Source organism: Artibeus jamaicensis, unplaced genomic scaffold (genome assembly GCF_021234435.1).
Source record: "Artibeus jamaicensis isolate MK-2021 breed Jamaican fruit bat unplaced genomic scaffold, CSHL_Jam_final contig_515, whole genome shotgun sequence".
Classification (NCBI taxonomy): Eukaryota; Metazoa; Chordata; class Mammalia; order Chiroptera; family Phyllostomidae; genus Artibeus; species Artibeus jamaicensis.
In genome coordinates this window covers 2,633,651-2,705,525 of record NW_026521869.1, presented here as the reverse complement: position 1 = coordinate 2,705,525, position 71,875 = coordinate 2,633,651, and the positions used below count along the sequence as shown (strand labels likewise).

Below are 71,875 nucleotides of genomic sequence, written 5' to 3'. Positions count from 1 at the left end.
TTCGGATGTTGGAGCGTTTAAAGATGTCCTGGAGGTTCCTAAGACTCTCCTCATTTCTTTGAATTCTTGCTTCTTGACTCTTTTCTGTTTGGCCATTATTTGCTTTCTTCTGGTCCACTCCATTGATTGGAGTCCCAGTTTCCTTTTCATTGCTATTGGTGTCCTGTGCAATTCCATTCATTTCAATTAGTTTTGCCTTCATATATTTGTCTAATCTGTGGCTATAATCAACCAGTTCTGTGAGGATCCTGATCACCAATGTTTTAAACTGTGCATCTGAGAGTTTTGCTATTTCTTCATCGCTTAGATCTATGGGCTCTGGGGCTTTGAGATCTTGCGACATTTTTGGTCTATTCTGGCCCTTTAAGTGTAGAAGCGGTGCCTTGGACTCCCAGGTCGCTGGGTTGTGACGTTGTATGTGGGGGCGTGGTCAGAGCGGGGAAATGGCGACCCCCTTTGCTGTTTCTCACAGCTGGGTGAGGAGCAGTGCCTTAGATGGTTCACCTGGGCCGGGTCACTCAGAGTCACTGGGTTATGATGCTGTATGTGGAGGTGGGGACAGAGCGGGGAAATGGCGGCACCCTCCACGGCCGCCTGCCGCGGGGACCCGCCAACCCGGTCCAACTGCCCACTCCCTCGCCTGTCCACCCGCTCACAAATGCGCGACCACAGTCAACACACAGCACCGCTCCCCCCGCTGTCTCCCCCGCGGTTGCTCGCCTGGTCGCTGGCTCGGTAGCTCACTAGGTCCAACCCTGCGCCTGGATTCCACGTGACTGGATTCCGTGCCTGAGTCCGGCTGACCGAGACCTCCTGTGCAACCCCGCTTCACCAGCCGCTGGTTTCGCCCCTTACAGGTCAGGCTGAAGAATTTGTTGTTAATGGACTTCCGAAAAGTTCAATTTTCCATGTTCTGGCTGTGTTTTCTGTTGCTAATATTTAGTTGTCTCTAAACTTGGTTGTGTGAGAAGGCACGGCACACCCACCTATGCCTCCATCTTGGCGGAAGTCCCCCAATTTGTACTTCTTAATCCCTGCACCTTTTCCCCCCATTGTCCCTCTTTCCCCACCCATCTGATAACCCTCCAAATTATCTCCGTCTCTGTGATTCTGTTTCTGTTGTGCTTGTTTGCTTAGTTTGTTTTTTAGATTCAATCGTTGATAGTTGTGAATTTATTGCCATTTTAATGTTCATAGTTTTGAGCTTTTTTTCTTAAATAAGTCCCTTTAACATTTCATATAATATTGGCTTGGTGATGCCTGGGAAGCACTTTATCTTCCTTTCAATTTTAAATGATAGCTTTGCTGGATAGAGAAATCTAGGTCGTAGGTCCTTGCTTTTCATCACTTTGAATACTTCTTGCCAGTCCTTTCTAGTCTGCAATGTTTCTTTTGAGAAATCAGCTGACCATTTTATGGGAACTCCTTTGTAGGTAACTCTTCCCTTTTCTCTTGCTGCTTTTAGGATTTTCTTATCTTTAATCTTTGGCATTTTAATTATGATGGTTTTTGGTTTTGTCCTCTTTGTGTGAAACTTTTTGGGACTCTGTGCTTCTTGGACATGTTCGTCTATACCCTTCACCAAATCAAGAAAGTTTTCTTTCATTTTTTCAAATGTTTCAATTTCTTGCTCTTTCTATTCTCCTTCTGGCACCCCTATAATTCAGATGTTGGTACATTTGATGTTGTCCCTGAGGCTCCTTAGCCTATTCTTAAGTTTTTTAACTCTTTTTTCTTTTTGCTGTTCCCGTTGAATGCTATTTCTTCCTTATGTTCCGAACCATTGATATGATTCTTGACTTCATCCAGTCCACTGTTGATTCCCTGTAAATGTTTCTTTATTTCACTTAGTGTAACCTTCATTTCTGCCTGGTCTTTTTTATGCAGTTGAAGTACCCAGTGAGTTTCTTGAGCATCCTAATAACCAGTGTTTTGAACTCTGCATCTGATAGGTTGTTTATCTCCATTATGTTTTGTTCTTTTTCTAGAGTTTTGTTCCATTCTTTCATTTGAGCCATAATTCTTTGTCTCCTCATTTTGGCAGTTCCCCTGTGTTTGTTCCTATGTATTAGGTAGAACTGCTTTGACTTTCTGTCTTGGTAGCATGGCCTATTATAGAAAAGTGCACTAGTAAGTTGGGTGGGTCAGAGCCTTAGGTAATGAACAGGGTGGGGTAACCCATGTGAACCAGGTTAATGGAGTCCCAGGTATGGTGTTGCTGCTCTGTGTCTGTGTGTGTGTGGAAGGGCTCAGGAAAGGGACAATGCTGCTGCCTGGCCTCTGGAGTTTTGTCCTGAAGGAGTGTACCCCAGCACTCACCTTGATGCCAGACACTTCAGTTTCTTTCTGTATGCCACTAGTACCCTTTCAACTGCTGCCCCAGTGATGGAGCCCAGAGTGAATGAGTCTGCATAAGTCCCAAGTCTGTTACAGGCCCTTTAAGAGGCAACACCTGAGAATCCCACAGTTTTTTCCACCACCCCAATCCCCAGTGGTTTTTACAGCCAGAAATTATGGGGACTTATCTTCCTGGTGCTGGAATCCTGTGCTGGGTGGTCTGGTATGGGGGTGGGATCCCTTGCTCCTGAGGTATCCTTCCTGAATTTTATTCACCATGTGTGGGTGTGGAAGAGCCCATTCTGTGTCTCCATCTCTCCACTCTTCCTACCCATCTAGATGAATGTGACTTTTTTAATTCCTTGGTTGTCAGACTTCCGCACAGCTTGATTTTCTGACTATTCTGGGTGATAGTTGTTTTGTAGTTTAGTTGTAATTTTTGCTGTGGTTGTGTGAGGAGTTGAGCATGTCTACCTACACCTCCATATTGACTGGAACAGAAGGAAATTTAGAAGATTCACAAATATGTGGAAACTAAACAACACACTCCTAGACAACAAATGGGTCAAAGAAGAAATCACAAGGGAAATTAGAAAATACTTTGAGGTGAATTAAAACAAAAACACACAGTACCAAAACCACTGGGATGCAGTGAAAGCAGTGCTCAGATGGAAATTTGGAACATAAATGACTACATTAAAAAAATTTCACTTCCGCCAAGATGGAGGCATAGGTGGATGTGCCGTGCCTTCTCACACAACCAAGTTTAGAGACAACTAAATATTAGCAACAGAAAACACAGCCAGAACATGGAAAATTGAACTTTTCGGAAGTCCATTAACAACAAATTCTTCAGCCTGACCTGTAAGGGGCGAAACCAGCGGCTGGTGAAGCGGGGTTGCACAGGAGGTCTCGGTCGGACGGATTCAGGCACGAGGAGTCCAGGCGCGTGGAATCCAGGCGCAGGGTTAGACCTAGTGAGCTACCGAGCCAGCGACCAGGCGAGCAACCGCGGGGGAGACAGCGGGGGGAGCGGTGCTGTGTGTTGACTGTGGTCGCGCATTTGTGAGCGGGTGGACAGGCGAGGGAGTGGGCAGTTGGACTGGGGCCCGGTGGGTCCCCGCGGCAAGCGGCAGTGGAGGGCGCCACCATTTCCCTGCTCTGACCCCGCCTCCACATACAGCGTCATAACCCAGTGACTCTGAGTGACCCGGCCCAGGTGAACCACCTAAGGCGCTGCTCCTCACCTAGCTGTGAGAAACAGCAGAGGGGGATCGCCATTTCCCCGCTCTGACTACGCCCCCACATACAGCGTCACAACACAGCGACCTGGGAGTCCAAGGCGCCGCTTCTCACACTTAAAGTGCACGAACAGACCAAAAATGGCTCAAGAAGATCTTAAAGCCCCAGAGCCAATAGATCTAAGCGATGAAGAAATAGCAAAACTCTCAGATGCACAGTTTAAAACATTGGTGATCAGGATCCTCACAGAACTGGTTGATTATAGCCACAGATTAGACAAATATATGAAGGCAAAACTAATTGAAATGAATGGAATTGCACAGGACACCAATAGCAATGAAAAGGAAACTGGGACTCCAATCAATGGAGTGGACCAGAAGAAAGCAAATAATGGCCAAACAGAAAAGAGTCAAGAAGCAAGAATTCAAAGAAATGAGGAGAGTCTTAGGAACCTCCAGGACATCTTTAAACGCTCCAACATCCAAATTATGGGAGCACCAAAAGGGGGAAAGGCACAGCCACCAGTGGAAAACTTATTTGAACAAATAATAAAGGAGAATTTCCCCAATCTGGCAAAGGAAATAGACTTCCAGGAAATCCAGGAAGCTCAGAGAGTACCAAAGAAGTTGGACCCAAGAAGGAACACACCAAGGCACATCATCATTACATTAGCCAAGATTAAAATGAAGGAGAGAATCCTAGAAGCAGCAAGAGCTAAGGGGACAGTCACCTACAAAGGCGTCCCCATCAGACTGTCAGCTGATTTCTCAAAAGAGACCTTACAGGCAAGAAGGGGCTGGAAAGAGGTATTCCAAGTCATGAAATCCAAAGACCTACAACCAAGATTGCTCTATCCAGCAAAACTTTCATTTAGAATGGAAGGACAGATAAAGTGCTTCTCAGATAAGACAAAATTCAAGGAGTTCATCATCACCAAGCCCTTATTATATGAAATGTTAAAGGGACTTATCTAAGAAATAGAAGTTAAAGAAACATGAACAGTGAAAGGACAACAAACTCACAGTTATTAACAACCATACCTAAAACAAAAGCAAACTAAAAGGACAGCTAGATCAGGAGTGGAAACAGAAATGAAGATCTCAAGGAGGGTTAGCAACAGGGGAGTGGGAGGAGGAGAAGGGGGGAGAAGGTACAGAAAATAAATAGCATAGACAGTAGATAGAAAATGGGGGGACAAGAATAGCATGGGAAATATAGAATCTAAAGAACTTGAGACACATGGACATAAACTAAAGGGGGGGGTAATGGTGGGGACGGGGGTGTAGGGTGGAGGGGAATGAAGGGGGGAATAGAACCTGTAACAACATAATCAATAAAAATTTAAAAAATAAAAAATAAATAAAATGAAGGAGAGAGTCCTAGAAGCAGCAAGAGATAAGGGGACAGTCACCTACAAAGGAGTGCCCATCAGACTATCAGCTGATTTCTCAAAAGAGACCTTACAGGCAAGAAGGGGCTGGAAAGAGGTATTCCAAGTCATGAAATCTAAAGACCTACAACCAAGATTGCTCTATCCAGCAAAACTTTCATTTAGAATGGAAGGACAGATAAAGTGCTTCTCAGATAAGATCAAATTCAAGGAGTTCATCATCACCAAGCCCTTATTATATGAAATGTTAAAGGGACTTATCTAAGAAAAAGAAGTTAAAGAAACATGAACAGTGAAAGGACAACAAACTCACAGTTATTAACAACCACACCTAAAACAAAAGCAAACTAAAAGGACAGCTAGATCAGGAGTGGAAACATAGTAATGAAGATCTCAAGGAGGGTTAGCAACAGGGAAGTGGGAGGAGGAGAAGGTACAGAAAATAAGTAGCATAGACAGTAGATAGAAAATAGATGGTGGGGCAAGAATAGCATGGGAAATATAGAATCTAAAGGACTTGAGACACATGGTCATAAACTAAAGAGGGGGTAATGGTGGGGATCGGGGAGTAGGGTGGAGGGGAATGAAAGGGGGAATAGAACAACTGTAACAGCATAATCAATAAAAAAATTAAAAATAAATTTCATGGAAACAGTTGCACTCGAACAACAATAAAAAAAGAGAGAGGGATAAAATGAAAAAAGAAAATAAAAAGAATAACATTTTTAGGCAAAAAAAATCTCAAAGCAAAAACTTAAACTTCTACCTCAGTGAACTAGAAATAAAGGTCAAACTAAACCCAAAGTAAGAATGAAAGAAATAATAAAGATTAAAGTGGAGATAAATAAAATGAAGAATCATAAAAAAATGTTGAGCCCTGGCTGGTATAGCTCAGTGGATTGTGTGCCGGCCTGCAAACCAAGAGGTTGCCAGTTCAATTCCCAGTCAGGGCACATACCTGGGTTGTGGGCCAGGTCCCTGGTTGGGGGTGTGTGAAAGGCAACTGATCAATGTATCTCTCACACATTGTTGTGTCTCTCCCTCCCTTCCTTTTTCTCTAAAAGAGAGAAATCCTTTTTCTTTAAATATTTTTAAATAAAATATTTAAAAAATTAGAAAGTTGATGCTTTGAAAAGATCCACAATGCTTATATACCTTTAGTTAGACAACATGCTCACTCCTCAACTTCAAGTAATCTTACTTTTGTTCCTGCCACTCCACTGAGCCTGCATTTGTGTAGTCCAAGAGCCACTGCTATTCTTAACTTACTTAATTCTTAACAGCTCTTGACATATTAGAGCACTACCTTATTTGGCTCTTTTACCACCCTCCTGGTTTTTCTTCCCCACTGTCCAGTCCTTTTCCGTCTCCTTTGCTGGACTGTCTTCTTAGCTTGCTCGCTAATGTTTGACCTCAGGACCCTGTATCAACAGACTCTTCTTATGTGACCACGTCCCATGGCTTTTAATAGCATTTGTAGGCCAATAAACTCCCACACCTGATCTCCAGCCAGGCCAGAGCCCTGAACTCTAGAGTTAAATTGTTGGTCACATCTATGCTGGCATTTCACACTTCACACACAGCGTCAGTGGCACCACTGTTTTTCTGGTGGTACCATGTATCAAACTGCTCAAATTGAAATTCTAGGAGTTACTCTTCCAAATTCAATCAGTAATCAAGTGCTGTCGTTGCCGCCTCTAAAACATATCCTGAATGTGTCCACTTTCACATTATTTCCACTATCGCCATCTTAAGTCAAGCTACCATGATTCCGTACATTCATTACTGTGATAGTCTTCTGTCTTAGCTCTAGCATATTGGCCCTCTCAAGCACCATTTTATCCACTAATTGGAGAAGTTGGAAACCTAAAAACATGTCTCAGAGACCCTTATATATAGATAGAGTTCTGGGTTGGAAATAGATAGTGCCCATTCAATTCACTAGCACAAAGTTTCTAAACAGAAGCAGAACAGAGACCATGTTCCTGTTGGTGTTGCTGTTGGGACACAAAGTCACAGAGTGCAAGTGGCTGAAGTTCTAACAGTTGGACTCAGCATTCCAGTGTCTGGCCAGCTTCTTGGATCAGGTAGCAGTGTCAATGGTGGCAGGCTTCTTGAACTCTGGATTTCTATTACTATGGGTGTCCTTCAACCCCACAGTCCAGTGGCAGGCCCCCTACCCCTACTGTAGTCCTTCTTATCAATTTTTGCCAACACCTCATTCATTTCAAATCTCTTTCTGATACCTAAAGTGGTTTCTGGCTTGGCATGAAACACTGATATACTTAACTGGTTTTCCTGCATCTACTCTCGCCCACCTATAAACCATTCTCCATCCAACAGAGAATTCCCTTAATATAATTCACATTATGACATATTCTGTTTAAAATTCTACAGTGGCTTTCCACCACACTTAGAGCACAACTCAAACTTTATCACGGTCCATCCCTAACTATCTGGCTCTGCCCACTTCTCTGATGGCAGCTAGCCACTGGCCTTCTCTTGATGATGGACTAAGCCAAGCTGTGACCTAGATCTATACTATATGCTGTTCCATCTTTGTAGAATGTTCTTCCTTCTAGTTTCTTACATTTTCATGTCATTCAGATTAGATGTTACCTTCTTGGTAACTCCCTATAAAAAGTCACTCTCTCATATTTCCTCTGCATAGGCATCTTTCTGGTATCTAATTTTTGTTGTTGTTCACTATTGACTGCATCCTCCAAGAATGCACGTACCACAGGAGCAGGGAGGGACTGTGTCCCCTTATAGCAGACCCAGAGCACATTATAGATGCTTTGTCAATATTTGAATGAACAACTTGCATTAAATATGTAAGGTGGGTGAATTCTACTTCTACCAGAGTTACTCCAAGGTGTTACCAAATACAAAAAATTATTCTTAAATTAGGCTGGATAGCATTTTATCATTTGGGTATGAGTGATGAGATAATAAATTGTTTTGGCATATAGTAATTCAACTTTGTGCTCTGATGGAAAATTTAAAGACCTAAAAACAATCTTTTTTTAACATTTCAGCTTGAAAGATTGGCTACCCAAAACTTTATTTTTAGAGAGAGGGGAAGAGATGGAGAAATGGAGAAAAGGGATGGAGAAAACATCGACCAGTTGCCTCTTGCACACGCCCAGACCCAGGGTCAAACCTGCAACCCAGGTATATGCAACCTTTCACTTTGCAGAATGACACTCAACCAACTGAGCCACATTGATTAGGGCTCATGCTATTGCCTTTTAAGGGCAAATGAACTATAACGTTTTAAAGATATGTATTTATTTACTTATTTATTTACAGGGAGGGAAAGGGGAGAAAGAGGGAAACATCAAGAGAAAAACATTGGTTGCTTTTCACACGCATACTTATTTCTCTCTTTGTTTAAAATTGTGGGTATTTTGGTAAAGACAGGAAGACCTACGAGACAAATTCAAAAAGAGCTGTAAGCACTCTTATTTTTCTCTTAATGCTGCATTAACTCCATCTGCTAAATTTGGTGACCTCACACTTGTTAAGACCTCTAGAGAAACAGCACCACCTGCTGGGCAAAGGCTGCTGTGCACCTGTTTTGGCAGAGCAGCCTCCCTCAACCTTTCCTTGTGCAACTCTTAAACTAGACACCAGTTAAGCTTAGCAACTAAGACCAGACTTCCAGAAGGTCAAACATCCCGCTCTGCTACTCCAGAATTTCTAACAAGATTAGAGAAGCCCCTTTGTCTGAGTCTTCTCTTCTAAGAACAAACTTGAGTTTTGACCCAAGACTGGAAATCAGTGCCATTGTGACAAAGAGCACAGCTGAAGTAGATCTGGATTAACAAACAGAAATGAAAAGGGCCACAACTTCAAGAGTCCTTTGTCCCCTGTATGCTCTGCAAACAGGATGCTAAGAAAATTTAGTGCCTTTATTCTCTATTTGGAAATTCTAGGCGAGATTTTTCCTCCTTCCCTTACTAAAGACCATGAATTTATCTGGATTTATCTCCTAGCTCACTACCCACTTTCTAGTCATTTTTCTTCCTTCATGACCAATGTCCTTTACAACTCAAGGATCTTTTCCTATAACATTGTGAATGACTTTCTTAGGATCTAAGAAATAGGTCCCCTTCCTTTCACAGCCCTCTTTGACAAACTGAATTTGATATTACAACTTTCTCTTAATTTTTAATCTATTTGTCCTCAATTAATCAATATAAACTAGTTTTTCTGTTACTCTTTATTATGGACAGTAAATGCCTGTTGCTATAGGCTGAATGTTTGTGTACCCCATAAATGCATATATTGAAATCTAACCCTCAAGGTGATATATTTGTCATTTGAAAAGTATGTATATTCTGCTGCTCTGGGGTGAAATGCTCTTAACTTCATCAATTAAAACCATACGATCTAGCGTGTCATTTAAGGCTGCTGTCTCCTTGTTGATTTTGTCAGGAAGTTCTACCCATTGAAGTCAAAGGGGTGTTAAAATCCCCACCTATGACTGTATTCCTGTTAGTCTCTCCCTTTATCCCCATCAAGATTTGCTTCACATATTTAGGTGCTCCTATGTTGGGTACATAAATGTCTACTAGGGTGATATCCTCTTGTTGGATTGTTTCCTTTATCATTATGTAGTGTTCTTTGTCTCGTACTGCAGCCTTGGTTTTAAAGTCTATTATGTCAGATATAAGTATTGCTAATCCAGCTTTTTTTCCCCCTTCCCATTTGCATGAAATATATTTTCCCAACCCTTTACAGTACTTTAGTCTTTGTGTATCTTTTGATCTGAGGTGGGTCTCCAGGAGGCAGCATATTCCTGAGTCTTGTTTTCTTATCCATTCGCTTACCCATGTCTTTTGGGTGGAGCATTTAAGCCTTTTACAGTTAAGATGATTATTGATAGAAACACATATTTAGTGCCACTTTGTTAGACTATTTTCCTCTGTCTTTCTTCTTCTTAAAGCAAGTCCTTTAATATTCATTGCAGTACTAGTACAAGTTTTAGTTTTTTCTTGTCTGAGAAGCTCCTTATTTCTCCAATTTAAATTATAGCCTTGCTGGGTAAGGTAGCCTTAGTTGTAGGTCCTTGCTTTTCATCATCTTAAATTTTACGTCTCTCCCTCTGGCCTGAAATGGTTTTGTTGAGAAATCAAATGACAGTCTCCCTGTAGGGAGACTTGGTGCTCCCCTGTAGGTAACTACCTGCTTTTCTCTTGTGGCTTTTAGGACTCTCTCCTTATCTTTAGGCCTTGCCATTTTAATTATAATGTATCTTGGTGTCGTCCTCTCTGGGGCCAACTTTTTTGGGACTCTGAGCTTCCTGGATTTTTGTGTCTTTTTCCTTCACCATATTAGGGAAGTAGATCTACAAGACTCTGGTATACACCTAAGTCAAACCCTGTTTGTGACTGGCTCTGGGCAGCCTGTTTGGAGCTATCCGTGATCCACAGCATGTGGCTCCCTCTGATGGGCCTGTGTGTGCAGAAAGAACCAGGCTGCCCACCAAGGCTGGCTTTTATCAGAACCAGGCCTGGGAGAGGGTCAGCTGAAATCTCAGAGCTCCCAGTGATCCACCTCTGCCTATAGGCATTCTGTAGGGTTAATTAGTGAATGCCTTCCAGCTGTACTCCTCAGCAGCAGGGATTAAGCCTGTGGGGCGGAATAACTCCTCTAGGCAGGGCTACTGCTTCCCCTCAGGCTGATGCCATTGACCTCTGCCGGAGAAAGAAGGCTCCTGCAGTATGGGAATGGCTCTGCAAAGGAATCCTGATAGCTGTTCCTTCAGTTCTCTCCCCAGAGCCACCTGCCCCAGACTCTCCTCACACATCTCTAGTTCACTCTGCCCTCTCTGTGTCGGAGCCCACGGTAAGTGGCTGCAAACAAAACTTGGTATGTTGGCCCCCTAAGAGGGTCTCTGCATCTCCAGCCATGTCTCCCTGGTGGACATACATTCTGCTGCTTCTCACAGCCCTGTATATTTTGAGTTCCTTTTCTGACTGGTGCTGTAGGCTGGGGAGCCCAGTTTGGGATTTTGACCTCACACTTCTCAGAAAATATCCCCCAGCCACTGAAGTAACCCTCCAGCGCTTCAGATGTCATCTGTGGGAGCCCAACCAGCCCTCTCCCATCTCCTGTGCATTCCCTACCAGTCTCCTTATGGTGATGTGGCTTCTGTCCCTCTGTGGTTATAAGGCTTCTCTACAGCTAGTGGTCAGTTGGTTATTTGGCATTTTAAAAATATATATTTTATTGATTATGCCACTACAGTTGTCCCATTTCCACCCCCTTCATTCCTCTCCACCCTGCACACTCCCTCCCCCACCATTTCCCCCCTTTAGTTTATGTCCATGTGTCACAAGTTCTTTAGATTCTATATTACCCATACTATTCTTCGCCTGCCCCCTATTTTCTACCATCTATGCTACTTAGTCTCTGTACCTTCTCCCCCCTTCTCCTCCTCCCACTCCTCTGTTGCTAATCCATGTGATCTCCATTTCTATGGTTCCGCTCCTGATCTAGCTGTCCTTTTAGTTTGCTTTTGTTTTAGGTGTGGGTGTTAATAACTGTGAGTTTGCTGTCCTTTCACTATTCATATTTCTTATCTTCTTTTTCTTAGAGAAGTCCCTTTAACATTTCATATAATAAAGACTTGGTGATGATGAACTCCTTGAATTTGACCTTATTTAAGCACTTTATCTGCCCTTCCATTCTAAATGAAAGCTTTGCTGGATAGAGCAATCTTGGATGTAGGTCTTTGGATTTCATGACTTGGAATACTTCTTTCCAGCCCCTTCTTGCCTGTAAGGTCTCTTTTGAGAAATCTGCTGACAGTCTGATGGGAACTCCTTTGTAGGTGACTGTCCCCTTATCTCTTGCTGCTTCTAGGATTCTCTCCTTCATTTTAATCTTGGCTAATGTAATGATGATGTGCCTTGGTGTGTTCCTCCTTGGGTCCAACTTCTTTGGTACTCTCTAACTTCCTGGACTTCCCGGAAATCTATTTCCTTTGCCATATTGGGAAAGTTCTCCTTTATTATTTGTTCAAGTAAGTTTTCCACTTGTCGTTCTTCTTCTTCCCCTTCTGGTACCCCTGTAATTTGGATGTTAGAATGTTTAAAGATGTCCTGGAGGTTCCTAAGCCTCTCCTCATTTTTTTGAATTATTTCTTGTTTTGTTTGGTCATTTTTTTCTTCCTTCTGGTCTGCTCCCTTGATTTGAGTCCTAGTTTCCTTTCCATCACTATGGGTTTCCTGTGCATTTCCCTTCATTTCACTTAGTTTAGCCTTCATTTGTTCCTCTAATTTGTGACTAAAATTAACCAGTTCTGTGAGCATCCTGATGACCAGTGTTTTGAACTGTGCATCTGATAGGTTGGCTATCTCTTGGTCGCTTAGAAGTATTGGCTCTGGGGCTTTGATCTGTTCTTCTTGAGCCATGTTTTGGCCTGTTCGCGCCTGTTATGTATGAGGGACGGAGCCTTAGGTGTTCACCAGGGTGGGGGAACCCACGTGGCTGGATTGTGACCCTGTATGTGGGGGTGGGGTCAGAGAGGAGCAATGGTGCTTGTTCCACCCTCACTTAGGCCTGGGTCCCCTCTGCTGCTTCCCGTGCCCCCCCCACCCCGTGCTGGCTCCCAGGTGTGTGGGCCTGTGCACCTTCCAGGACCCTGTGGGTCTCTCCAACAAACTCTCTGTAAGCCTGGGAGCTTCTCCTGGCACCTCAACCCCAAAAGTTTTTTCAATTGGTGCTTTTAGGCTTTAATTCCCGTCGATGGGGCCCTAGCCTGCGTGGTCTGTCTCATTGATCGCTCTGCTGATTTATCTGCACACGAATGTGTGACCTTGGTCAGCCAGCTGCCTTGAGCCTGCACTGGGTCTGCCCATTGCCACCCCACACCTGGGATCCGCCAACCCCCTCTTATGCTCCTGGGTTGGTCCCCGGGATTTTTCCTGCCCGACCCTGCTCCGCCAGCTGCTTGACTCTGCTCCCCTTACTGGTCTGGCTGAATGGCTGATTGTTGTCAGACTTCCATACAGTTCAATTTTCTGTGTTTTGGTTGCAGTTTTGTTACTAAAACTGTTCTTTAAACTTGGTTGTGCGAGGAGGCACAGTGTTTCCACCTATGCCTCCATCTTGCCCAGAAGTCCTTTTTTCTATAATTTAGTTATAATTCCAGTTTGGTCTTGAGAGGTTAGTGTAGTTTCCACTTACTCCTCCGCCATTTGGGTCCTCTCCATCAAGGTGACACATTTAGAAGTAGGACCTTTGGGGAACCTTGGCAAAACCCTCATGAATGGGATTAGTGCCTTTATAAAAGAAGCCCAAGAAAGCTGCTTTGTCCCTTCCCATGTGAGGTTACAATGTCTGATGGACTCCCATCAGACATAGCATTTACCAGCAACATGATTTGACTTGCCAGCCTTCAAAACAGTAAGAAATAAAATTGTTCTTCATAAGCCACCCAGTCTGTGATATTCTGCTACAGGACCCTGAATCCACCTCACCAACTCAATTCTCCATTCACTAGATACTGAATCCCCTCCTTGCCATTAATTCCTTTCTAATACAGACCCTTAGGCATACTTTTCTCATTTCTTCTTTAATTTCCTATTCCTTTAGTATAATTAAGATACCTTTTTCTGTCATCTTCCCATTAGCCTTTCCAGAAACTGTATGAAATTCAAACATTTATTTATTACTATTTGTGGGGGGGGGGGGATTTAATTATTTTTCAAGTACAGTTTTCTTTTACTCCCATCCCAGCCCTCCCCCCCCACTGTGGTTTTATCATCATTTACAACTCACTCCCATTTCTAAGATTTACTTACTGTATTTTACCATGTATAATGAGCACTTTTTAGCCCAAACTTTTGAGGGAAAAGTAAGGGTGTACATTATGCATAGGTAATACTAATTCTATCTCTACAAATATTTTGAATTTATGTTTATGCATTAAAAGTATAACTCCTTTAAAACTCCTTTATAATACAAAAATAAGTATCCAAATATAAGTAAATAAAAAATTGAATTAAAAAATTAAAGCAAAATGAAAGTTTGGGCCAAAAACATGGGTATTATTCACGGAAATGCATAATACATGGCAAAATATGGTATATTCATTTCCCTTATACTACTCTTCTACATTTCCATACTCCTTTGATTAATTAGCTACTAAAAGTTTAAAGTTATCAACATAACATCTTTTATATTCCCTCTCCTTTTATATTTGCAAAGCTACTTCCTCTTCCTTATTCAAAGTGTTCCCAAAATTATTCCTCCAGGATTCATTAATTTTCCTTATATAGGAGAAAACTGCCTCTTGCCTTCTTCAAGCACTATCCTATAAACCTCAAATATGAATCTCACAAATCCAAAAAACCACACTCATAACCTGAATGCTGACTATCTAAATGAAATAATAACCAATGAGGTTAGTTAGCCATGTATGTATACATAAATCAAATAATCAACAATGATTTTCCAATGGCAATCCATTAAAACACACACACAATTCAGACAGAAACTAACATAAAATTTTTATTTTTCTCAATATCTACAGCTCCTTTTTTAATTTTAATTTCACTTTATTTACGCTTTTATTTATTTATTTTTAGAGATGGGAAGGGAGGGAGAAAGAGAGGGAGAGAAACATCAATGTGTGGTTGCCTCTCAAGTGGCTCCCACTGGGGACCTGGCCCGGCAACCTAGGCGTATGCCCTGATTGGGAATTCAACCTGCAACCCTTTGGTTTGCAGCCTGAGCTCAATCTGGCACTGAGCTATGCCAGCCAGGTCTACAGCTTCTTTTGATTACAGCAATAAGAGGTATAGTTCAGGGACCTACATAAAACTGAGGGAAGAAGAAAAATTTTTTATTAATCACAACATGAAATTAACATAACATCGCATTAGAATTGAACCAGGATAAATGATGCTTTTATAAAATTTGTATTTCTCGTATCCATTTCAAGGAAAATAGTACATAGTAGGGCTTTTCTAGGTCTTATAAACTAATTTCAGTCAACTTTAAAAAAACAGTAAACAGCATTAACATATATTCTCAAACTGTGCTAAGGAGGAGTTAGAAAGGCAACTATGAAATCTATAACAACGGGCAGGTTTAGAACTCTTTTGTTAAGACTCTTAAGATGTTAAGAACCACATTCCTATTTTACCTGTTACATCAGTGCACCTTTTTCACTGATAAGGCAATGGAGGATGCAACAATGATTTGCAAGTCTTTTAAATAACAGATGTTTGATTGAGATGCAAATAAGCTTCCTTTCCCAATTTGTCTTTTCTGGAGCAGAAATAAATAACTTTGTCTTTTGTATGTAGGCAGCTAATATTTTGAAATTCAGCTGCTATAATCTTCTAACTCATAATTAAAAGAGGGCTAAATTATTAGGAATAAGTCTTTGAAATACTTCCAGTTTTTAAAATACCAAGGCTTCTGAATAAGTTCTCAAACCTATCTTTCTATTTTAGTACATAACTTGATAAACATAACACATTGGATCTGTATTACAGTAATTCCTTCTCTCAACTACATTTTGCCCTCAATAAGGGTGAGAGTTTCAAACAATTTCTACATATAAAGCATCTTTAAATTAGTTTCCTTTTCATTGAGCTTTCTCTCCCTTCATTTCTGTGCCTGTGAAAGGTAATCTGAACACACACATATATATTTGCATACATAAAACTAAGTTCCTTTTACCATTAAGGATAATAAAACTACACTACATGGACAATTCTGTGAAGACAGTCCAGACCTCCTTAGAAGTCCTCCTCTAGCATGAGGAAGGGAGGTGCAGTTCACTGAAGGATGTGATGAGGCTATAGTAAGTCTTTTCATCATCTGTTAGTCCTGCATTGCCAGGTCTTACCACCACAGCTACATGTACATCTGCTTTCTCAGCAGCACTGGCCTCTGTGAAAGACCAAAATAAATGTCAGAAATGTCAAAATATGATCTCTGAGATTTGCTTCAAAGTAGTCAGGAAATGTGGGAATGTAAGAAACAAGTTTGGCACTGACTGGATCACTGCTGAAGTTAGAAGATGGGCACATATGTCTCTCTTAAATAATTTTTAAATTTTCTGTAATAAAAAAAAATTTGTAATTGTACTTGACAGACTAGAAAGGCAATATATCCAGACTTCTGAGTTTTATTAAGTACGTATGAATGAGGCAGAACAAAATCATGTTCTGTCTACAACTTTCCTCTATTTCCTCCCGTTAGTCCTACAGAGAACTGACTGTTTCCCACAGAGCAGCCTCTCAGGAAAAATACCAATCAACTACATATGGGACAAATGGAATCCTAGAAACCAATCAGGCCACAATACTTGCTCTCACATCTGGAGCCCAAACATGTCATAACCCCTGACTAGACTGCCCATCTTCTTTCGCCTCAAATTCCTACTCTTTTGAAATTCAACTCAAATATCTCATCTTCCAGAAGCACAACCATGTGAGCTGGCATCCTATGTGCTCCTTTAATACCCTGTATTTAGTTCCATCACAACCACGTGAGCTGGCAGTTATTATCTGTTGTCTCTCTCCTCCTTCAATAGACTGAGATCAGTGACTGCATGGTAGGTAGTAATAAAAATAGGACTAGTAAAATAAAACTAGGTAAACTACATATTGCAGGAAATATCTCTAAAATACCTTAGTTTATATATCTCTTCAGTTTGTTTCCACCTGAAAGATAACAGCTAATATATTAATTTAGCACCTATTATGTACCAGGTACTGTTCTAGGAACAGAGAACAAAACAAAGCTCCTGCCTTCATGAAGCTCCCATTCTCATATAAATGCTCACAACAACCCTGAGGTAGTTAGTATTAGTATCCCCCCATTTACAGACAGCAAAACTGAGAGCTAGCAAGTGGTATAGCTAAGTTTGAAATAGTTAATTTGCCTCTGTGGTCTCCTCTAGAATGAAGGTTAGCAAATTATCACCTGCCACTTGTTTTTGTAAACATAATTTTATTGGAACAAAGCCACACCCATTCATTTGTGTATCATCTATGGCTGCTTTCACACTACAAGGGCAGAGCTGGAGAGCTGTAACAGAGGCTGTATGCCTGCAAAGCCTAAAGTATGTACTATCTGGCCTTTACGGAGAAAGCCTGCCAACTCCTGCTCTAGACTACTACCACTCCAAGTGTGGTCCGTGGACCAGCAGTGAGGGAAATCACCTGCAAGCTTGTTTAAAAAAAGCACAATCTCAGGTCCCCATTGTGAAACCACAGAATTAGGATCTGCAGAGGATAAGTTGTGATCAGAAATTTCAAGGAAAAAAAAGGATACAATTTAAGCAGACATAAAGTAGCTGTGCATATATTGGAAGAATGGGAGTCCAAACACAGGTCAGAAAGTTGGGGTATACTTGGATAGATAGAATAAAACTGGGAAAGAACCTGAAATACATTCTATGGAATTTAGATTGGTATTTAAAAAATCCTTAGTAGCTTCTCAACCTTCAAAGAAAGGTCATAGTATCTAAATGGATCAAGGGCAGTGGTGTTGAATATTACAATTCCACAGTAATATCTGTGACCGCAACCTACGGGAATGGCTTAAGGAAGAAGAAAAGACCTGAAATTATAGATGTACTATGATAGCAACTAGACAAAAAAAATGTGGCTAAAAAACAAGACTATGAAGAAACTGTAAGTTTCTTCATTTATAGTAATCTTCATTACTTCATTAATAGTAAGCTAAAGGTGGAGGATAGGACAAGGTGCTGGGAATCATATTATGCTCAGGACAGGCTGACTTTGTGGGGAGCTCCAGCCACAAAGCAGATTCCTAATTTTAAGCCTACAGAAACTTACCATTCAAAAATGCTATGAAAATTAAATATAGGACAAACCACAGATTTTCATCTCCCATAGCCACCTTTATGAATTAAAAGAAAAGCAATTTACAGATTAAACCTAACATATTCACCAGAACGAGGCCTGTCTCCCTTCCATAAGGAGCAAAAGTATCATTCCTCACAGAAACTGCTGGCACCTCCCTAAATATGTACACAGTAAAGCCAACTCCCAACCCCACCACTCTAAGCCCCTACAAACCATTCAAGGAAAAGGGTATATTATAGCTCTGATCCAGTAAAAGGTTTCTATACAGAAATATGACAGGCAAACATTTACAGTTCGAAGTAGAGGCCAGGTGAAATGCTTGTTGTTACAGCTAATGCTTGCTGATGGTACATTTAAGTGGCCTGGCTACCTAGTTACACAATGAACCTGAAGCAGTGTGCCCGGGCATCTCTCTTTCACCTTCAGTGCAGCCAGACATACAAATTTAAAGCTTTCCAATATGTCAAAAAAGGAGACATCAGTTGATAGAAGCCCTTAGACCCTGAAGCTGACCCAAGACAGGACACATAGGACGGGGGGCTGATCCTCACTAAATACTGTCTTCCTAGGTCAAAAATTCCAATCTAGATTCACCAAGGTCTGAAATTTCACCAAGGTATTCATGATTACTGAATGTCTACTGTATGTCAGATGAAATTAAGCCTGTTTTACCCCTCTTTCTCTGAAAAACATAAGTTACTGAAGACATTAAATGATCCATGCTGGTTAAGATTTTTTTTCAAAACTGCTTAGCAAATTAGTACTTGCTTATTATATACCTACAACTCTTCCCTAACACAACGAACCAAAAGGTCGAGGGTCAGAAGTAGAAAAATATATTCATACACCTGTGGTAACAGGTGAGCACCGTTGCCAGCAGCCTGGATTGCCTTTGGGCCCTCTTTGAAAGTTCTAATGAATGAGGGTGGCTTTAGTTCTGTGACAAGAGACAGACAGCTGAAGGGAGGAATACTGCCAATAAATGCTGAAGCTACCTCCAAGGGGCCCAGGAACCATGTGGAGCCGACCACTCCCTGACCTATGCCTTTTCTCCCCAACACTCTTCCCCAGCCTTCAGCACAGTGTCAGAGCAGCTGCACAATACACAAAGCCCTATTCTGGGTGTGAAAGGAAGGGGAAACTTACAATCCAAGCAAGTGGAAGAAATGTAAATATACAAAACTACCCTCAAATACAAGTGCAATTGTAAACACACCAAGAGCAGGCCCCCTTAGGAAATCACAACTCTAAGAATGAGCATAAAATCAAAAGCAGGGGCCAGGTGGGGAAGTGTAGGAAAGCCTTACCACCTAGGGCTTTCAGGTAAGAATGGAAGAGACTACTGCTCCCAGCATCCTCCACCTCTTAACCTGCTGTTCTGTTTCTTTATTCACTACTATTTCCCTCTATAATTCTGTGAAGGACTCTTAAATACATGTTTTAAACCACTCTTGAAATCACTTAAATTGCCAAGAAAAAATAGCATATATTGTTTAGTGCATCTGGTAATGTACCATATAAAATAAAGAGGGCCATGCTGGGTAAAAAAATGCTGTCTTTAAACAGGGGAATCATGAGTGGGGCCTGAGATGGTCCTAGGGAAGGCAGGGGTGAGGCACCTAGTGACCATAGGGCAGTCAGTGTTCATCAATTGGAAAGACAATGAGGCAAAATCACTCAAACTAGAGTCCTCTTTCTCTTTTTTTGGCTGTGTATATGTGATCTCACTGCTGTTAAATATATTTGCTATAGGTCCACCGTGACTTTATTCTCCTTAACTAGCCATGCACCTACCATCATATTTTTGTATGCATGCTCACTTCCGCACTGAAGCCCTTAAGTCATCCTTTCTTATTTTTTTCATTTCATCTGTGTGTGTGTGTGTGTGTGTGTGTGTGTGCGCGCGCGCACGTGCATAAACAGAGGGATGGGTAGGGAGCCATGAATAAAGAGAAAATGAGAAGAATTAGTCTTTCTAATGCCACTTCCCCACACACAACCCCCAAGAACTGGTAAATGGAAAGAGGAGTGAGTTGGCCGATTCACTGCCTCTTGATAAAATTTTCATTTTTCAAGGGTCTACACACACACTTTCTTTAAAGAGGCAATGTGGTTGTAGTGCCAGCCTCAGTTCCCATCCTGGAGCAGGAAGTCAGATTACTCACCTGGAGTGATGTCTGTCAGAAACAGGATGTTGCTAGTTGAGCACCCAATGCTGTCTGCAATCTTTCGATAACTCTCACTCTCCACTTTGTGTCCAATCTTGGTATCAAAGTGACCATCAATAAGCTGAATACAGAAATGGGAAAGACTGACACTATAAGTACACTTGTAACCTGGACCCTTTGTTTCTCATCCCTTATCTCTGAAATACATAACAATCAGAGTAACTTCACTCACTCAGTATACAACTGAAAACTACTTAACAGATTACTTTGTGAGGGCTACAAAAAGTATATACAAAGCTTTTATAGCAATATACATTTGAAATAGGAAGACTACCAGTTAAACACATATAAGGTCATTTTAAAATCTATTTGTTTTCCTTTCATTAGCATTAATTTTTTTCCAAAATCTTTAAAAATGCACATGCCCTACTTTCTACCCTTAAAATACTATTTGCACTCAAACTGCTTACTAAACTATGATGTTTCACTCCTGAAGAAAAATTCTGAACATTGTCCTTTTGAAACCAGAATGAACACATTTCTCTAACCTGCTTCATTAGTAAGCTGTTACTTTACTTTCAACAACCTTTCATTTTCTGATTAAAACATTTTTAAATTCTACCCAAGAGACAGTATATACCCTTCCCATCTTAGAAATAATTGGGGCCAGATGTGTCACCTGCTAATTTAACCAACTGTAATTAAAACAAGTCCATATTAAGGATCAGCTTTTATAATGTAATCTCTTCAATATTTTCAGAACTTTTCACAAAATAAAAAACAAGCGTAACAACCACTCAAAGACAAATTAAGGTAATATTATGTTTTTTTTTAACTTATAAAAAGTTAAAATTGGTTTTACATTTTTTTCTCTCAAGTTCTGCCTCATTTAGTAACTAGAGAATCAAGTTTTCACTATTGAAGTCAGTTGATAATTATGTCATGTCTTCACCTTATTGTCTGTCATACCAGAGAGAGCAGAAAAGGATTACATCTGTATTCAGAGGACACTAGTTACCAATAATTTATTTTTACTGATTGAATTTTTTATTTAGAATATAAAAAGTACTAAAATGAGAATATAATCCCCAATGCCAAAGTGTTCTCGGTATACAGTAGAAGCTCAATAAATATTTATTTTAAAAAATAACTGTCTGAGTGACCTACTGTGTATCACTAAATTCAGTGTGCATTGATCCAGTATTTCTTTTTGAGTCCCTAAAGGAATTCCCTCCTTCCAATGACCACTCTGTCCTTCAGGGGGTGTAGAGATGGATGGTGGGACACAGGACTAACAAGAATTTTTTCAGGAACAAGAAATGTAACAGGGGGCCTTCATTGTTTAATATCGTGCCCAGTTCTCTTACATAAGAATGCTGGTTCTCCCTGGTCAGGTGGTTCGGTTGGTTGGACTGTCATCCCTTACACCAAAAGGCTGCGGGTTCCATCCCCAGTTAGGACATACAGTCATACCTAGGCTACAGGTTTGATCCCCAGTCGGGGTGCGTACAGGAGGCAACCAATCAATGTTTCTTTTTCACATCTCTGTCTCTGTCTCTTTCTCTCCCTCCTTCTCTCTCTAAAATCAATAAACATATCCTCAGGTGAGGATTAAAAATAAAATTATATTAAATTTAAAAGAGAATGTTAGGTCTGCTCAAATAAAATCTGTTATCTCTCCAAAGTACCAGAAACAATCAATGCAGCTTCACTCTGCTGCATTCAAGAACTCTGGGGGTTTCCTGTTGTATTTTGGGGGATAGTGACCATGTATCACTTTTACACTTAACCTGCTACTTTAAACAACCAAAAGAAAAGCATGCCATTAGGTCTGACGGTTTCCTAATATTGGCAAGACAGATGATTTGTAAGGTAGCTCATGTCTTATTAGCTGTATTTTATATGGTTCTAGTACTACCATCATCAAATAACTTTGAGTGGATATTTTAAAATGCAGATTCCTGACTCCCTACCCCCCTCCCAGCCCTATCAATTCAGATATTCTGGGAAGCGGGGCCCAGAGATCTACATTTTAAACAAACTCTCCAGGTGATTCTTATGCACGACAAAGTGTATGAATCATTGATGCAAAGGTTGGTAACGCAAAACATTTCACTCTTGCCTATAATGTATTTCCTAGTTTTTCCATTTCTCTAAAGAGCTTAGCATATATAAATGCAATTTACCTGAATGCTAATTTAGCTTGTAACTGTAGCATATTCCCTTAACATTCATTATTTCGTGCTTTGATCATGTCAAAGAACAAAGAATAAAGTAACCTACCTCAAGAATATCCCCCTCTGTAGAATACCCAAATAATAGTTTCTGTGCTTCTATACTCCCTGAAGAATAAACATACACCTTCATTCCAGCCTCTCTCCACTTCTTGACTGCTGGAACTACATCTTCAAAGAACCTGGAGAAAAAAAAAAAGTTAAAATGCAGGAACATGTAATCTAGACGGAAGAAAAACAGTCAAAATAGTTGTCACAAGTTTCTCTATCTGTGCCCAAATGGTTTCTATGAGAAGCAAATCCATAAGACTTCATCTGCAAATTAATAAGAGTGTCAATGGAGTTCTAGGATCACAGCAGATCGGAAGCAACAATTCAGTTAGAAAGAATAGTTTCGACAGCCCCACTAATGATAGTCAAAAGTTATTACAGATAACAGGATGAAACAAGTAATTTTTTTAATCCTCACCCTAAGACACGCTTACTGATTTTAGAGGGGGGAAGGTAGGGAGAGAGGGAGAGAAACACCAATGTGAGAAACAATGGCTGGTTGCCTCACACTTGTGTCCCAGTTGGGGACCAAACCCGCAACCTAGGCATTTGCCCCGACCAGGAATCAGACCTGTGACCTTTAGGTTTACATGATGACACTGCAATGAACTGAGCCACACTGATCAGGGCAGAAAGTGACTTTTTAAATTCCCAAAGAACTCAAAAAAAATCAAACAATAATATTGTACTATTACATAATCTTTGCTGTAATACATGACAAGAGAAGGTTAAATTATGTCCAGTGTGCCTTAAGAAAGCATGGGGAATGCTTTTAGAAAGATCTGTACCCAAATAAAAGAAAACATGTTTGGGGGCTCAAAGCTATTAATTTTTAATTATCTATAAAATGGAACTATTTCCTGAGAACTAAGAAAAACAAGTTTTACTATGCAGAAAAAAAATTATGTATCAAATCAGATAAGCAACTTGTACCATCTCACATTCTCTAATCAGCAAAGTGTCTATTTTTCTAATTCCTGACATTGTCTTGTTGACCAATTCTATTCTATTTTATCTATTCTATTCAGTGGAAATATAGACAATGGATGAAAAGAGAAGTACAAGGAAATTGGGATGCGGAGCTAGTCATCCTTAAAAGAGTAAAAACTATCAGAGAAATCTTCTGTATAAAACAGTTTAATATGTTGCACTAATTGAAGAAAAGAGATTCATTAGTTCAAACCCAGCACACATAATTGTGAGTTACTTTGTACTTACAGAGACAGAATTTTTCCATGTTGAATACACAGATTGTTATTGCTCCAAAGCAGGGTTTAGAAGTCTAAGATAACTTATTTCAAGTCCCTGGTTTTATAATTGAGGAACCAAGACCAAGAGAAGGAAGGGCTAAGTAATTCAAATATAGTCTCCTGGCTCCACTCTTCTGAATGTTTTACAAAGCAATCTAGCTGATATTTCCATATCACTGGCCTATCCTGACATTCCAATGCATCCTTTAAAGGTGGAAGCCCCTTGTAAAGTATATAAAGAAATGGCATCTCATTTGCAAAAAACAAAAGAAACATAGGCAGCTAGACACAGTCTTGGATCTTAGGATTTACATCAGGCAATGGTCTAAACCCCTTAGTGGCAGTGCCTTATTAAGAATATCTTAGCAACATAGGACTCCTGAGTCTCCTTCAGCAAGAGTGCTCAGGAACTCCACGACCAAGACCAAAGGTCTCTGGAAGGTGTTCAAAAGAGCACAAAACAGAGCGGCACTGCTGACACTCTGAGTACCCCCAAAGTGACGGGGTGCAGAAGTATCATTCTTGCTTCTCTAACAGAACAGAAAACAGGTAGTCTAATCGTCCTGGGAAGCAGCCCAACAGCGCTGTTACTCTTATGCAAAGGATCAAATATAACTTATTTAAAAAGTGACCATTTCCTAGGAAGCTGTTTTCGAACTGGTATTAAAAGGACTTCAACCATTTCACAAAGACAAACATCAGGTTTGGGAAATTTAGCTGGGCGAAATGCTTTATCCCAACTTTGAAAACAAAACATTCATTTGTTAGAATAAAAAGAATGTTGATTTTATCTATTTTACTAGTCAAGGAACACTGGAGAAAGAGGACCAGTAGAAAATGTATTTGATTTTGAGGCTGGTGAAATGTTCAGATTCATGTGAGCAGCTACATACTCTGCTTTCATATGCCCCGCTGTGAATGCTGCCCTCCACATGTGGCCCTGCAGCTGTTTCAGTGCCGTGGTCTTTCGGTCCAGAGACATCTGCCAGCACACATTATCTACCACAGCCTGGATCGTCTGTTGCAGGTCATCTGCCCCATTCTCAGATGCAGCAGGGATCGGAACAGCCCCAACCAGGTGGGAGTCCTCTTCAGCCTTAAAGTCATAAACAACATGAAGTTTGTTTCTTTCTTATTTGAAAAAAGAGCACCTGACATGATACCTGACAACCAAACTGACCAACTTTCTCTAAATATCTTTAGCACCAAGCACTATTACAAATTAAAAATATTTTACATTTTGTGGCTGATCTGAATGGTTCCTAAAAGAAACTGGATTATAATTAACAATTTACATTTACCTTTCCTATATTGCTAAAGCTGAAATTTAAACCAAGAGGCATGTATGTGAGAAGAGAGGCAGCACATGATAAAATGACACCATAAAACCTAGATTATTGATTCACTTATTATGATGAACAAACCATAACCTCAATTAAATCTGATAATTTTCTCTGTACTGTAACTGAGGGAAAAACACAAGGAAAACCTTTAAAGTTAGTTCATGCCTGGAGTTCAATTAAAAGAAGCTAGTGAAGTAATGTCTGAGGTTGGTTCACAGTTTCCTGGAATCCACATCTTGCAAAAACTCTAACAGCTACTTGGAACACCGACAATGTGACAACGCCTATGTCTAACATCTAAAGACCCAATGATTCATATCCTACAATGCGGGAATAAGTATGCATGTTTCAACAAGAATTAAGACAACAAAAAAAGGCATAGGAGGGAAGTGTTTCAGACTAACCATGAATTATCTAGAAAATCCAACAAACAGAAATACCCCAATGCCCCAAAGAATATGACTATATTTCCAATCCTAACTCTTAATGTTAAAAAATTCAGAGTGTTTCACATTGTCCAAATAGAAAATTAACTAGAAAAAAACTACCAGAGAGTTAGCTCTGCACAACATATTAAGATCTTTGCCACTGAAGTAATTTTAATTAAGAAAAACAACAAAACAGGAGATCCATAGCACACTGTGGAAGGGAAAAAAGAGACTGAAAACTGGGTAGAATAAGCACGTGAGATGCAGGTGGAGTTGATGGTGGGGCCAAGTGTGAGCTGGGGTAAGATCTGGGGTAAGAGCTGGGGTCTGGAGGTGGTGTATAGATGTGAGGGGGTCCGGGAGCATTGTGCAGTGCTCAGCAGAGGCTCATGCCAGGAGCCAGAAAAGAGTGGAGAATGAGGCGATAAGGTGTTGTTGCTCTGAGACATTAATGAAAAAATGTGAAAAGACAGCACAAAACCTTTTGCATTCCACCCAGAAAGGGTTTGAGCATAAGTATCTAAGCATCCTATTTCTAAGACACTTGGGAATGTGGAAGCAATAGAAATGTCCCAACCTGTTTCCTCAAAAGACTGACATCCTGCTGACACTCCTCTTCTTCCCAATGTGCCTGCAAATACTCTTTAACATTTTCTTTGATGTAAGGAAATAAAATGTCCTGGTAAAAGAGCAAAAGAAGAAACAAGAATCAACTTTATTCATTTGCATGAGATCAAGCTCTTCAACAATCTCACCTTAGCTAATTGTAGCAAATAAGTCACCGAAAATATGAAAATAGCAGCTGTCGATATATGAGTGAAACAGAGAACAAGAAATAAATGAACTAGATCAAGAATCAGTAAACCATGGCCCCTGGACCCAATCTGTTCTACCTCTTGTTTTCGTGAATGAAATTTATTGGAAGCCACAGCCAATAAATTTATTGGAAGCCACAGATACAATGTTTACATAGCATCTATGACTGCCTTGAGGCCACAATGGCAGAGTTGGGTGTTTACAACCAAGGTCATATGGCCCGCAAAGTCTGAACACTTACTATTCATCCCTGTACAGAAAAAGTCTGCTGACTCTGGAACTAGATTGCTAGACCATAGGTCCTTAAAGGAGGGATCAAGTATATATTGCTCACAGTTATAACTCCAAGGCACACCACAGTACTCAGCACATGTACATAACTCAAATGTCTGCTGAAAGAATAGTGTCCATGCATGACAAATGTTTTTAAAACCAAACCTGATCACTATGATTCTTAGTAATCAGACTACTTACTAGACCACCCTATAAAAAAGTGATGTGCAAAACAATTCAGAAATAACCTATTAGTAATCCATGCAATGGCATTATGATTTCTCTTAGGTCAAAATCTTTACATTTACTTGCAATTGTAACATATATACCTTTTCAAAAAAATATGGCACTTCCAACAACTGTTTTGTGTCTACTATATGCCAAAATATGCTAGTCCCTGAGTGAGGCATGGATAAAAGGACTGAAAACATAAATAAGTCACAGTCCCTATTCTCAATAAGTTTAAGAATCTGGGGGTAGGGTGGCAGATAAACAAAGAATTATAATGGGGTACAATGGATAAGATAAACAGAATATGAGTAGAACACTGCGTAATTCCAGGGCATCATTCAACAGTCTTAGGAATAACCAACCAGTCTTGAAAACATGCTATGAGTGTAGACCCTAAGTACACAATTCAGAGAAGGCATTGCATCTTAAAAGAAACTCCATAATCGAGTTGAATTTACGAAATATGTTTATTCAAGTTCATTCACACATTTATTTATTCAAGTATTTACTGAATGTCCAACACATGGCAGGCCCTGTACTGGAAACATAACTGGGGTCCCAATTATACAAAAACCACACATGATCCCCAATTTCAAGTAGAAACAGAACTTTCAGAGGTCCCATTAAAGTCAAACTATTCTCATAATATTAAGTTGTTATTTGCCTTTTTCAGTTTCATCTATTCAGAAGTGTACAATCGTTTCCCAGAGGCGACACAACATGTGATGTCACAATAGATCCAATGCAGATAAGGGAATCTAGCTGTCTTCAATAACTAGACATTGAGGAGGCATGAAAAAAATGTGAAACAATGCCACTCTTCCAACCATATTTTCCAAAACTAAAAAATTTTTTGTATAATATATTATTTATATTTACAAAGTAATAGGATTTATTGTTTTAAATGAATAAATATTTTAAAATTATACAGTTTTAATTTCTAATATGGTAAATACTGGTCAATATCATCCACAGAAATAAAAGTTCTTTGGTTCCTCAGGAATTTTTAGAAGTTGAAAGGAATCCTGAAAACAAAAAGTCTGAGAACCAAAAGGTGAATAGGAGTAACCCAGAGAAGACCAGAGGAAAGAATGTTGCACAGAGAATGAACGGTATAGGGAAAGAAAGGTTCTCAGTAGTCACCTGATCTATGGAGCATATAAATCAGATATAAGACACAGGTGTTCAAACATTTCCACTCCACTTGGAGGTGTGCAAAAGGCCCTGAAGATAAACATTCCTATACCCTGAAAAGAGGGCTCACTAAATGTAATAATAATGGTCTTCAATTCATGAAATTCCAGCACGTGCTATCACAGAGTCATCTGTGCCAAACAGCACCCATCTCTTCTGATCAGTATAACCAGAACTGGCCCTCAGCCCCGCTTTGTGGGGTATAGGGAACATCTTAAAACCAGTGATCTGTGCTTTCTCCCTCTCTTTCCTTTTGACCTCCTCCTTGTTACAAGCTTCTGGACCATTATATTTTTCTAAATACTATGACAAGAGATTGAACAAGGGCAAAAAGGTGAAAGAAGGTGGCAGAAAATTGAGGGATGATATGGTTAGAGGACAGAGTTAATAGATTCATATGAGCAAAACTATGTATTTTTTTAGTGTGCACAGTGTTTCCCTGACTGGTACAAACAAAGGTTTGGCTACATGATTAGAATTTTTTAATTTCAGAAGACCTAAGTCTAAGTTCAACTTAAACTGCACTCCCAAATGAAAATACAACACAATGAAGTTATTATAGCTTTTTTAAAATTGTAGGACTGAAATTTTTATCTAGTCATAATGTTATTCAAATTTCACCTGCCCTAGAAAAAATAAAGAACTCATTCAATTTTGCTTGTTCTCATGTGGCATTTCAGTAAGTAATGGATCATTTAGCAGATTTCAAATCATACAAACAATGTGATCAGGCAAATTTTTCAGAATACTTGACAGAGAAGCCTTGTTTAAGCTCAGTAAAAATGCATTTTTGATCTAAAAGAAAAAAAATAAAGAGCTAAGATTGACAGCCTTCTTTTTCTGCAAGAGATTCCTTTTACCCTGCTGCTATACTTTTTTAAATTACTTAGTTTTCCCATTATGCCCTACATTGTACCCCTCCTTATTCTTTTCTTTTCCTACTTAACATATCTCCCTTACTTATGAACTGTAGTTGGGCTGCAAACTGGCCCCCACTTGAGAATGCTGAGCACTTGAGAACGCTAAGAAGATGTAGTGAACTAAAGGTACACCAGCCATTCCTTTCCTAGGTGTATACCATAGAGAAACTAATACATGTGCACAAAGGAGAAAGTAAATAAATGTTTATTTTATAAACATGAGGACAATAGCAAAACATTGAGGACAATAGCAAAACAATGAGAAACACCCTCTGTTTATCAGCTAAGAATGGGTAAACTGGAGTATACTCATATCTAAAACATTATAAAGCAGTTGAACTTGAATGCACTCAAATTGTATTTTACTAATATAAACATAAACTCTAATGTATGAATAAAAATGTGATACAAGACTTCTGCCAAGATGGAGGCATAAGTGGAAGCACTGTGCCTCCTCATACAACCAAGTTTAAAAACAACAAAGTTTTAGCAACAAAAATGCAGCCAAAATCACAGAAAATTGAACTATACGGAAGTCTGACAACAAGGAACCATTCAGCCAAACCAGTAAGAGGGGCAGAGCCAGCAGCAGAGCGGGGTTGGGCAGAAAAGATCCACCGGACCGACCTGGGGCGCGCAATCCAGGCACACAGGAGCCGTGGGTGGATCCTAGGTATGGAGTAGCAGTGGGTAGACCCACTGAGGGTGCAAGGCAGCGGACCCACTGATGGTGCAACGCAGTGGACTCACTGAGGGCTGACCACGGTCACACATTCGAGCGCAGATAAACCAGTGAAGGAGCGAGCGGTGAGACAGACCCTGCAGACTCCAGTGGCGGGAAGCAGCAGAGGGGACCGCCATTGTCCTTTCTGACCCCGCCCCCACATATAGCGTCAAAAACCAGCCACCTGGGTGGCCCCACCCTGATGAACACCTAAAGCTCCACTCCTCATACCTAACAGGCATGAACAGATCAAAACATGGCTCAAGAACAACTCAGAGCCCCAGAGCCCATAAATCTAAGCGATGAAGAAATAGCCAAACTTTCAGATGCACAGTTCAAAACACTGGTCATCAGGATGCTCACAGAACTGGTTGATTCTAGTCACAAATTAGAGAAACAAATGAAGGCTAAACTAATTGAAATGAAGCAAAATGCACAGGAAACCAATAGTGATGGGAAGGAAACTGGGACTCAAATCAAGGGAGTGGACCAGAAGGAGGAAAAAAGTGACCAAACAGAAAAGGATGAAGAAACAAGAATTCAAAAAAATGAGGAGAGACTTAGGAACCTCCAGGACATCTTTAAATGGTCCAACATCCAAATTATAGGGGTACCAGAAGGGGAAGAGGAAAAGCAACCAATGGAATACTTTTTTGAACAAATAATAAAGAACTGCCCCGGTCTGGCAAAGGAAATAGACTTCCAGGAAATCCAGGAAGCTCAGAGAGTCCCAAAGAAGGTGGACCCAAGAAGAAACACACCAAGGCACATCATCATTACATTAGCCAAGATTAAAATGAAGGAGAAAATCCTAGAAGCATCAAGAGACAAAGAGACAGTCACCTACAAAGGAGTTCCCATCAGACTGTCAGAGGATTTCTCAAAAGAGACCTTACAGGCAAGAAGGGGCTGCAAAGAAGTATTCCAAGTCATGAAATCCAAAGACCTACAACCAAGATTGCTCTATCCTGCAAAACTTTCATTTAGAATGGAAGGACAGATAAAGTGCTTCTCAGATAAGATCAAATTCAAGGAGTTCATCATCACCAAGCCCTTATTATATGAAATGTTAAAGGGACTTATCTAAGAAAAAGAAGATAAAAAAGATGAACAGTGAAAGGACAGCAAACTCACAGATATTAAGAATCACACCTAAAGTAAAAGCAAACTAAGGGGACAGCTAGATCAGGAGCAGAACCATAGAAATGAAGATCACATGGAGGGTTAGCAACAGGGGAGTGGGAGAAGGAGAAGGGGGGAGAAGGTATAGAAAATAAGTAGCATAGACTGTAGATAGAAAGTAGATAGGGGGAGGGCAAGAATAGTAGGGGAAATACAGAATCTAAAGAACTTGAGACACGTGGTCATGAACTAAAGGGGGGAACGGTGGGGGAGGGGGTGTGCAGGGTGAAGGGGAATGAAGGGGGGAATAGAACAACTGTAATGGCATAATCAATAAAATATATTTTAAAAAAAGTTATACAAAACAGGATGTATTCAGGGCCTCAGTTATATCTGTAATGTTTTATTTCTTTAAGATCTGAAACAAACATAATATTAAAAATTTGCTTAGTGGTAGGTGCATAGTCATTACATTCATATTTCTTCCTGATTATTTTAATTGTTTCACAATGAAAAAACAAGTAAGGCAACTTTGATCCTTTATCCTACCTACACCTGCTTCTTTCTCACTTGTTCATCCTCCTCCGGTATCCTGCCTCCATTATCCCCCAACTTCCAAGTAGGCAGAAATATTCCTAGGGGGAAATTGTTGGTTAGACTCAGGACCTCCTAGTAACTTTGAAGTACCAAAGTGATAAAATACATGCAGTTTTTTTACTACTTTGTGCTTCATAAAGTCCAATTTCCTATATCCAGTTTTTTTAAAGATTTTATTTATTTTTAGAGAAAGGGGAAGAGAGGGAGAGAAACATCAATGTGTGGTTGCCTCTTGTACACCCCCCAAAGTGGGGACCAGGCCCACAACCCAGGCATGTGCCCTGACTGGGAATGGAACCAGTGATCCTTTGGTTCACAGGCCAGCACTCAATCCACTGAGCCACACTAGACAGGGCTCCTATACCCAACTTTACTGGTACCAAGAATAATTCACAAAATGAACTGTAAATGTTGAGAGCCCAATTCCTTGACCTCTGTGGGAGAGGATATAAATACAGACTCCACGTGGCAAGCCAGGCCAGGTCCTTCCTCTGCCTTTTACTAGCTGTGTTCAAGTAACTTATCCTCTCTGAGCCTATTGTCTCATCTGCTACAAAGGAATAATTAGAGATAAATATTAGACAAATATTTAAACACAGACAAATATTTAAACTGGGCAAGGATCACCTCTGACCCAATTTTAGTAATAAATTATAGCAGAAAAGTTCCCAGAGGATAAATCATAAGCACAACCAACTCATTTATTCAATATTTACTGAGGATCTCCTGAATGTCAGGTACTTGTGATAACAGAATTATAAATCACTGCCCCTCTCCTCAGAGAACTCGCAGAAATAAAAGAGGCAAGGTTCCTAACAATTCTAAACTTTTAGGAAAAGCTTTAGAAGTTAGAGATTGCTTTGAAATTCCTGATCATCCAATTTGCCCCTTTCCTTTACACATAAAATTCTCCTCTACCCTGAGTAAACACCAAACTAGGCAATGAAGCTAGAATTTAGTATAACATCTGGAATATCAATATTACCTTAGGGGTGGCATGTTAGACAGTTCTACTTTAGTGTAGAAGTATTATTGCATAACATAAAAGTACAGTAACTAAATTGTAAAGATCTTATCCATCCTCTCAACACACTTACTGACCATCTATTATGTAAAATAAATAAAATCCCTTCAAGTTGCTTATTTTAAAAAGCCATTAATTGTATCATAGTCTGACATGAGCTATAATATCACATTAAAAAAGCTCTAAAAACAGCCCTGGCTGGTATAGTTTAGTGGGTCAAGCATGAGCCTGAAACCCAGAGAGTTGCCGGTTTGATTCCCAGTCAGGGCACATGCCTGGGTTGTAGGCCAGGTCCCTAGTCGGGGGCCCACAAAAGGCAATCACATGCTGTTGTTTCTTTCCTTCTTTCTCCTTCCCTTCCCATCTTTCTAAAAATAAATAAGTGAAATCTTTTTAAAAAATGCTCTCAAAATAGACTTTTTAAAGCTAGTGCTTATTGCCCAATCCTGCCCACTGAAAATATTCAGACTTTAAAAATAATTCCACAAATAACTGTGATGATAATGTTTTAACTTCAGTTACGATCCATTTATAGATAATTTCAGAATACTATAATATAAAAAAGTACAGCAATAAACCCAGGATTCTACTAATGTGTGACTATTTTTAGTCTATCAGGTACTTAAGGAGTTGTTACAGTTTTAGCAGTACATAGAGCAAATAAAAATAAATGAGAGTAGCTGTCTTCCAGGGGGCTACGATTAAATTCTGCTAAATGCTTGAAAAAATACTATGCAAGCAGGAATTTATTCTACTCTATATAGCACTATGGCAGTTTTAGGAAAGAGCTCCATTAAGCGCCACAAAATTTCTGAAGCTCTAACTAAATAAATTGCCTAATAACTGCTTAGAAGTCCAAATATGGACCTACTTTATGGTTAAGCAGTTGTTTTAGTAGAAAAGTCATAGAATCAATCAAAATAAAATTGTGTTATAATACTTACTTAAGTCTCCTATGAAAGCAATGTGTATATAAAAAGGGAATAGAGCCCTGTGTTCATTGCAGCATTACTCACAACAGCCAAGTTTTGGAAGCAGCTCAAGTGCGCATGAGTGGATGAGTTGATAAAAAAGCTGTGGCACACTTATACAATGGAATACTACTTGGCCGTAAAAGACAAAGAAATCTTACCTTTTGCAACAGCGTAGATGGAGAGTGTTATGCTAAGTAAAATAAGCCAGTTAAAGAAAAATAAGTACTATATAATTTCACTCATATATGGAATCTAACGAACAGAATAAACAAACAAAATAGACACAGACAACAGTCTAGTGATTACCAGAAGGAAAGAGGTAAGGGGAGGTAGAAGAGGGTAAAGAGGAGATAAATGGTGATGGAAGGAGATCTGACTTGGGATGGTGAACACAGTAAATATATAGATGATGCATTATAGAACTGTACCCCTAACACCTATATAATTTTATTAACCAATGTCATCCTAATAAATCCAATTTAAAAAATAAGTAATAAACATTAAGAAAGAAAAAAGAAAACCCCGAAGCACCAGATGTAAACATTCCCAGCACATGGTGATGCCTTACCTTATTTCACTGCTCATGTTTTAAACTCTTTTCAGAGTCTAATTAGTGGCATATTTTTCACATTTTGTACTTTTTATTGGTGATTTTGCAGTTTAAAAATGGCCAATCACTGTCTAGTATTCCTAAGTGCAAGAAAGCTTTGATGTGCCTTGTGTAGAAAACAAGATAAGCTTTGTTAAATCACAAGTTACAGTGCCACTGTCCACAAGTTCAATGTTAATGAATCAAGAATATATATTAGCCGTGGCTGATGTGGCTCAGTGGACTGAGTGCCCGCCTGCAAACCAAAATGTTGCTGGTTCAATTCCCAGTTAGGGCACATGCCTGGGTTGCAGGCCAGGTCCCCAGTTGGGGGCCTGCAAGAGGCAGCTGATCAATGTATTTCTTGCACATTAATGTTTTTTCTATCTTTCTCCCTCCCTGCCCCTCTCTCTAAAAAAATTAATTAAATCACTTTTTAAAAAGAGTATATATTAAATAAGGTAAACAGAAACACATAAAACGTTATATAATAACCAGCTGATTAAAATGTTGTGTCCCGAGGCTCACAGGAACCTAACCCTGTATTTTCTCTAGAGCACAGGCGGCAAATACAAGGCCAAATTGGGCCCTCTACCTTGTTTTACCATGGCAGCACTGAGGTCTTGCTTAGCAGTTAAGGAGTCGTTACATTTACACAGTCCTAATTATATTCGGCCCTTTGAAGGCAACCACAAGTCTGATGTGGCCCTCTGGGTGAAAATGAGTTTGATACCCCTGCTCTAGAGGCAATAATTCAGTATTTGCTAATATGTTGTTCTCAGTAACTTTACAGTATAGCATGCAACTGTTTTTACATGTACCAACTCAACATATACCAACAGGAAAGCCACCAAATCACAGAGCATTTTCAGGAACAAGAGATCATTTTTCCCAAACTCAAACAGTAGTTAACGGTTCCTGACAGGATAACTACAGGGGCTGATGATGGTGTTATTTCATGGCATAAAGACTAAAAACATTAGAATAATGATGCCCTGATCAGGTAGCTCAGTTTGAGCATTGTCCTGATACACCAAGGCTGCAGGTTTGATCCCTGGTCAAAGCACATACAAGAAGCATCCAATGAACACATAAATAAGTGGAACAACAAATCACATTTCTCTCCCATCCTCTATCTCTAAAATCAATAAAACTAAAAAAAAATAACATTAGAATAATGCAATACACAATTTCAGAAAACAAACATTACATCTTGCCATGTTCAAAGAGCAAGAAAGAAGAGACACTATGGGGTGCATATACTCCAGAGGCATGCAGATGAATCAGTGGGGTAAAAGAAGGGAATATAACATTTACCTATATTTATAATTTAATCTTTAAGTTCCAATTTATTTCACAACTTAATGATAATACAATATTTGTACACAACTTATAAATTCTATTTGTAGTGCTTGCTCCAATTCTGCTGATGATGTACAAGACCAAAAAACGTTGGGATATCACCACTGTAGAGGATCAGAGTCAGTATCTGAAAACAAACTCCAGGGGAACATGTCCTGCAGTGAGGTTCAGGGCTGGTTGCTTTGAGGACTCAGATGCAGTGGGAACATCTAAGGAAATATGGGTTCTATTGCTGCTCTGCCCCCAAGCTGTGATGATCCCCACACAGGATGTTCCTATAGGTACCAATTGACTCATGGAAGAAATTAATTAGCTGGTTGCAAAACTCACCAAACAATCTGAGCTAGGAGCCCGTCCTGCTATAGAAAATTGACAACTCTGACTCAGAGAAAAAGATATAATGGCTGGTGTAAAACCCCTGTTGCCTGGAGGCACGATCAGATAGAGCAACAGGCTATCCACACAACACCTCTTCCTAGGCTGGGGGGATTTTACAGAATCCAATGAGGGATCCTAGACTATCAGTGCTATTTTGCATACTTAAGCTCATCAACTGTAAGGGCTCAGCAAAAAGGGGAAAAGAAAGGAAAGAAAGGGAAAAATAACCATAACAAGTGCTGACAATTTGTCTGCCATTCCACTAAATGAGGGTATTCTGTTCCCCAGTCTCTCTTACAGTGTGAGGCTAATGTTTGACACAATGTATTTTTTTATTTATATCATCTAACCATAAACCAATTACTTTCTCTGGAGCTCAAGGGAAGCAGGGATTGTTTCCACACTAAAGGAAAAATGACTGCCTATGACTTACCGAAAGACGGAAATCAGCCTCCAAAAAGAAGTGACTTCTGAAGGGTACAAGGACAATTTTTAACAATTACTCAATTTTCAAACCAAATGCCCAAATAATGTAAGAATCATTATAGTTTTTCTGGTTCAACGGTTCACTCCTAAACGTTTATCACCAAGTGTAAACTGAAATTTCCTACAATATGCTTTTATGCTACTTTATATTGTTTAAAGTTCTCTCATATCAACTGTGTCATTTAACAAACACAGCAGCCAAGCAAAAACAAAATAAGAACTGTGGTTTCCATTTCAGAGATCAAGTGCAATAACAGAAAAAGAGTTTTTGAGCTAGACAATACAGGTTCAACCCCCTAGCTATTATTCAATTTTTCAGAGCCCTAGTTTCCTATCAGTACAATGCAAACAGTTGCTGACACCTCAGTTTTTAAGGATGAATCAAGTATACAAGCTGCATGTATAAGTACTGTTTCCTTTCATCATTCCACAGGATATAGTGCCTCAAATTCACACACCTAATGCGATTAATCCCAATTCCCAGCTCTGTGCTCAGAGGTTCAAGAAGAATATAACATAGCACTCTCTTTAGAAGGTGTTCAGAAGCTAAAATTACTTTGCCGAAGGTTTTAGTTCAAGTAGATTTGTACAACAATACTTTCTTTTTTTAAAAAAAGATTTTACTTATTTATCTTTAGATGAGAAGGAGAGAAACATCAATGCATGGTTGCCTTTCATGCATCCCCTACTGGGAACTGGCCTGCAGGGAACCAGCAGGCAACCCAGGCATGTGCCCTGACTGGGAATCGAACTGCGATTCTCTGGTTTGCAGACCTGTGCTTAATCCACTGAGCTACACCAGCCATGGCCAAGATGACACTTTCTCCAAGACTCACACAGCATGTATGTGTGGGCAGGTGTGTGTAACAAAGCTCTACAATTGTTTTTAAATAAAGTTTACATTTCCCAAAAGTGCATTTAATAATGGAACACTCTCGCATGATTACTTTATACGTCTGCACAGACCTAATGTTCTTCTGAAAATACTTTTAGATGAAGATACTTTTTTAAAAACAGACTTTAATAAATTAATGTATAACAAATTAATACTATATTACATTAATAGTTAATATTAGTAAAAATAATCAATTGATTATAGGATAAGGCACAAGAAACCAGGGATACCTGAGACGTCATGATAACACTTCAGTCATTCTATTTTGCGGAACTAAAAGCCTCAAAGACTACCAGCTTGAGGCCGCCACCTCGCCAGATGCAACCAAGCAGAAAGCGGGCACTCGACCTGTCCCCGCGAGCGACACACACTTCGTCTCACCCTGCCACGGCGGACCATTCCTTCCTTCACCCCTTTTCATCACAACCTCTATCCCTTCCTACCTAACTATATCTACCGAGGACAGGGGCGGGGAAGGGTGAGACAGTGTCGTAAGAAAAGGAATCCCCGCAACCCGCCGCAGCGGGCGCAAAGCCACACTGCCTCTCCTACCTCTGGCGTCTCTAGTGTACTAGGTCTGCAATACTGAAAATTTTCTGAATTGTTTTTAAGCACAAGTAACCTCTCCGTTCCCTTTCGCCCCCTCACCTTCACGAAAGCAATCGGGGTTGCGGTACCTTCGATATCTAACAGGATCACAGACACTTCGGCGGGCACAAACAGCATGACCATTTCCCTACCAGATGGCTACCACAGAAATAGGCCTACTGGTAGGAATGGCGACGCCGACTGCACCCCCAGCACAGTCCTGAGCTTCTGACAACTCGGCAAGAATTTCGGAGCAGTCAACCCCGTCCCGCCTGAAGCAAAAGGAAAAGAGGCCCTAGAAAGTGGAGAAGGAAACAGCGTAAAAGACCGGAACACCGGAGGTACCCAGGGCTTGAGGCCCAGACCACCTTGGCAGGGAAAAGGGCGGGCCTGGCGGGGTTCCGAGGAGGCGGAGAGGAGAAAAGGCGTAGACGCCGATTGGTCTCGAGCCTATCCATCAAAATGGGCCTCGGGTGGGCGGGAACAAAGCAAACTCAGGAGCCGAGTGCGCGGGCTTGAGCTCTCCGCAGATTTGTTGAGCAAGCGGGAGGACTGGGGAACGTGCAGATGGGAGCCCCGCGAGTGGCGCAACGGGGATGTGAGTGCTCCTGCCACGTACGGCAGCTAACCCCTACCCCGCCCACTGACTCAGTTTTTGCCTATTTTCTGTATCCGACCGAGCTTGCGCCCCTCCTCCCGTCCTCAGCCAGCAAAAGAGGCCGTGCGGCGTCCTGGTTGGCCTTACTGCAGTCGCTCGGTTCCGGTCCAGCGGCTAGGGAGGCCCGCCGCCTCCTCTAGGCTCGCGCGCCTATAGCGGTAGCGGAAAAGGCGCCGGCGCAACTGCCCTTAGGATCTGCAGCACACCAGCTTCCCGTTCGGTTCGTTCCACCCAGCTGGAGGACAAAATACGCTTGCGCGCAGCGGATGGGCAGGCGCGCTCGCTGCGTCTTCCGTCGGTGCCGGCGCAGTCCCCCTTTTTCTGGAGCTGGCGGGCTACGGTGCTAACCGGTAGCAGTTCCACACTGGGGGACGGAGGGCGGAAGAAGGCGGGGTTTTCAGCTGTTGCTACGAGTGAGCTGGACCTGACGCCAGAGACAAAGGCTCTTAAAGAAGGGACTTGGGCCTGCGACCGCGCTGCTCAGGATTTTTGAACTCAGGACTTTTCACCCCTTCGTTTTTCTCTTCAGACGCTTCTCTCATCCCAAGCCCGCGTCCCCTCACCCGCGAACTTGCCCCTCACCGGAGGACTGCGATGGAGGTCCCGCCCCGGCTTTCCCATGTTCCGCCGCCATTGTTCCCCTCCGCTCCCGCTACTTTAGTCTCCCGCAGCCTCTCCCATTGGCGGCCTCGAGTGCCAAGGCAGCTCGCCCCACTACTCCCTTCGCTCGCTTCCAACTCCGTCCGGCAGGGGGCGCGCCGAGCCCAGCGCCACGTCACCGCCCAACAGCCCTCCCGATTGGCGGGCGCGGAGGCTATAAAGGGAGGGCGCAGGCGGCGCCCAGATCTCTTCCGCCGCCATTTTAAACCCAGCTCCATACAACGCTCCGCAGCCGCCGCGACTCGAATCACGCGCCAGCACCTCCCGGTCGACAATTCTGCCACCATGGAGGACGTGAACGAGTACAGCAACACAGAGGAATTTGCAGAGGGATCCAAGATCAACGCGAGCAAGAATCAGCAGGATGACGGGTACCGCACGCTGCTCCCCTCTCCCTCAGCGCGTCGCACGCGCCCTTCGTCCCTCAAGATCCGCGCGCTACCCACATTCTTGCCCGGAGTCGATTCCCCGCGTGCCCGCTGGGCCCCACTAGCTTGGAGGGAAGAGGAAAGTAGGAGACGGAGGGGATGACTCGAGAGGCCCGCGGAAGGTGGGGGAAGGGCGGTGGCGTCTGTGTCTCGAGTGCGCAGGCGCCGCGTGGGGCTGGAGGGGGAGGGGCCGCCTTGCTGCACCACGTGCTGCAGCTGCCACCGCCTCTTCATTGTGTCTGTTGGGGCTCAGCGCACTTTTCCTGGGAAGAGTTTAGAGAACTCTTAGTTTGAGAACCAGCGTGCAGTGGTACACATCCCCAAATGCCTTATAATGAGTTCCTTGAGTGGAATACTGGCTTGACACCTCAGGATGTACTTGGACCTAACTTGTGAGGGATTAGTTTAGGTAGTTGGATTTTCTAAACTGCAGCCGTGTTTATAACATTTTGTTGGCCTTGGCCTCATTTAAACTTTGTGTTATGCAGTATGGAGAGTAAGTCGTCTCGACGGGTTTTGAAATTTTTGTGGCGGTGATAATATGTATCTAACATGGATTAAATTATTTACGTGTGGGAATTAAACTTCTCTACCTATTTTCTAGTTAAACATAATCCCATAATTGAAGTAATCGTTTGAGCTGCTGCTAATCTTTTAAAAAAAACCACAACTTTTGTTTCTAGTAAAATGTTTATTGGAGGCTTGAGCTGGGATACAAGTAAGAAAGATCTGACTGAATACTTGTCTCGATTTGGAGAAGTTGTGGACTGCACAATTAAAACAGATCCAGTCACCGGAAGATCAAGAGGATTTGGCTTTGTGCTTTTCAAAGATGCTGCTAGTGTTGATAAGGTAGGGATGTGTTTTGCCTGGATGTGTTTTGTGTGCTTTTTGCAGCTTGAGAGGGTTGGTTGTATGTTGGTGTCAAATTAAATATGTTTTCTAGGTTTTGGAACTAAAGGAACACAAACTGGATGGCAAATTGATAGACCCTAAAAGAGCCAAAGCTTTAAAAGGGAAGGAACCCCCCAAAAAGGTTTTTGTGGGTGGATTGAGCCCAGATACTTCGGAAGAACAAATTAAAGAATATTTTGGAGCCTTTGGTGAGGTGCGCTGTGTGGTTGTATGTGTATGTTTTATATTTAATGTTTTATTAGTATTCATTTCTGGCCCACTTCTTACAGAATAAACTTGTGTCAGCTGAGGGTGGGATTAAACTACACCTTGAGTTCCTTCCAGTCACCATACCTTTATCACTGCCTTCTGTGCTGTATAGAAACCAGTTTGTAATTTATTTTGGCGAAAACATGGATGATTTGGTGTGGTCAGTGTTTGGACTTGTGGTATTTGTGGGGTTTAAAATGACACTAAAGGGAGGAAGTTTTGTTCTCCCTTCTAAATGCTTAACAGATGAAACATTATTTTGATGTTGATACTAAGTAGCACTAGTCTCTAGACAGAAGTTGTCTGATTGGAATAACGTGTTGAAGCTTGTAAAAGAACCCATGGGGTACCTTTTTACTGCTGCTGGATGATTAAGAGTGCTTTTTAATTTCAGATTGAAAATATTGAACTTCCCATGGATACAAAAACAAATGAAAGAAGAGGTTTTTGTTTTATCACATACACAGATGAGGAGCCTGTAAAGAAATTGTTAGAAAGCAGATATCATCAAATTGGTTCTGGGAAGGTAAAGCCATTGTAATTGTATTAAGTGGGAATTTTGAATTTCTTCTTTGCAAAATAATTTCTCGATCTGTTTTGAAACTACAATGGCTTAACGTTAGAACTTCAGTAACAATGTTGTTTGCCTTTTAAATTTTTTCTGTAGTGTGAAATCAAAGTTGCCCAACCCAAAGAGGTATATAGGCAGCAACAGCAACAACAGAAAGGAGGAAGAGGTGCTGCAGCTGGTGGAAGAGGTGGTGCTAGGGGTCGTGGCAGAGGTGAGAATAAATTCTTGGGAAATGACTTAATGGTTTAAGCTGTAAACTGCAAAATATAAATAAGCCAATAGGAAAGTAAAGCCAGCCTTAAATTGTCTTAACGTGAAGACTGTATAGTTGAGTGGGTGGGATTTTGGTTTTATTGAGTTTACTGGTTTCACCTTTTCAAAGAATGGGTGCTGTGACAGTGTCATCACAGATGTGAAAATAATGCCGTTAAATGTAAATGGTGTGATAGGTATTTTTGAGCAGGAGTTCTTGCAGTCCTATATTTGTTCTGGTATTCCATTACATTTAGGAAGCCTGATGTTAGCACAATTGGAGTTTCTGGGCCCCCCCCCCCTTTTTTTTTAATAACGAGTAGAATATTTTCTCTCAGAAATAAAGTTCAGATTTGCATCATTTGATGTTAGAATGGGGGGGTCAGAATTTGTTTCCTAACAATCTCGTGCATTGTTTCAGGTCAGGGCCAAAACTGGAACCAAGGATTTAATAACTATTACGATCAAGGATATGGAAATTACAATAGTGCCTATGGTGGTGATCAAAGCTATAGTGGCTATGGCGGCTATGATTATACTGGGTATAACTATGGGAACTATGGATATGGACAGGGATATGCAGACTACAGTGGTAAGAACATTTAACTTAATTTAGTGTTAAAGTACATTCCCATTCTGAAATTTGTCAGTTTTCCATTTTGAAGTATTTGGAGTTATATTCTTAAGGCATACGGTAGTCAATATAGAAACTGGTTATAAATGTTGGAGAATATGAGGTATATGGCTAGTTTATAATTGCTTTTAAAATCTGATTATTGGCATGCATAGTTTTAGATGTTTAATAGTTCTTAAATAATGTAATGAAACCATTTCATTTCAAACTGTCTTAACATAATTTCTTGTCAAAATAGGCCAACAGAGCACTTATGGCAAGGCATCTCGAGGGGGTGGCAATCACCAAAACAATTATCAACCATACTAAAGGAGGGCATTGGAGAAAACAGGTGTGTATAAGAGTACAAGACACCAGTGGAAGTGTCTGATTTAATTTAAAGATCAATAGACAAATGAAAAACGAGTAAAAACACAATATTATGTAGCCTGATTTTACTAAGTTATTAATTTTTAATTGCTTTATTAGCCTGTTTTGCCTAAAGTGTCTATAGATCTTTAACTTTAAAGTTTTACCTCACTTTCTTTAGTATGTCAGAAAAACTTTAAAGTTTTTCTGTTTGCTTTGTGTACCAGGTGGTCTAGAGGAATAATTAAACTTTTTTAGAACTATTAACAGGTAAAGTACTGAAATGGGTACAACTTAAGGAAAACACGAATGTTGTCTTCTAACTCTGACATTATACCTTGTTTGTACCCGCCAGCGGGAACTTCATTGCAGGCCGTGTGTCACCCTGACCACGTCTATCTCTGGGGGTCGCACGTTGCGGGCAGAGCGCAAGGCATACACCAGAAAACGCTGTCCTGTGGTATGGTCTCTTCCAACTTCATGTACCAGCGTAAAGATTAAAGTGGAAAACTTCAGACTTTGGCTTCTTTTTTAATCTTTTTCGAGATTAAGTGTCTAAACTTAACTTAAATGGTTTTTTACAGGAGTTAAAGTACATAAATGCCTTTTTACAGCTTAATCATTTTGGTCTTCTGTTTAGTGTTGTATTTCAATTGTGGAGCCTCATTTTAAGTGTTCATTCTTTAAGATTTAATGCTTGCTTTTTCTTTTTATAGCTAATAGTGAAATCTACAAACCAAAACAAGAACTTTAAAATCTGGGATATAAGTTAAAGATCATATGCACACAGCAATTTTTCTTGAAATATAATCATCTTAAAATTTTGTGTTTGTAATACCATTTTACTTGGTTTACTAGAGATGCTTCTAGTAGACTAATCTAACACAGTTCAACCTGTGGATGTGGGAAGGTTGCATTCCCAGATTCTTTTCTAAATAGACTTAAATTTTGGTATTATTTGGGAACTCCAGGGCAAATTTATTATTTACCCAAAAAGCATTTTGCCAATGAATATGCATGTGATCTTTAATTATTGAAGAAAAGAATAAAGTGAGGACTTAAAACAATTCATGAAAGTGGACCTTTGAAAGCTTGTCAGTGTTGCACAAATCTAATTGCTATTTTGTTTTTATTTTTAGGAGGAGATTGCTAAAGTAATCCATCTTGCAGGACAACAATGAAGATTGGTCTTCTGTTGCTCTAAGATGATTATTTTGTAAAAGACTTTCTAGTGTACAAGACACAACTGTATCCAACTGTATATAGCTGCCAATTAGTTTTCTTTGTTTTTACTTTGTCTTTTGCTATGTGTTATAATTCAATGTGGATTTGTGTTTATACAAATTTTATTTGTATAATTTCATGTTAAACCTCAAATAAATGCTTCCTTATGTGATTGTTTTTCTGTGTCAGGTACTAAATAGCTCTGTAAAAGTGTGATTTTAAGTAAGCAATAATTAAGGCATGGTTTATTTTGTAAGGAGTATTGGTTCATGAGGAGGAACTGTGGTCCTTATGAATAGCCAACTACAGTGTCACCCTGTTGCCCATCTTTGTTAGATGTATTCTCTTCTCCCAGTGTTCATTTCCTTGTTAACTAAGGTGTCACGGATGTTTCTGTGTCGTAGTCACTGTTGTGATTAGTGGAAGGTTTCTCGTAGACCATGAGTTTTCTAAAGATTATATTCTGAAAAAAACCGTTTAATGGCACAGAGCATGTTGATAGCTCCTTTCATGGATACTAATGGTTTGGCTTTCTCTCCCTGGAAAAGCTATTCTTTATGATTTGCTAAATATTTTAACAATTGGTTTGTTAGCACCTTTAAGTAATCATAATACCATAACTAATTGATCAGAGTCCAGATATACCTAGGGGGAAAGCACTGTTATACTGGTAGGAGCTACAGTTTAAGCATTATCAAAGACAGTTACATTGTGCAAGGATTTTGGCAGATAAGTTTTGAGGTTATTAAAATTAGAGCAAAGGTTAGATTAAGGTATTTGAAGTAGTGGCTATGTAAATTAGTTGTATTCTGTTATGTCAGCAAACACCAAACTAAACAGTTCTCCATAAGAGTATTCTTAAGAAGCTATATTGGGTGTTGACTGTTAGTGTGGTGTGAGCTCTTAGAAAAAGCCATGGTAGTAGATTTTGTTTTCTAAATAGTGGGAAACAGTATGCTTTTAGTCACGTTAATGAAAATCGCAATTGTGACCTTGTCATTAAATACAGATCTTCCTGGTGCATTAGTGGCAGTTTTTGCTCTAGATTTTGGAGGATTTCTTGGGTAAATCCAAGCTTTGAGTTTAACATTAAATGTAGTGGATTTAAGGTTTTCTAAGTTTTGTCTTTATGGTTCCATGTTAGCTACTAGGACTGGCATATGTGTTCACATGTTGACCTCACCTTAAAGTGTAAACTTTTTTATCCCGTTTTTATTTGGCACCTGCAACTTTGTTCCAATGATGTTTGTACTTGCTGCGCTACTGAGTTGCAATGCTGTTGGCCTGTTATGTTCCTGTTTTCCTATTTAGGCCAAGTTACCAGTGTTGGCTGTTTTGTAAGGGATTGTTTATTCTTTAAACATAACAACCCTAGAGAACAAAAGGGATATTTTGTTTTAAGTTACATTGTCAAAGTCAGTAAGTGTACTGTCTTTAGGGCAGTGAATCCTGTTTAAGTTCAAGTTTATGATTAGGTGACAAGTTGACACTGAGATTGTCCTTTCCCTGATCAAAAATGAATAAAGGCTTTTTAAAACAATCCAAACTTTTCAATCAAGCTTTAATATATATGACTTAAGAAATACACTACATCTGGAGGTGATTGAGATCTGTTACAAAGAATTGGAGCGGGAATGAGTATGCTTTTGTGTGTTTTCACTTAACTAGGTGCTTTAGACCAGACAACTTGGATTTGTGGCTCTATGAATGCCAACATGTAAATTTGACATAAAAAAGCCAAGGCTGCTGCTGTAGACACCTCTGTTATAACAGTGAACAGTAGTATTAAGGTTTCATTCTGAAGTACTTGGAACTAAGCAAAGTGATTTAACATTTGAGGGTGTGGGTAGAAGTTCTGAAGTGCCTATAATAAACTAGCTAATCTATATATCATGTTAAATATGCTTCCTAAATTGTTTGAGTCAAGTTTTGTGTTACTTATCCTAACAGAAGTAAGTTTTCTATTGGGATACCTAACATAGACACAGCTTTTATTCTCTTCCATGTATCTTTCCATAATGGTGACAGACTGTACCCTTTGCTGATCTTTATTAATAGAAATAAAGACATCTTGAAAAATCACTACCAAGATTTCATAGGACGTCAACCACAAGATACTTTAACTAGTTGGAAAGGTAAAGACACTGCAGATATGTAAACAAATTTTTAGGAGATGAGTGTGTGTATGTCATTTGAATTGATTCCTAGTATTAAAATGAGGATAATGTTCTTTAAAAAGTCCCCCGTCAGACTTTCTAACCTAATAGAATGGTCACTTACCATTATTGTCTCAACTTTTTGAGCAAAAGTAATGCGACTTCGTTATCTTTCATGTTCAGCAGAGTATTGGCCATAAAAACGGGCTGTTAACTTGAAATAATCAAATTTGGTGTGGAATTTTAGCAAGTTTTGGTTGAATAACAGCATAATTCACATTTGACTTTACCTTTTGCAAATTGTAGGAAAGAATACAGTGGTGTTCTGGGAATTACAGGGTAATGCTGAACATTCTGGAGACTTGATTTGTGTTAAGTGGTAGTTTAATATTTGGTTTTACTCATACCAGTATTCATCTAAGAGGTGTACCACTTGGGGGGAGGCATGTCAATCTCAGGGTGGTAGGACTGAGGTATACTTTGAAAACATAATGTGACCTTACTAGAGTTTTTAAAGTGTGTAAGATTATGGTTTATCAAAAATCAGTACAAGTTAGAAGTATCTGAGAAACACTATCAACTCTGCAGACCTCTTCAAATAAACCCAACATGTCTATACATAAATATTTACATAAAGTTTCAGGGAAATTACAGACTTTGAAAGCCATCTAGTTTAAAGGGTTCTTGAAACTTTGTTTTTATGGCAAACAAAACAATTTATTGAGTTTGTTGTCACTGATGAGTTGCTCAAAAAGTTTCTTCAGATGCTACTTAGGTATTTGTGTGTATTGGCTGAATACTCAATAGGGTGACTATTGATGAGAGATGGTAATAGCCAGTCTCACAAAAGCCCTGTGGGAAACCAATTTGTCCCCTGATTTTTCAAGTTGGAGCAGTTAGCTAATAGAAAATACCAGCCCTGGCTGGGTGGGTCAGTTGGTTGAACCATTGTCCCATACACCAAAGGTTGCAGGTTTGATCCCCTGTCAGGGTGCATGCAGGAGGCAACCCATGTTTCTCATGTTGACGTTTCTGTCTCTAACATCAAATTAAAAGACTAAAAAACTACAGAGGTAATAAGTTTTAAATTGCGTACCATTTTGAATAGCATAATAAAATCGTGCTATCTTGCTCTGTCCCAACCTAGATGTGAATCATCCCTTTGTCCAGCATGTCCTTGCTGTATATGGCCCCCCTGCCTTAGTCACTTCATAGCTGTCTCAATTATTGGGTCAACTGTCATGGTGTTGCAGTGCTTGTGTTCAAGTAATTTATTTTAGTTATAATGACCCCAAAGATCAATAGTAGTGATGCTGGGAATTCAGATATGCCAAAGAGAAGCCCTTGGCATACAATACTTCCTTTTAGTGAAAAAGGGACAATTCTAGATATAAGGGCAGAAAAAATATGCTGAGTTTTTGCTAAAATCAAGTAAATGTGAAATTGTGAAGGGAAAAAATTCTTGCCTGTTACTGACACATTACATTTACATAACTTGTTACAGCAGGTTGTTACAGTTCTATTTTATCAGTTAATGTTAATCTTACCATTTATACATTAAAATTTATTGTAAGTAAGTAGGTATAGAAAAACAGTACATACCAGTTTCAGACTCCACTGGGGGTCTTGGGACTATACCCCTCATATAAGGGTGAACTTCTAGGATTTTAGAAATATATTTACCATGTTGAAGATAACAAAAGGCTGGTTTAGAAAAGTATTGTTTTGTTGTTTCACTTACCTATGCATTCATTCGTTGCTGCTTGTATGTTCCCTCACTGGGAATTAAACCCACAAACTAGACAAAGCGGGATGACTAGCCAACTGAGCTACTCAGCCAGGTCCAATCAAGCACTCAACCAGGAAATATACAGGCATTAATTACTGTTCTCTTGACAGTTCTCTTAGGAAAGGTATACAAACTCTTAGTATAACCTAAGAATGGTCAGTTTATTAACTCCATTTCTTGCCATTAGAAAGGGAGGGGGAAGCATGTGAAGATGTTGAAGGTTCTCAGATTCATCATGCCATGAATTGCTTCTAATATCATAATCCTGTTCTTTTATTTTGCATTACATATTCACATTTCCATGTATTAGCACAGTCCTACATATAGTATGAGTATCTACACAGATGTACATGTACAAATGGGGTTCTCCAAAACTTCAGTTATCTTCTGGAGGGTGGGCTCCTTGTAGTATAGGCTTCCCCCATTAGGTGAGTGTTCTGGGAACCCATCTGTATCAGTGTACCAGTTAGCATTGTGTGAGGCTGCATTCAGCTTCAGTGACTTTTTTCGAAGAATTTCAGTACATTTGCCATTTCATGATGAGTGATTTACACTCACCTGATGCATAGCAAACAGGTGAGTTACTCTTCCACCATGACAATGCACCCACCCATACCCCCACAGAGTGTTCAGCAGTTTTTTTAACCAAAAACAGGATGGCCCCTGTGTCCCACCCTCTATTCACCCAGCCTCACCCCAGTGATTTTTTTGTTTCCCTGGATGAAAAAAAGTGCTCAAAGGGAAATCTTTTGCCAACATGAAAGAGGTGAAACAAAAAATGGCAAAAGCACTAAAAGTCATCAAAATAAGTTGAAAAACTGTTTTTGAGCAGTGGAAAAAGCATACCAATAGGTGTATTGCATCAAATAAAGAGTACTTTGAAGGTGACAAGTTTAAATATGTAAGAATAAATACACTTTTTATAAGTAAATTCTGGGGTGTTTTTGGTCCCCCCAACATAAGATAAAAGGTATAAAATTTCTTCAAAAGTATTTACTTTCGCAAATATGGATGGCCTGAATAATTCAAACCAATCCTAAAGACAAGCAGGAGAAATAAAATTTTAATATTTTCTTAAAAAAACAAACAGCCCTAAACCAATACAAAATAATATTGAATATAAACTGTAATTGAAAAAAGTTCTCTTGGGAAAAAAAACTGAAAGCAGGTGAAAATAGGAGAAAGCAAGAGAGAGAGTGAGAAAGAGAAAGAGAGAAGACATGAAACTGGCTAAAATCTAAGAGAAGGTCAAAACCCAGAAAAGTAAGCCTAGCAACTCAAAGCTGGGTTTTGATGGCCTTGTATACGAATAACATGACAGTCAAAGTGTAGGTCCAACCCCCAGATAGAAACCTATATCCTAATTACTCCATCAAAACCCTTTCAAAGGGCTACACTTTCAAGACGAGACAGCCCAGGTTCCTCACCTGGGTGGTTAAGGGAACCTCAATCTCAGAATTTAATATAGTCCTAGAAAGGTAAGGAGGCTCACATGCCTGGAAAAAAGAAATGAAGATAGTTTCTTCACCCTTGATTTCTGATTGTTTCTATGAAGATTGTTTTCTAACATATGGAAATGGAAAATCACTGTCCAGAGCTCCCTTACTGCTAGAGTATAAATATATGATCTCAGCGGTATCAGTTGCAATTCTCCTACATCATATTTTGAAACAGGACCTAATAAATCAAATGCTAGAACAGGGGGCAGCCATGGTGGCAGGTACCTTTCCAAAGGAGCAGTGGTTCTAGCAGCAATATCCAGTAACTGGTATTGGTGATATCAATGTCAAAAGCCATTTGTCATCAGTATTTGTGTAGAGCTGGAGAAAAAGCAGGAGAAACAGGGTGTCTTTATGGAGCCAGTTCTGTGATTTTTGAAATAGTTCCTGAATGAGAGTTCCCAAGTGTGGCTTCCCAACTCTCCTGAAGAGCCCGAGGCACTAAAATTATCATTATTAAATTACATTTTAGCCCTTCCACACACACACACACAAAACCCACAAGAGCATGGAATAGATATGTAACAAAGTTTTATAAAAAAATATTTAAAGATTTAATTTATTCATCTTTAGAGGGGGAAGGGAAGGAAAGGAGAGAGGGAGAGAAAAATCAATATATGGTTGCCTCTCATGCATTCCCTGCTGGGAACTGGCCCGCAACCCAGGCATGTGCCCTGACTGGGAGTAGAACTGCAATCCCTTGGTTTGCAGGTCCGTGCTCAATCCACTGAGCTACACCAGCCAGGGCCTATAACAGACATTTTAATCAGAAGCACACCCCAAATTTTACTTCTCCATAAAAGCATTAAGCACAGTGGTAAATTTTCTCAAAATTAATTTTTTCAGAACTCTGAAAATAAAGTCTTGCAACAATCCAAGGAGCATTTTCTAAAAGTGCCTATCTGTAGACAGTAATATTTGTGACACTAACTTCCCTCTCAGGGAATACAATAAACAATTGTATACCAACAAATCAGATCACCTAGGTGAAATAGGCAAAGTCCTAGAAAAATAAAAACTACTGAAACTATCTCAACAAAAAATAGAAAAACTAAACAAGTAAAGAGATTGAATTAATTAAAAAAAAAAAGATTCCATAATGAAAAACCCAGGACCAGATGCTTCACTGGTGAATTTCACAAAAATGTTTAAAGAATTAACACCAATATTTCACAAATTCTTCCAAAAAACAAAAGAGGACAGAACACTTCTCCACTCACTTTATGAGGCCAATATTACTATGATATCAAAACCCAACAAAGATATACAAGAAAACTAGACTAATATTCCTATGAATATATACAGTTTTTTATATATAATAAAATTTTTAAAGATTTTATTTACTTTTAGAGAGAAGGGAAGGAAGGGAGGAAGGGAAAAAGAGAAACATCAATGTGTGAGAGATAATTCAATCAGTTGCCTCCCACATGCTCCCTACTGGGGACCTGGCCCACAACCCAGGCACATGCTCTGACTGGGAATCAAATGGGCAACCCATCAGTTCACAGACCAGCACTCAACCACTGAGCCACACCAGCCAGGGCTATTCACACATACACTTAAAAAACTAACAAGATGGAGGCATAGGTGGAAACACTGTGCCTCCTTGCACAACAAAGTTTAAAGACAACAAAGATTTAGTAACAAAAACAACCAAAACACAAAAATTGAACCATACGGAAGTCCGACAACAACTGTTCAGCCAGACTAGTAAGAGAGGTGGAGCCAGCAGCTGGCGAAGCGGAGTCACCCAGGCAGCAAGATGGCAGATCCCACACGAGGGGTGGCAAGGGGCAGATGCAGTGAGGGTGCAAGACAGCTGGCTGACTGCAGTCACACATTCGTGCGCAGATAAAACAGGCAAAGGAACGAACAATGAGACAGACCACACAGGCTGCTGCGGCTTACAGGAAGCAGCAGAGGAGACTGCCATCACCCCCCTCTGACCCCGCCCCCGCATACACCGTCACAACCCAGGGACCTGGGTCGCCCCACCCTGGTGAATATCTAAGGTTCCGTGCCCCTCATACGTAACCGTCTAAAACAGACCAAAACATAATGGCTCAAGAACAGCTCAAAGCCCCAGAGCCAATAATTCTAAGCAACCAAGAGATAGCCAACCTATCAGATGCACAGTTCAAAACACTGGTGATCAGGATGCTCACAGAACTGGTTGATTTTAGTCACAAATTAGAGAAACAAATGAAATGAAGGGAAACTAAAAGCTAAACTAAGTGAAATGAAGGGAAATGCACAGGAAACCAATAGTGATGGAAAGGAAACTGGGACTCAAATCAAGGGAGTGGACCAGAAGGAAGAAAAAAATGACCAAAGAGAAAGGAATGAAGAAACAAGAATTCAAAAAAATGAGGAGAAGCTTAGGAACCTCCAGGACATCTTTAAAGGGTCCAACATCTGAATTATAGGGGGTGCCATAATAATTGGAGAAGAGGAAGAGCAACAAATGGAAAACTTATTTGAACAAATAATAAAGGAGAGCTTCCCCAATCTGCAAAGGAAATAGACTTCCAGGAAATCCAGGATGCTCAGAGAGTCCCAAAGAAGTTGGACCCAAGGAGGAACACACCAAGGCACATCATCATTACATTAGCCAAGATTAAAATGAAGGAGAGAATCCTAGAAGCAGCAAGAGACAAAGGGACAGTCACCTACAAAGGAGTTCCTATCAGACTGTCAGCTGATTTCTCAAAAGAGACCTTACAGGCAAGAAGGGGCTGGAAAGAAGTATTCCAAGTCATGAAATCCAAACACCTACATCCAAGATTGAGCTATCCAGCAAAGCTTTAATTAGAATGGAAGGACAGATAAAGTGCTTCTCAGATAAGATCAAATTCAAGGAGTTCATCATCACCAAACCCTTATCATATAAAATGTTAAAGGGACTTATCTAAGAAAAAAAGATAAAAAGTATGAACTGTAGAATGACAGCAAACTCACAATTATTAACAACTATAGCTAAAACAAAAAGATAAACAAACTAAGCAAACAACTAGAACAGGAACAGAACCACAGAAATGGAGATCACATGGAGGGTTAACTACAGGGGAGTGGAAGGGGGAGAGAAGGGGAAAAGGTACAGAGAATAAGTAGCATAGATGGTAGGTAGAAAATAGACAGGGGGCAGGGCAAGAATAGTATGGGAAATTTGGAATTTAAAGAACTTGTGACACGTGAATGTAAACTAAAGGTGGGGGGAATGCTGTGGGAGGGGTTGTGCAGGGTGGAGGGGAATGGGGGGGGAATAGGACAACTGTAATGGCATAATCAATAAAATATATTAAAAAACCAAAAAAACTTAAGAAACAGAATCCAGCAATGTATATCAATAAAAAGGATTATATACACTCTGACTTAACTGGAATTTATCCCAGGAATGTGAGGTTAATTTTAATATCTAAGAATCAATCCCAATGTAACATACCACATTAATATACTGAGGAACAAAAACCACATAACCTTAACAGATGCAGAAAAAACACTTCACAGCCCTCTGGTGTGGCTCGGTCAGGTGGCCATTGTCCCACAAAGTAAAAGGTTCAATTCCTGATCAGGGCACATGCCAACGTGGCAGGTTGGGTCCCTGGACAGGCTGCAAAAGAGAGGAAACCAACTGATGTTTCTCAGTCACATCAATGTTTCTCTCCCTCTTTTTCTCCTTCCCTTTCCCTCTTTCTAAAAAACAAGACACTATTTTGTTTTTTACTTGACAAAATCCAACACCATTTCATGATTTAAAAGAAATAAAACAGCCCTGGCTGGTGTAGCTCAGCGGACTGAGTGTGGGCCTACAAACCAAAGGGTTGCTGGTTGGATTGCCAGTCAGGGCACATGCCTGGGTTGCAGGCCAGGTACCCAGTAGGGGGTACATGAGAGGCAACCACACACTGAGTTTGTCTCCCTCTCTTTCTCCTTTTCTTCCCCTCTCTCTAAAAATAAATAAATAAAATCTTTAAAAAAAGAAATAAAACATTCAACAAACTAGGAACAGAAAATATTATGGACTAAACCGTGCCCTCCCCTATTCATATCTTAAAGCCCTAACCCCAAATGTGACTTATTTGGAACTAGGGCTTTTAAAGAGGAAATTAAGGTTAATTTAAGTCATAGGGTAGGGCCTTAATCTGATAGGACTGATGTCCTTATACAAAAAGGAAGAGATATCAGAGATAGTTCTCTACTTACACAGATACAAAGTAAAAGTCATGTCAGGACACAGCAAGAAAGAGCCATCAAAGAGCCAAAAAGAGACCTCATCAGAATCCAACCCTGGTGGCAGGCACCTTGATCTTAGCCTTCTAGCTTCCAGAACTGTGAAAAAATAAATTTTTCACATTTATTGTGGTCTGTTGCTTAAACCACTCAGTCTATAGTATTTGGTTACGGCAGCCTGAACAGACTAACACAAAAGGGAAATTCCTTAACCTGATAAAAACTGTTGTAAAAACCCAACAAGGAACATCATACTTAATTGTAAAAGATTGCTTTGCCCCTTAGATGAGGAACTAGAGAACGATGTCAACTCTTGTTACTTCTGTTCAACATGGTACTACCGAAAGTTCTGGCCAGGCCAGTTAGGCAAGAAAGAGAAATGAAAGGTATCCAGATTGAAAAGGAAGAAGTAAAACTATCACTATTTGCAGATGATATCTTGTATATGGAAAATAGTAAAGAATTCACAAATACATTAGAAGTAATAATTGAGTTAAGCAGGGTTGCAGTATATAAGATCAAGCTACAAAATCAATTTTATTTCTATAGACTAGCAATAAACAATCCAAAAATGAAATTAAGATAATTCTTTTTACAATAGCTTGAAAAATAAAATGCTTAGCACTAAATTTAACAAAATAAATGAAAGACTTTAAAATATTTTAGTACATAATATTGTTCAAAGAAATAAAGAATACCTAAATAAGTAGAAATATAGGTCATTCATGTTCATGGGTTGGGCCTAATTTGTTAAAATAGCAATACTCCTTAACTTGATCTACAGATTCAGTGCAATCACCATCACACCCTCAGCTGGACACTTTGCTGAAACTCACAAGCTGACTTTAAAATTCATATGGAAATATGTAAATAACAGCACAGGCAATATAATCAGTAATGTGGTAATAACTATGTATGGAGCCAGGTCATTACTTGAAACATCCAGGGGACAACTCCGTAAAGTACATAATTTTCTTTTTAGAAAAAAAGAATTAATTTTACTGGAGATTTTACATATATACTTATTTAAACTCTAAATAGTTGTTACTTAAGTATTATTAAGGTCCACAGCTAATGAGTCTTGGAGCAGATATTTCACTACAGGTTTCTCAGATATTCTCTCATTAGACTATAACTATAAACATATTTTTGTTAGACCATAACTGTTAAGTTGTTAAAAGAGATTCTATAACAATGTGAATCCATAATCAATAACAAATATATGAAGGTAGGCTTTAACTGCATTGAGTTTTATATTCTTATACTTATTTTTGCAAATGTAATCACAAACATGCAGAAATTCTAAGAACTGACTCACTGAAAACAGAAAAAGTAATTTGACAAAAGAAAATATCTTGGTCCTATTTACTTATTTAGATTACTCTTTTTTTTATTTTTTTTATTTTTTAAAAATTTTATTTAGTTATTTTTCAAGTACACTTTTTTGTCTATTTTTCCCATCCCAGCCTCCCCCGCCCCTTGCTCCCCACCTCCCTCCCTTTTCCACCCCCCTTAGTTCTCGTCCCTGTGTCCTTCCTATTTGTTCCTCCAAATCCCTCCCCCTTTTTCCCCTTAACTTCCCTTCCTTCTCCCCTCTGGTCACTATCCCCTTGTTCTCTATTTCAGTGTCTTTTTTTTTTTTTCTGCTTGCTTGTTTGTTTTGTTGTTTAGCTTCCTGTTAAAGGTGAGATCATATGGTATTTGTCTTTCAGCACCTGGCCTATTTCACTCAGCATAATGCTTTCCAGTTCCATCCATGTTGTTGCAAAAGGTAGTAGCTCCTTCTTTCTCTCTGCAGCATAGAATTCCATTGTGTATATGTACCACAGTTTTTGGATCCATTCATTTACTGATGGGCACCTAGGTTGCTTCCAACTCTTGGCTATTGTCAATTGTGCTGCTATGAACATTGTAGTGCATAGGTTCTTTGATATTGATGTTTTAGGATTCTTAGGATATAATCCCAGCAGTGGAATTGCTGGGTCAAAAGGCAGGTCGATTTTTATTTTTCTGAGAAAATTCCATACTGTTTTCCATAATGGTTGTACCAGTCTGCAATCCCACCAACAGTGAACTAAGGACCCCTTTTCCCCACAACCTCTCCAACATTTGTTGTTGGTTGCTTTGTTTATGACAGCCATCCTGACTGGTGTAAAGTGGTATCTCATTGTGGTTTTCATTTGCATCTCTCTGATAGCTAACGATATTGAGCATCTCTTCATGTGTCTCTGGATCTTCTGTATGTCCTCCTTGGAGAAGTGTCTGTTCAAGTCCTTTTCCCATTTTTTAATTGGGTTGGGTGTCTTCTTAGAGTGGAGTCGTGTAAGTTCTTTGTATATTTTGGAGATTAAACCTTTGTCTGAGGTATCATTGGAAAATATGTTTTCCCATACAGTTGGTTGTCTTGCTAATTTAATACTGTTTTCTTTAGCCACGCAGAAGCTTTTTATTTTGATGAGATCCCATTTGTTTATTCTTTCCTTTACATTCCTTACTCTAGGGGATATATCAGTAAAGAAGTTGCTGCGTGAAATATCTGACATTTTCTTGCAAATGTTCTCCTCTAGGACTTTAATGGTGTCACGGCTTACATTTAAGTCTTTTATCCACCTTGAATTTATTTTGGTGTATGGTGTAAGTTGGTGCTCAAGTTTCATTTTTTTTGCATGTAGCTGTCCAGTTCTCCCAACACCATTTGTTGAAGAGGCTATCTTTACTCCATTTTATGTTACTGCCCCCTTTGTCGAATATTAATTGACTGTAGAGAGTTGGGTTGATTTCTGGGCTCTCTGTTCTGTTCCATTGGTCTATGTGCCTGTTTTTATGCCAGTACCAGGCTGTTTTGATTACAGTGACCTTGTAATACAGTTTGATATCAGGTATTGTGATCCCCCCTACTTTGTTTTTCTTTCTCAAAAGAGCAGCTGCTATTCGGGCTCGTTTATGGTTCCATATAAATTTTTGAAGCGTTTGTTCTATGTCTGTGAAATATGCCATTGGTACTTTAATAGGTATTGCATTGAATCTGTATATTGCTTTGGGTAGTATGGACATTTTGATGATGTTAATTCTTCCAATCCATGAACAAGGTATATGTTTCCATTTGTTTGTGTCTTCCTTGATTTCTCTCTTCAGTGCTGTGTAGTTTTCTGCATACAGGTTTTTTACCTCCTTAGTTAGGTTTATTCCCAGATATTTTATTTTTCTTTTTGCTATATCAAATGGGATTTTTTTCTTTATTTCTGCTTCTGCTGATTCACTGTTGGTATACAAAAATGCCTTTGATTTCTGGATATTGACTTTGTAACTAGCTGTTTTGCCAAACTCATTAACTAGTTTGAGCAGTTTTTGGGTAGAGTCTATAGGATTTTCCATGTACACTATCATGTCATCTGCAAACAGTGACAGTTTCGCTTCCTCCTTTCCTATTTGGATGCCTTTTATTTCCTTTTCTTGCCTGATCGCTGTGGCTAAAACTTCCAATACTATATTGAATAGAAGTGGTGAAAGTGGACAACCTTGTCTTGTTCCTGATCTTAGTGGAAAAGCTTTTAGTTTTTTCCCATTGAGTATGATATTGGCCGTAGGTCTCTCATATATGGCCTTTATTATTTTGAGAAATGCTCCCTGTATTCCCACTTTACTGAGTGTTTTTATCATAAATGGGTGTTGTACCTTATCAAAAGCTTTTTCCGCATCTATTGATATGATCATGTGATTTTTGTCTTTGCTTTTGTTTATGTGATGTATTACATTTACTGATTTGCGAATATTGAACCATCCTTGCATCCCTGGGATGAATCCCACTTGATCATGGTGTATGATCTTTTTGATATATTGTTGGATGCGATTTGCCAATATTTTGTTGAGGATTTTAGCATCTATGTTCATCAGCGATATTGGCCTAAAGTTTTCTTTCTTTGTTGTGTCTCTATCTGGTTTTGGAATTAAGATGATGCTGGCTTCATAAAAAGAATTTGGGAGTTTTCCATCCTTCTGGATTTTTTGAAATAGTCTGTGGAGGGAGAATAGGGGTTAGCTCTTCCTTAAATGCTTTGTAGAATTCTCCTGTGAAACCATCTGGTCCGGGGCTTTTGTGTGATGGAAGTTTTTTGATTACTGCTTCAATTTCTTTTGCTGTTATTGGTGTATTTAGATTTTCTGCTTCTTTTTCACTGAGTTTTGGAAGATTGTATTTTTCTGGAAATGTGTCCATTTCCCCTAGGTTTTCAAATTTCTTGGCATACAGTTCTTCATAGTAATTCCTTACAATCCCTTCTATTTCTGTGGTATCAGTTGTAATCTCTCCTTTTTCATTTCTGATTGTGTTTATTTGTGTCCTCTCTCTTCTTTTTTTGATGAGCCTACTTAAAGGCTTGTCTATTTTGTTTATCTTCTCAAAGAACCAACTCCTGGATTCATTGATCCTTAAAATTGTGCTTTTAGTTTCTATGTCATTTAATTCTGCTCTAATCTTGGTTATTTCCTTCCTTCTGCTTGCTCTGGGCTGTCTTTGTTGTTGTTCCTCGAGTTCTTGCAGGCAGTAGGGTTAGGTTGTTTGTTTGAAATGTTTCTATTTTCTTTAGGTAGGCCTGTATTGCTATAAACTTCCCTCTCAGGACTGCCTTTGCTGTGTCCCATAAGTTTTGGGTTGTTGTGAGATCATTTTCATTTGTTTCCAGAAATGTTTTGATTTCTTCCCTAATTTCATTCTTGACCCATTCGTCGTTTAATAGCATACCATTCAGTCTCCATGTTTTTGGGTGCTTTGGGTTTTTTTCTTTGGGGTCGGTTTCTAATTTAAGTCCCTTGTGGTCAGAGAAGATGCTTGGTATGATTTCAATTTTGTTGAATTTTTTGAGGCTCGTTTTGTGTCCTATCATGTGGTCTATCTTTGAAAATGTTCCATGTGCATTTGAAAAGAATGTGTATTTAGCTTCTTTGGGATGAAGGACTCTATATATATCAGTTAAGTCCATTTTATCTAGGGTGTTGTTTAATGCCACAATATCTTTGTTGATATTTTGTTTGGAAGATCTGTCCATTTTTGATAGTGGGGTGTTAAAATCCCCTACTATAATTGTGTTGCTGTCTATATCTTTCTTGAAGTCCTCTAAGATTTTCTTGATATATTTGGGTGCCCCTATGTTTGGTGCATATATGTTTACAATGTTAATGTCTTCTTGGTGGATTCTTCCCTTGAGTATAATGAAGTGACCTTCTGGGTCTCTCTTTATAGCCTTTTTTTTTTGAAGTCTATTTTGTCTGATATGAGAATTGCTACCCCAGCTTTTTTTTCTTGTCCGTTTGCTTGGAAAACTTGTTTCCAGCCTTTCACTTTTAGTCTGTGATGGTCTTTTGTCCTGAGGTGGGTCTTTTGTAGGCAGCATATGTGTGGGTCATGCTTTCTTATCCATTGAGCTACTCTGTGTCTTTTGATTGGAGAATTTAATCCATTTACGTTTAAGGTTATTATTGATAGATACTTATTCATTGCCATTTTTGTACCTGTGTTCCTCTCTGTCTCCCTCTTATCCTTCCTTCCCTTAAAGCAGTCCTTTTAGTATTTCTTGTAGAGCTGGTTTGGTGGAGGCATATTCTTTTAGACTTCTTTTGTCTTGGAAGCTCTTTATTTGGCCATCTATCTTGATTGAGAGCCTTGCTGGGTAAAGTAGCCTTGGTTGTAGGCCTCTGGTTCTCATTACTTGAAATATTTCTTGCCATTCTCTTCTTGCTTGAAGTGTTTCCATTGAGAAGTCAGTAGCTAACCTTATTGGAGCTCCCTTGTATGTTATTTCTTTTTTCTCCCTTGCTGCCTTTAAGATTCTCTCTTTGTCTTGGAATTTTGTCATTTTGATGATGATGTGTCTTGAAGTGGGCCTCCTTGGGTTCCTCTTGGTTGGGACTCTCTGTGATTCCTGGATTTGTGAGACTTTTTCTCTTATCAAATTAGGGAAATTTTCTCTCATTACTCGTTCAAATACGTTTTCTATCCCTTGTTCTTCTTCTTCTCCTTCTGGTATTCCTATTATTCGGATATTATTACGTTTCATATTGTCTTGCATTTTTCTTAATCCCTCTTCATTCTTTCTGAGCCTCTTTTCATTTTCTTGCTCTTTCTGTGAGATGCTTTCTACCTTGTCCTCCAACTCATTAATCCTATCCTCCGCTTCATCTATCCTACTTTGGAAACTTTCTACTGTGTACTTCAATTCGGAAATTATATTCTTCATTTCCTCTTGTCTCTTGCTGATAGTTTCCATTTCCTTTTTGATGTTGCTGTAGTTTGTAGAGAGATCATTATAGTTCCCCTGTAGTTTCTGGTAGTTCACTGTGAGCTCTTTGAACTTCGTAATAACCAGTGCTTTGAATTCACTGTCTGATAGTTGATCAGCGTCTATTTCATCTAACATTCTTTCTGAAGTTTCTGCTTTTTCTTTCATTTGGGGATTGTTTCTTTGTCTTCCCATTGTTTGAGACCCTTCTTGTTAGTCTCTGCTTCTAAAATTGATCTGTTCTGAAACCCTGGTTTTATGGTGTAAACTTCTGTGGTATGATCCTTGTGCAGACTCCTTGAAGTTTCTTGATGTTCTTTCTCTCCACCTACACTCACGCTGGTCCTCGCGCTGGTCCCTGCGTTGGTCGCCTACCACTGCTGAATGTCCCAGCTCTAGTAGCCGCCTCCTCAAGCACCCGGACCCGTTACTACGGTAGCGGTACAGAGGCTGGGAATGTCCCGGCTCCCGTATCTGGCTCTCTCTGCCGCCCAGGGCCGTCACAGGGGTTTGGAGTGTCCCGGTTTCCGTACCTGACTCCCCGGCGTCTAGTCCTGTCTCTATGGCAGTGGCACAGAGGCTTAGAATGTCCCAACTCCCGTACCTGATTCCCCAGTGTCCAGTCCCGTCACTATGGCAGCAGCACAGGGGCTGAGAGCGTCCCAGTTCCCGTAGAGGGCTCCTCTGCCACCCAGGGCTGTCTCAGGGGTTTGGAGAGTCCCGGCTTCTGTACTTGACTCCCCGGCTTCCAGTCCCATCGCTATGGCAGAGGCACAGGATCTGAGAACTTCCCGGCTCCCGTAGCTGGCTCCTCTGCTGTGTCACAGGGGTTTGGAGAGTCCCGGCTTCTGTACCTGTCTTCCCTGCGTCCAGTCCCGTCGCTATGGCAGCGGCACAGGATCTGAGAACTTCCCGGCTCCCGTAGGTGGCTCCTCTGCTGTGTCACAGGGGTTTGGAGAGTCCCGGCTTCCGTACCTGACTCCCTGGCGTCCAGTCCTGTTGCTATGGCAGTGGCACAGGATCTGTGAACGTCCCAGCTCCCATAGCTGGCTCCTCAGGGCCCAGGCCTGTCTCTATGGTGGCGTCACAGGGGCCTTTGGTGTCCCAGCTCCTGCAACTGACCCTTCCGTTGCCCAGGCCGGTAGCTATGGCATCAGCGCAAGGGCCGAGAATGTCCCCGCTCTGGTTCCTGAGTCCTCTGTCTCCCAGGACCGTCACAGGGGCTTGGAGTGTTCCGCTTCTGTACCTGACTCCCCGGCTCCCAGGCCTGTTGCTCTGGCCACAGCACAGGGACCGCGTGAGACCCAGCTCCAGTAGCTGACTCTGCCGCTGTCCGGTGTTTCAGCGTCGGTCACAATCTCTGGTCTTTTAATGTCATAAATGCTGGGTAACCGATGGTTTATTGTGCTGTTTCTCTATAGATCTGCCAGGATTTTCACCCATGAGTACAGGAGCTAGTATCAGCTCCATCTTACTCCGTCACCATCTTCCCAGCATCCCCGTAAAGTACATAATTTTCTAACCACTATGCTGTATATCTGATAATACAGAATATTGAATATAAATTGTAATTGAAATATACACATTAAAAAAACTCTTATGGGAATATAAGGGACCCAGAATAGCCATCCTTGGGGGGGAAAGAACAAAGTTAGAGGACTAATGCTTTCTAATTTTAAAATTTCCTACAAAGCTACAGTAACCAAGACAGCGTTGTACTGGTGTAAAGACAGGCATATAGGTCACTATAATAGAATTGAAGGTCCATAAACAAATCATTACAACTATAATCAATTGAGTTTGACAAGGTTGCCAACACAATTCAATGGAAGAACAGTATTTCCAACAAACAGTATTGGGACAATTAGATATCCACATGCAAAAAAACAAAGTTGGATGGACACCTACCTTATAACATATACAAAAAATTATCTATAAATGAATGAAATAAATGTAATAGCTCAAGCTATCATATCCTTAGAAGAAAACATAAAAGCATAGTAGTAAATATTTGTGACCTTGGATTAAGCAACCCTTCCCAAAAGCACAACTGCAAAACTAAAAAAGATAAATTGGATTTCATCAAAATTAAAGACTATTATGCTTCAAAAGGACCCCATCACCCCTAGCCAGGTAGCTCAGTTTTTTAGAGCATCATCCCAATACTCCAAGGTTACAGGTTTGATCCCCGGTCAAGGGCATACACAAGAAGCAACTAATGAATGCATAAATAAGTGGAACAACAAATCAGTGTCTCTCTCTCCTGTCCTCTGTCTCTCTAAAATTAATATAAAAAAAACCCTTAACCAGTATGGCTCAGTGGTTTGGGCATTATCTGGCAAAACGAAAGGTCACCCGTTCAATTCCCAAAAAGCACATGTCTGGGTTGCAAGCCAGGTCCTCAGCTGGGGGTGTGTGAGACGCAACCAATTAATGTTTCTCTTCACATCAGTGTTTCTCTCCCTCTCCTTCTTTCTCCTTTCCCCTCTCTCTAAAAATAAATAAATAAAATATTTTAAAAAATCTTTGGGCTTCCTAGAATGGCCATTAGGTAACACAAAGATTTTTCTCCTTCACCTTACAAAAAGAAAGGATAATTGAAAACGATTATTTATTTGTGCATTCTTCAAATTTTCCTTGTGCTACTGTAAGACATTTCTTCCTTTTTTAACCAAATGGCAAATACTAAAAATATAGAAAATAAGAAAAGAGAAAAATCTATACTTTATTAATTTTCTATAATGTGTGACCATTGTTTATATTTTAAAATAGTCATTACCTTTTCAATCAGAAAGTTAAAGGATGGACTTCTGCCAAGATGGAGGCATAGGTGGATATGCCATGCCTTCTCACACAACCAAGTTTAGAGACAACTAAATATTAGCAACAGAAAACACAGCCAGAACACAGAAAATTGAACTTTTCAGAAGTCTGTTAACATCAAATTCTTCAGCCTGACAGGTAAGGGGCGAAACCAGCAGCTGGTGAAGTGGGGTTGCACAGGAAAACTTGGTCAGACAGACTCAGGCGCGAGGAAATCATGCGCAGGGTTGGACCTAGTGAGCGACCCAGCGAGCGACCAAGCGAGCGACCTCGGGGAAACAGTGAGGGAGCAGGGCTGAGGGTTGACTGTGGTCAGGCATTTGTGCGCGGATAGACAAGCGAGGGAGTGGGCGATTGGACCAGAACCCAGTGGGTCCCCGCGTCAAGTGGCAGTGGAGGGCGCCTCCATTTCCCTGCTCTGACCCCGCCTCCACATACAGCATCATAACACAGCGACTCTGAGCGGCCCGGCCCAGGTGAACCACCTAAGGCGCTGCTTCTCACCCAGCTGTGAGAAACAGCAGAGGGTGCTGCCATTTCCTCGCTCTGACTACACCCCCACATACAGCGTCACAACCCAGCGACCTGGGAGTCCAAGGCTCCACTCCTCACACTTAAAGCGTGCGAACAGACCAAAAATGGCTCAAGAAGATCTCAAAGCCCCAGAGCCTATAGATCTAAGCAATGAAGAAATAGCAAAACTCTCAGATGCACAGTTTAAAACACTGGTGATCAGGATCCTCACAGAACTGGTTGATTATAGCCACAAATTAGACAAATATATGAAGGCGAAACTAATTGAAATGAATGGAATTGCACAGGAAACCAATAGCGATGAAAAGGAAACTGGGACTCAAATCAATGGCGTGGACCAGAAGAAAGCAAATAATGGCCAAACAGAAAAGAGTGAAGAAGCAAGAATTCAAAGAAATGAGGAGAGTCTTAGGAACCTGCAGGACATCTTTAAATGCTCCAACATCTGAATTGTAGGGGTGCCAGAGGAGAAGAGGAAGAACAACAAGTGGAAAACTTATTTGAACAAATAATAAAGGAGAGCTTCCCCAATCTGGCAAAGAAGATAGACTTCCAGGAAATCCAGGAAGCTCAGAGAGTTCCAAAGAAGTTGGACCCAAGGATGAACACACCAAGGCATATTATCATTACATTAGCCAATATTAAAATGAAGGAGAGAATCCTAGAAGCAGCAAGAGATAAGGGGACAGTCACCTACAAAGGAGTGCCCATCAGACTGTCAGCTGATTTCTCAAAAGAGACCTTATAGGCAAGAAGGGGCTGGAAAGAAGTATTCCAAGTCATGAAAACCAAAGACCTACATCCAAGATTGCTCTATCCAGCAAAACTTTCATTTAGAATGGAAGGACAGATAAAGTGCTTCTCAGATAAGATCAAATTCAAGGAGTTCATCATCACCGAGCCCTTATTATATGAAATGTTAAAGGGTCTTATCTAAGAAAAAGAAGTTAAAAAAACATGAACAGTGAAAGGACAGCAAACTCACAGTTATTAACAACCACACTCAAAACAAAAGCAAACTGAAAGGACAGCTAGATCAGGAGTGGAAACACAGAAATGAAGATCTCAAGGAGGGATAGCAACAGGGGAGTCGGAGGAGAGAAGGGGGGAGAAGTTACAGAAAATAAGTAGCATAGACAGTAGATAGAAAATAGATGGGGGGGGCAAGAATAGTATGGGAAATATAGAATTTAAAAAACTTGAGACACATGGTCATAAACTAAAGGGGGGGTAATGGAGACGGGGAGGTAGGGTGGAAGGGAATGAAGGAGTGAATAGAACAACTGTAATGGCATAATCAATAAAAAAATAAATTAAATTTTAAAAAGGTAAAAAAAAGAAAGTTAAAGGCTATCAAACACATTTCAGTTACTTTGTCTGAATTTATCTTGTTAAGCTGACAGTAGGGAGACATGCAGCAAGAAAATGAGTCAGCCGGTAGGGATGGTTTTGGGCTATGGAGAAATGACTGGAGCAAACAGGGGCTGTGGGAATCTGGAGTCACAAAGAGGATGTTGAGTGTGGAGAATGGGGGATGTTTGAAAAAAAATAAAAGTGAGAAATTTAATTTTCATAGGAAAATGAATCAGGAGAACTGATGTGGATGCAGCACAGGGCAAGCGAACAATATAGGACGTCTGGGATGAAACAGAAGAAAAGAAGACTGTCTGGAAGTCAGTGTGCAGGGTAACTTAACCAGCAGTTTTTCTGGGTGTTCTTACTAAGGATCACTAGGTCTTCATGAAGTGAGCAGCACTGAGAATTCTGGGCTGGAAATGTCAGAGATTGTTTTACATATTCAGAACTCAAATTTTCAATTTTATTTTAAGTTTAGAAGAGTGATGTGCTTAACATCACTGAAGTTCCCAGGGACTTAAATGTACAATGTTTTCTTCTAAAAGAGGCCCTTTGATCTCAGATACTAGTACACTACAGAGAAAAAGGGATGGAGGCAGGCATAAAAACCATTAGCACAGGACTTCTGGCAAATATGGAGGTGTAGGTAGACATACTATGCCTCCTTGCATAACCTAAATAAGGACAATTTAGAAACAAAAAAAACAACCAGTACCGACAGAAAATTGAACTGTATAGAAGTTCAACAACCAAGGAGTTAAAGTAGACATATTCATGCAGACTGGTAGGAGGGGCGGAGTCAGGCAGCTGGGACTAAGAGGACTCTCAGCAAGGCAGCTGCTGGCAGACCCAGCAAGGTGGCCGACTGTAGAGGGGCGCAGCACTCAAGGCGACTGGCAGACTGGGTGGTCCCACATTCACTTGCAGATAAACCAGATGAAACTGGGCAGCGGGACAGACAGCACAACCCAGGGTCCCAGTATGGGGAAACAAGGCCTCAAAATACTGTTTGAAAACACCTGTGGGGGTTGAGGTGCCAGGATAAATTTTCAGCCTCACAGGAGAGTTTGTTGGAGAGACCCACAGGGTCCTAGAATATACACACAAAACCAACCACATGGGAATCAGCACCAGAAGGGCCCAATTTGCTTGAGGGAAGCAGGAAAAGTGATTGAAACCCGGCAGAGAGCAAAGCAAGAACCATTGTTTCCTCTCAGACCCTTGCCCCATATATACCATCACAACCCAGCAATGTAGGTTACCCCACCCAGGTGAACACCTAAAGCTCCGCCCCTCACTACATAACAGGCACACTGAAACAACAAAAAAATGGTCCAAATGAAAAAAGATCAAAGCTCCAGAAAAAATACAACTAAGTGATGAAGAGATAGCCAACCTATCAGATGCACAGTTCAAAACACTAATAATCAGGATGCTCACAGAGTTAGTTGAATTTGGTTGCAAATTAGATGAGAAAATAAAGGCTATGCTAAGTGAAATAAAGGAAAATGTACAGGGAACCAATAGTGATGGGGAGAAAACTGGGACTCAAATCAATGGAGTGGACCAAAAGGAAGAAAGAAACATCCAATAAAAAAAGAATGAAAAAACAAGAATTCAAAAAAAAATTGAGGAGAGGCTCAGGAACTTTCAGGACATCTTTAAACGTTCCAACATCTGAATTGTAGGGGTGCCAGAGGAGAAGAGGAAGAACAAGTGGAAAACTTATTTGAACAAATAATAAAGGAGAGCTTCCCCAATCTGGCAAAGAAGATAGACTTCCAGGAAATCCAGGAAGCTCAGAGAGTTCCAAAGAAGTTGGACCCAAGGATGAACACACCAAGGCATATCATCATTACATTAGCCAATATTAAAATGAAGGAGAGAATCCTAGAAGCAGCAAGAGATAAGGGGACAGTCACCTACAAAGGAGTGCCCATCAGACTGTCAGAGGATTTCTCAAAAAGAGACCTTGCGTGCAAGAAGGGGCTGGAAAGAGGTATTCCAAGTCATGAAATCCAAAGACCTACAACCAAGATTGCTCTATCCAGCGAAGCTTTCATTTAGAATGGAAGGGCAGATAAAGTGCTTCTCAGATAAGGTCAAGTTAAAGGAGTTCATCATCACCAAGCCCTTATTATATGAAATGTTAAAGGGACTTATCTAAGAAAAAGAAGATTAAAAAGATGAACAGTGGAAGGATAACAAACTCACAGTTATTAACACCCACACCTAAAACAAAAGCAAACTAAGGGGATAGCTCGATCAGGATTGGAACCATAGAGATGGAGATCACGTGGAGGGTTAGCAACAGGGGAGTGGGAGGAGGAGAATGGGGGAGAAGGTACAGAAAATAAGTAGCATAGATGGTAGGTAGAAAATAGACAGGGAGGAGGGCAAGAATAGTATGAGAAATATAGAATCTAAAGAACTTGTGTCACATGGACATAAATGAAGGGGGGAATGGCGGGGGAAGGGTGTGCAGGGTGGAGGAGAATGAAGGGAGGAATAGGACCAGTGTAATGGCATAATCAATAAAATATATTTAAAAAATTACAGGTGAATTATATATAGTAACTACTGTTTTTTACTTTCCAAGTCTAATGAGTTTGCATAGTTACTAAGGAATCAACCTCATGTTACTTTCTTTTTAATTTTTTTTCAGACAGACTGGTTATTATACTAAATTAACAAACTACTATACACACAGTATATGCTGATTTTAGCAAAGCCTTTGATATCCCTTTGCTTTTTAAATATATTTTATGATTATGCTATTACAGTTGTCCCATTTTCCCCCTTCACTCCCCTCCACCTTACACATTGCCTCCCACCAACATTCCCCCCCTTTAGTTCATGTCCATGCGTCATACTTATAAGTTCTTTGGCTTTCACATTTCCCATAGTATTCTTACCCTCCCCCTGTCTATTTTTTGCCTACCTTCTATGCTATTTATTCTCTGTACCTTTTTTCCCTCTCTCCCCCTCCCACTCCCCTGTAGCTAACCCTCCATGTGATCTCCATTTCTGTGGTTCTGTTCCTGTTCTAGTTGTTTGCTTAGTTTGTTTATCTTTTTGTTTTAGCTATAGTTGTTAATAATTGTGAGTTTGCTGTCATTCTACTGTTCATACTTTTTATCTTCTCTTTCTTAGGTAAGTCCCTTTAACATTTCATATAATAAGGACTTGGTGATGATGAACTCCTTTAACTTGACCTTATCTGGGAAGCACTTTATCTGCCCTTCTATTCTAAATGAATGCTTTGCTGGATAGAGGAATCTTGGATGTAGTTCCTTGCCTTTCATGACTTGGAATACTTCTTTCCAGCCCCTTCTTGCCTGTGAAGTCTCTTTTGAGAAATCAGCTGAGAGTCTGATGGGAACTCCTTTGTAGGTGACTGTCCCCTTTCTCTTGCTGCTTCTAGGATTCTCTCCTTCATTTTAATCTTGGCTAATGTAATGATGATGTGCCTTGGTGTGTTCATCCTTGGGTCCAACTTCTTTGGAACTCTCTGAGCTTCCTGGATTTCCTGGAAGTCTATCTTCTTTGCCAGATTGGGGAAGCTCGCCTTTATTATTGGTTCAAATAAGTTTTCCACTTGTTGCTCTTCTTCTTCCCCCTCTGGTACCCCTACAATTCAGATGTTGGAACATTTAAAGATATCCTGGAAGTTTCTAAGCCTCTTATTTTTCTTTTTGAATTCTTGTTTTTTCATTCTTTTTTTATTGGATGTTTCTTTCTTCCTTTTGGTCCACTCCATTGATTTGAGTCCCAGTTTTCTCCCCATCACTATTGGTTCCCTGTACATTTTCCTTTATTCCACTTAGTGTAGCCTTCATTTTTAATCTAATTTGCAACCAAATTCAACTAACTCTGTGAGCATCCTGATTACCAGTGTTCTGAACTGTGCATCTGATAGGTTGGCTATCTCTTCATCACTTAGTTGTTTTTGTTCTGGAGCTTTTACCTTTTCTTTCATTTGGGCCAATTTTTTTTTTTGTTTGTTTCCATGTGCCTGTTACGTAATGAGGGGAGGAGCTTTAGGTGTTCACCTGGGTGGGGTAACCTACATTGCTGGGTTGTGATGGTATATGTGGGACAGGGGTCTGAGAGGAAACAATGGTTCTTGCTCTGCTCTCTGCCGGATTTCAGTCACTTCCCCTGCTTCCCCCAAGCAAATTGGGCCCTTCTGGTGCTGGTTCCTGTGTGGTTGGGTTTGTGTACATTCTAGTACCCTGTGGGTCTCTCCAACAAACTCTTCTGTGAGGCTGGGTGTTTTTGCCACTGCCACCTTGACCCCCACAGGTGTTTTTAATCAGTGGTTTGAAGCTTTATTTACCTGGTCTGGGACCCTGGGTTGTGCCATCTGTCCTGCTCCCCAGTTTCGCCTGGTTTATCTGCGAGGAAACGTGGGACTGCCTGGTCTGCCAGCTGCTGCCTTGCTGGCCAGCGGCAGCCTTGCGTGCCAAGCCCCGTTCCACCATCAGCCACCTTGCTGGGTCCGCCAGCTGCCACTTAACGAGCCCTGTTCTGTCAGCTGCAGCCTTGCCAGGAGTCACCTCAGCCCGTCTGCCTATCCCCGCTCCTCCTACTGGTCTGGATGAATGTGTCTTCTTTAACTCCTTGGTTGTCAGACTTCCACACCATTCAATTTTCTGTCAGTTCTGGTTGTTTTTTGTTTTTAAATTGTTGTCCTTCTTTTGGTTGTATGAGGAGGCACAGTGTGTCTACCTATGCCTCATCTTGGCCAGAAGTCTTCTTTGCTCTTTTTTGTTTGTTTGTTTGTTTTTAATTTAATTTTATTTATCTTTTTAGAAAGGAAGGGAAGGAGAGAAATATCAATGTATGGTTGCTTCTGGTGCATCCCCTGCTGGGAACTGGCCCCTCTGGGAACTGGCCTGCAACCCAGGCATGTGCCCTGACTGGGAATCAAACCATGATCTTTTGGTTTGCAGGCCCATGTGCTCTTTTTAAAAAATCTTTTCATGCGGTTTTGGCCATCTGTATATCTTCTTTGAAGAAATGTCTGTTCAAATCCTTCACCCATTTTTTTGATCGTTCATTTTTATTGCATTTTTTCATTACAATTTATCCCCCTTATACTCTCTTTTACCTCCCCCCACCTCTTCCCCGAACACTCATGGCACTGTTGTCCTTGAGTTCTTTTTTTTGCTCCATCCCTCCTCCACAACCTCGGCCACCCCCACCTATGATATATCTTTTTGCTCTTGATCAAGGTTCTTTGGGTTACAGTAACAGAAAGCTACCTAGATTTTCTGGTGTAAATACCACATCCAGGGGCATTGCATATAACCCCAAAAATAAGCTCAGCTGAGGTCAGAAGTCAGTGACTGGTATATCATCAAGAACCAAAGCAGATACCATCTGCATCTTGTCAGGACAACGTGGCCACTGGTCCCTGGTTCTTCCTACACATCAGCTTCATTCTTTCTTCGCTTCACACTCATATCTATGCTCTCAGCTTCTCTGATCCACATGGTGCAAAAAGGCTGCTCAGTCCTATAATCAAATTTCCCCTAGCTCCTGACCTTTGTCCAACTGCTTAAAGACCCGGTATACCAATTTCAATTCTCAGGAGAGAAAATCTAGTTGATTACTTGGGTCATGTGTCCACCCTGGATTTTGCTTGGACAGCAGAGGTGGGGATGGGGTCATCTAATAAATTTGGGTCAAAAGGGGCCACTCTAAGTTGGGGATAGAGTTCAAAAAAGGGAGTCATGGCTTGGCAGACAACTCAAAAGGTACTTACTACCTGGGTTTCTTATGAGTCCTCAGGGTTAAGGTCCAGAAATGGGAGACGACTGAATAGACAATATGATTAATTGTAACTGGTTGAATGTCCACACACCATCAGAGACAGAGTGTTAAAGGTTTCTGGAGGGAATGCCTTTGAGATCGTAGAAGTAGATCTCCAGTACTATCCAAAAGGTTCTTTGTGGGCTCTATCCTGATCAACATTTTTAAATTACAGTTTTGGATTTTCCCGGACCTAGTGAATTTGTGCTTCCATGTTCCCTGGTATACTTCAATTTTCTCTATGTCCACCCCTGTCCAAATTCTCAGCTAATGACACACTTCTTAACTAGCAGAGAAAAATTAAGGGGATCGGAGTTAATCATTCATTTATCACTAAACCGAATGACAGACCTACATACGTACTCATATAATCCTTCTTGTATACAATGGAAGAACCATCTCTACTCCATCTTGTACAGGGCATCGCATCTCCTCTCACCTACTTAAGAACTTGGCTTCTACAATTATTCCATTTCCATCTATATCACAAGTTTTCGTCTTTTACTGGATCATTAACATCACCATACAACCATGACGTAGTACTTGAGAAAAAAATCAGCCCCCATACATTGAATATAGCATCCAAGCTGTCAGTTAGCCATGTAGTCAAAATGTCAACAGACCAAAAAAAAAATGTGTTCTAGCACTCTTGAACAAATACTGCTATCACCTTTGAGAAATGTTTTAGCAATCTTACAAATAGCTTTCCAAATCTGTGTAACTATGAGGCCTTCCAGGATTTGAATGTAGTTATTAATTTACAAGCAATGAAATGAGAAGTGATAGGTATGAGTCTTGAGGAGAATCAACATTCCTCTGTAAAGCAACTATTTCAGGACAGGTCATTACGGGTTCTTCAGGCAATGGCAGGCTAATCTCCAGATAGTAGATTGACCACATTCCAATTGCTGCTGTAACAAATTACCACAAATTGAGAGGCTTAAAACACAAATTTATTACCTTATACCTCCTGAGGTCTCATTGGACTAATTTAAGGTGTCAGCAAGCCTGTGTTCTTCTGGAGGTTTTAAGGGAGAATTTCTTTCCTTGTTTTTCCCAGTCTCTAGAGGCCATATGTGTTCTTTGACTTGTGGTCCCCCTTCCTTCATCCTCGAAACCAGTGATGTATCTCCTTCAAATCTCTTTCTGATTCTGACCCTCCTGATGCCCTCATAAAAGGACACTTGTGATTACTTTGGACCTACCCAGATAATCTAGGATAATCTTCCCACTTTAAAACCTTGATTTAATCACAGCTACACAATCCCTTTTGGCATGTAACATAATATATCCACAGGTTTCAGGGATTACGAAGTGGTTATCTTTGAGGGCCATTATAAGCTGTTTCTGCTGGCAAGGAAGACTCAGCAAAACTGAGGTTCAAAGTCCTGTTTCACTGAAATCTGTCCAAATGTCCCCATCTAATCTTCATTCCCATTTTTTCCTGATCAATACTTTAACCTTAACATACGTCATGCAAGCAAATTCAATTTCTTTGTAATTCAGCCATCTTCAATGACTACTTTTTGAGTTTCTTTTTCAGAAATCTTGATCCTGTGATTTTATCAGGTAAGGATTTTTCCCCTCAGGCAGGTAACTTTCTGATTTTTTCTCCAGACGCCAAAGTAGGAATTTACACCTTGAGCTGATCATTTTCTTTCTCTAAGTTCTCCAGTGTTAATTTGAAATAGTGGCCCCACTCCACAGTCCTTGTACCCTTTATTTCCACTATGTTATCATATTGCAACAACTTCTCGGTAATCCAAGATGGTAATTAACCATTTGCCATCATATGCCATAGATTACTAATACCATTATCTCTGGCAATGGGGTCAGAGAGCCGATTCCCATTCTTTTTAAAAAAGATTTTATTTTATTTTTTTTGAGAGAATAGGGAAGGAGAAAGAAGGGAGAGAAATATCAGTTGGTTGCCTCCCACACCCTACAACCCAGGGAAGTGCCCTAACCAGGAACTGAA

The 71,875-nt window shown here is 40.3% G+C and overlaps 2 protein-coding genes and 1 non-coding gene across 6 annotated transcripts; 1 reads left to right on the top strand and 2 right to left on the bottom strand.

Annotated features, from left to right (window-relative positions):
- Window positions 1–8,370: 8,370 nt before the first annotated feature.
- LOC119053247 (U7 small nuclear RNA) lies at window positions 8,371–8,433 on the bottom strand. Its single transcript, XR_005083262.2, has one exon. It is a non-coding gene; the product is annotated as a U7 small nuclear RNA (small nuclear RNA).
- A 6,041-nt stretch (window positions 8,434–14,474) lies between these two features.
- ENOPH1 (enolase-phosphatase 1) lies at window positions 14,475–38,803 on the bottom strand. Of its 2 annotated transcripts, none has more exons than XM_053668859.1 (6): window positions 38,720–38,803; window positions 25,884–25,985; window positions 24,429–24,631; window positions 22,284–22,416; window positions 19,998–20,121; window positions 14,475–15,886 (listed from the first exon to the last, which is right to left on the bottom strand). In XM_053668859.1, the coding sequence occupies exons 1-6, from the start codon at window positions 38,756–38,758 to the stop codon at window positions 15,747–15,749; spliced, it is 741 nt and encodes a 246-aa protein (XP_053524834.1). In that variant the 5' UTR covers window positions 38,759–38,803; the 3' UTR covers window positions 14,475–15,746. The 2 variants fall into 2 exon arrangements, with proteins under 2 accessions (XP_053524834.1, XP_037006617.1); XM_037150722.2 differs by lacking the exon at window positions 38,720–38,803 and adding an exon at window positions 37,540–37,891.
- Window positions 38,732–44,958, top strand: HNRNPDL (heterogeneous nuclear ribonucleoprotein D like). 3 transcript variants are annotated; one of them, XR_005083261.2, is made up of 9 exons: window positions 38,732–39,168; window positions 39,909–40,077; window positions 40,172–40,333; window positions 40,784–40,915; window positions 41,057–41,171; window positions 41,634–41,804; window positions 42,085–42,177; window positions 42,550–42,654; window positions 43,334–44,958. XR_005083261.2 is itself a non-coding variant. In XM_037150718.2 (8 exons), the coding sequence occupies exons 1-7, from the start codon at window positions 38,732–38,734 to the stop codon at window positions 42,153–42,155; spliced, it is 1,257 nt and encodes a 418-aa protein (XP_037006613.1). In that variant the 3' UTR covers window positions 42,156–42,177; window positions 43,334–44,958. The 3 variants fall into 3 exon arrangements, 2 of the variants coding, with proteins under 2 accessions (XP_037006613.1, XP_037006616.1); XM_037150718.2 differs by lacking the exon at window positions 42,550–42,654; XM_037150721.2 differs by lacking the exons at window positions 41,634–41,804; window positions 42,550–42,654.
- The last annotated feature ends 26,917 nt before the right edge of the window (window positions 44,959–71,875 follow it).

Coding starts and splice junctions, on each gene's coding strand:
- ENOPH1 (XM_037150722.2), bottom strand. CDS start 37,623: ATGGTCATGCTGTTTGTGCCCGCCGAAGTGTCTGTGATCCTGTTAGAT. Junction 20,122..22,283: donor CAGAGGGGGATATTCTTGAG/GTAGGTTACTTT, acceptor TTCTGTATTCAG/CTTATTGATGGTCACTTTGA. Junction 15,887..19,997: donor TCTGACAGACATCACTCCAG/GTGAGTAATCTG, acceptor GGTCTTTCACAG/AGGCCAGTGCTGCTGAGAAA.
- HNRNPDL (XM_037150718.2), top strand. CDS start 38,732: ATGGAGGTCCCGCCCCGGCTTTCCCATGTTCCGCCGCCATTGTTCCCC. Junction 40,078..40,171: donor ATGCTGCTAGTGTTGATAAG/GTAGGGATGTGT, acceptor TATGTTTTCTAG/GTTTTGGAACTAAAGGAACA. Junction 41,805..42,084: donor GGGATATGCAGACTACAGTG/GTAAGAACATTT, acceptor TTGTCAAAATAG/GCCAACAGAGCACTTATGGC.